At 40.2% G+C, this 71,606-nt stretch overlaps 6 protein-coding genes and 1 long non-coding RNA gene across 9 annotated transcripts; 6 read left to right on the top strand and 1 right to left on the bottom strand.

Moving 5' to 3' along the window:
- Positions 1–12,090: 12,090 nt before the first annotated feature.
- On the top strand, positions 12,091–20,189 carry LOC117447611 (dispanin subfamily A member 2b-like). The gene is made up of 3 exons (XM_034084379.2): positions 12,091–12,111; positions 13,013–13,183; positions 17,415–20,189. Exons 1-3 carry the CDS (start codon positions 12,100–12,102, stop codon positions 17,616–17,618), a joined length of 387 nt encoding a protein of 128 aa, XP_033940270.1. The 5' UTR covers positions 12,091–12,099; the 3' UTR covers positions 17,619–20,189.
- Positions 20,190–21,439: 1,250 nt separating this feature from the next.
- LOC117448513 (pulmonary surfactant-associated protein D-like) lies at positions 21,440–26,563 on the top strand. Its single transcript, XM_071203414.1, is given in 6 exon segments — positions 21,440–21,648; positions 21,944–22,105; positions 24,140–24,247; positions 25,387–25,476; positions 25,944–26,231; positions 26,234–26,563. Coding segments are annotated over 5 exon segments (717 nt in total). The 5' UTR covers positions 21,440–21,648; positions 21,944–21,966; the 3' UTR covers positions 26,326–26,563.
- Positions 26,564–28,776: 2,213 nt separating this feature from the next.
- LOC117447631 (pulmonary surfactant-associated protein D-like) lies at positions 28,777–39,497 on the top strand. The gene is made up of 5 exons (XM_034084416.2): positions 28,777–28,864; positions 28,953–29,208; positions 29,656–29,712; positions 38,475–38,531; positions 38,844–39,497. Exons 2-5 carry the CDS (start codon positions 28,974–28,976, stop codon positions 39,221–39,223), a joined length of 729 nt encoding a protein of 242 aa, XP_033940307.1. The 5' UTR covers positions 28,777–28,864; positions 28,953–28,973; the 3' UTR covers positions 39,224–39,497.
- LOC139434063 (uncharacterized) lies at positions 33,088–34,613 on the bottom strand. The gene is made up of 3 exons (XR_011643476.1): positions 34,589–34,613; positions 34,143–34,234; positions 33,088–33,761 (listed from the first exon to the last, which is right to left on the bottom strand). It is a non-coding gene; the product is annotated as an uncharacterized lncRNA (long non-coding RNA).
- Positions 39,498–40,165: 668 nt separating the features above from the next.
- On the top strand, positions 40,166–45,528 carry LOC117448015 (mannose-binding protein C-like). Its single transcript, XM_034085069.1, has 5 exons — positions 40,166–40,262; positions 42,175–42,472; positions 42,921–42,977; positions 43,285–43,335; positions 43,777–45,528. The coding sequence occupies exons 2-5, from the start codon at positions 42,196–42,198 to the stop codon at positions 44,157–44,159; spliced, it is 768 nt and encodes a 255-aa protein (XP_033940960.1). The 5' UTR covers positions 40,166–40,262; positions 42,175–42,195; the 3' UTR covers positions 44,160–45,528.
- A 3,685-nt stretch (positions 45,529–49,213) lies between these two features.
- Positions 49,214–57,142, top strand: LOC117448696 (interleukin-1 receptor type 2-like). Of its 2 annotated transcripts, XM_034086047.2 has the most exons (8): positions 49,214–49,610; positions 52,249–52,504; positions 52,977–53,136; positions 55,044–55,188; positions 55,279–55,341; positions 55,447–55,570; positions 55,684–55,829; positions 56,047–57,142. In XM_034086047.2, the coding sequence occupies exons 1-8, from the start codon at positions 49,376–49,378 to the stop codon at positions 56,172–56,174; spliced, it is 1,257 nt and encodes a 418-aa protein (XP_033941938.1). In that variant the 5' UTR covers positions 49,214–49,375; the 3' UTR covers positions 56,175–57,142. The 2 variants fall into 2 exon arrangements, with proteins under 2 accessions (XP_033941938.1, XP_033941939.1); XM_034086048.2 differs by lacking the exon at positions 55,279–55,341 and having other exon boundaries at positions 49,215–49,610.
- A 1,230-nt stretch (positions 57,143–58,372) lies between these two features.
- LOC117448700 (interleukin-1 receptor accessory protein-like) lies at positions 58,373–65,003 on the top strand. 2 transcript variants are annotated; one of them, XM_034086053.2, is made up of 10 exons: positions 58,373–58,651; positions 61,947–62,202; positions 62,507–62,690; positions 62,827–62,974; positions 63,056–63,118; positions 63,228–63,351; positions 63,469–63,614; positions 63,845–63,988; positions 64,077–64,229; positions 64,315–65,003. In XM_034086053.2, exons 1-10 carry the CDS (start codon positions 58,417–58,419, stop codon positions 64,668–64,670), a joined length of 1,809 nt encoding a protein of 602 aa, XP_033941944.1. In that variant the 5' UTR covers positions 58,373–58,416; the 3' UTR covers positions 64,671–65,003. The 2 variants fall into 2 exon arrangements, with proteins under 2 accessions (XP_033941944.1, XP_071059673.1); XM_071203572.1 differs by lacking the exon at positions 58,373–58,651 and adding an exon at positions 59,791–60,996.
- Positions 65,004–71,606: the final 6,603 nt, after the last annotated feature.

The following is a 71,606-nucleotide window of genomic DNA, read 5'->3' as shown; positions in this document are numbered from 1 at the left end:
TGAGCATGCGCAGATCTAAGATCCAGTAGAAATTATTAAAAAGTAAAAGTCTGCTGCTTATTGTTCTACTAGGCCAAAATAGAGTCAAAGAGTGTATGAGAGTGAGAGTGTGTTAATTAATATATTTGGCAGTTTGGAGTAAGTCTGTAGATTTGTTTGTGTGTGAGGTGTGTGTTTCATGTATAGGCCTCTCACGATAATTAATTTTGTTGGATACATTTTCCCGGAAATTATTGCGATAAACGATAATATTGTCGGCACCGTTGTATGACCATTTTAGACCACTGACATAATGATAATATATAATAATAATTCAAGGACATCCTTTCAAACTGCTAGTCACATCCTCATGTAAATGGAAATGTATCAAGGTCAGAAAAGTTATCGAGTTCATTTTTTTTTATCGTACGATAAGTCAATGAATTGCTTATCGCGACAGGTATATGCACACAATAAAACAGTGGAAACAAACATGTGTTTGACTTTCATTAGTGAATGAAACTTTGTGCCCTTTATAGTCTGTGTCCAATATTGTGTATTTGTATATATTCTATATATATCCTATATATATGCTAAGGTGCTGCTGCTGACACGATAGCAGTCATTTTGTGCGCATATGTAATTAAACCCATGATATCAAAATCTCACTCCAGCCAGGTACCCAAAGTTGGCAACCCTGGTTACAGTCGCTAAGACAAGGAGAGTTGTGAGTGCTTAAGCTGCAGTATGATTACAACGTCAGGCAGTTGCCGTGATCAAGAGTTTTAAAACGATCGATTTAAGTTAAGATAATATAAGCTATCAGCAGCAGAACAGGCACACAGGATACCTGGAGGTGATAACAACAACCGGAAGTTACAACACGCTTACCGCGATAGTGAGGTTCCGTGTAGAAACAGCAAGTTTGCTTCCTATCTTAACATAACAGCAGTACAAATTAAAAATGTATTCTTAAAGCAATATAATCTTCTTTTCTTCTTACACCTACAGTGCACACCCTGAACAGTGTGCTTCTTGTTTACATTTTTCACTGCACACTCAGATGCAGGACAAAACACACTCTTTTGCTATTTATTTTCATTTTGCAGCACATTTATACTACCAGAATTTGTCTTAAGTCATTTACTTTTGGTGAGTTAACTAAAGCTTCTCTCTAACAACAACACAGTTAATTGTAGTCACTACGGACCAGTACACTCGCTATCGAGTTCATTACAACGATGAAACAGAGTCTTGCTCTGCACTGGCATGCCACTATCCACCCGTGATCAAGTTATGCAAATAGACTAAAATACTTGAAACCTCTTCAAGACCTTAAAAGAAAGCAAACAGGTTCCCTGTGCAGCAACAGCTAACCCCAGGCAGCTGGGGGAAAAGGAATCGTAATCTCAAAGATTATAGATATTTTTTCCCAAAATTTACAATTAAACTTGAATGAGGAAAAATAAATAATTTAAATAAGAACACGACAGACACTTTAAATGTGTTTCAAACTATCTATTAGTGACATTTTTGACAGACAAAAAATATAAATTATGCAAAGAGAACTATGTAGGGATGTTATCCCGTTGAAAGCATGAACATATAGCAAAACATGAATCTAAAGCATTGGACTGAGCTGATGTTCGACATTTAAGGTTCTCTGAGGTTAAGTAAAGCTAAGAATCCAATTTCAAATCAATGTGCTTTTGGTCCTTTCAGGCCAGAGACCGGAAGGTGGTTGGAGATATGGAAGGAGCCCGGCGTTACGGCTCCACCGCCCGCTGCCTCAACATCTGGGCCACAGTCCTGGTTTCCATCATGGTCCTTATTATGTGCATCGCTGCATTTGTACTGACAAGGGAGGCCTCCCAAATAAACAAGGACTTCAATTCCCATTATAGAGGTTAAGTTTCAAGAGCATGAGAGTTTTTTTGTGCAGCTGTGGCTTGGTGATATTTTTTACGCTTATGGCTCCAGATTTAACCTATTTACTCATATCATCAAGCAAAACATTGGACTCCTGCATGTTTCCTTCATGACAATTTATAGTGAGGTTTGGCATTAAGTCTTGGCCTTCCCTGGCATTCCCTGACAAGTCAAGACTTGTCAGGCTTGTCAGGGAGTGTTTGTTTATAAATTCCCTGTCGAGGAGAGTTTCATTTGTCAATAAATGTATCACTTTCATAACCCTGAGACGGGCTTCGCAAAACAGTTTGTCATTACACACTTTTTTTCCACTCTTACACAAATGATAGTGTTTTGAAATGTGCACTGTGCTAATCTGTAACCAACAGGGATTTCAAGGTCAAGTACTTCACCCAGGAAAGAAACGGGAACAGGGTGTTGGCTACTATTTCCTTTTTCCGACAAGGACATTTTTATTCTCAATCAGGCTTTACCATGTTAAATGAAAAAAACGACATACTATTACTGGCACAAGTAACTTTGTACAGAACATATATATTCTCAGGGCTGCAAACTCTCACACAATGACTGTGAGACTCAACTATTTAAAGTAGTTTCCTGTATATTACTTTACAGGGTAAGTAAGCTCAAATGACGATGTACCACTTCAGTTTTCAACTCAGAATGATTTCTCACATAGGTTTGCTGACATTTTTTATGTATTGGTATTCAGGAAGACCCTGACTATTACAATGCACAATTTAAAAGACAGTTTAAAGAACATTATAATATTGTCATAAAAAAATAATTGTCAAAGTTGGATTTATTTTTGTCGGATATGACTGCGGCTACACTGGAAGTGTTTTAAAAGAAGGTCAAATACATCAAAAACAGCAGCAAAATGTTTTTTACAGTTAACCAGGGCCGTCCCTCCCTACAGGCAGATCACGCAGACTGCGTGGGGCCTCACCTTGGGGAGGGGGCCTCATCTTGCGGAGGGAGCCTCAACTGAGCTGCACCTATGTGCATGCACACATAGGTGCAAAAAAAAATGTAATTAAATCGAAAAGTCATAGTGTGGTATCCCATAGAAATATTAGTCAAGAAGTTGTAAGAAAATGCCATAAAAATGTCATTGTACAAAAAGTCATTGTATAATGTAATCAAAATAATCATTTTTAAAAGGTCATAGTATAGTATGCCATGAAAATATCATCAAAAAAGTCACACTACAAAGTTCTTAAAGGTCACCTATTGTGCCAAATCCACTTGTTCCTGTCTTTTATACATCAACATGTGTCCCCTCTGTGTAAAGAGATTCTGAAAGTTTCAGGAAAAAATATCCCACTCAGTTTTTGTCCTGATCCATTGATATAAAAACCTGTCTGAAAATGAGCTGATCAGATTTTGGCCACTTTATGATGTCATAACGTTTTTTTGGCTTGTGTAATAGCCAATAATAAACCAAGGAAACCCCCCCCCCCACCTTATCACCTGAATCTCCTCCTAGAGCACCATTGTGTTCTTTTTAACCAAATCTCTCTCAGAGGGGCGTGGGGAGGGGCTCCTTGTTTTCATCTAAAGTAACAGACAGAGAATCAGCACTTTTGAAACAGGGCTGAAACAGAGGGGATTATGGGTAATGCTGCAAAGATCTGTTTGGTGTTTGGAGCCAAACACTTCAGAGACATGTTTTGTATATATCTGAGACCTATAATATATTGATGAAGAACAGTATACTAGGGGACCTTTAAGGAAGCCAAGAGTATTATTATTACTGTATACAGAGACTTACTAATTGTCCAGCAGCAAGTCCTCAAAAAAGGCTTTAGTTTTCGAGATACCCCTACCCGAGGTAGAACAAATGACAACAATGATTGTTCTTATCTTTAGGGTCTACCATTAATGACATTGATTGTTGTGAAATTTGATTTTGGGGAATTTTTTTTTTTTTGGGTTGTTCTTTAGAACTACCACAATCCCTGAAAAAGAGCCAAATTAGACCAGGCCAAATATGGGAAAGGTGACAAAAAAGCCCATAACTTGAGAGTGACCTCTATTTTCCTCTTTAGATGTGCTGATGTATGAACCAAGTGGCTGTCCCACATCACTAAATAGTCAGACAATTATTTAACTAAAAAAATACTGAATTATAGTCCTGTAAACTTAGCTTTAGTTTAGACGGAAATTGTACTTTTTGGTGATAGGAACAGAGGACTCACTTTTCTCTCATTTATCAGAAAAACAGAAATCCCTAAAACATATACCATTACTGAATTGTCTAGGGTGCTATTGAACACTAACCAGTAGTTGTATGGAAATATCTGGTACAGTTATATTGCAAATGAGATTTCTTTAGACATAGGCCTACCTCTTCTCTGATACAGTCAAACTCCGAGTGGGGGATAAGTGGCACAATAGCTTATAAGTTAAGAATGCTCACTCTGATGGTCATTATATTTGGAGAGGGAAATACCAGGTGGCTGAACTACATCACCAAATAGTCAGAATAAGAGTAACCCAATACAATAAAGTGTATTAGTTCTAAATTGCAAGCCTCTAAAACATAGGTGTAAATAGTACAGGTTTTATTGAAACTGGATCCTTAATTCAAAGTACAGTATACAAATCATCAAATAATTCTGTGAGAGGTCAAGTACACTAGAATATAATGTTAAATGTCAGGTTCCTCAGAAACGTTAGGGCACAGATTTTGACATTCTGACAGAATGTGTCCTCTGGTTGAATGGCCGAATCTCCGACAATCCACCCCTTGCCAACAGGACTCCATAACAAGGGTTTGGGTTCGGGCTGTGACACCATATCGCTGTCTGAAACATTGCTCTGTACATGTAAATACAATCATGTATGTCAATCATGTTTACATGTATTGTTTTGTATTTACTTTCAAATATTCTTCTGAATGTAAACTATTTTTATATTATTGTTAGAGTTCTTAAACTATTTCAAATGAGATTTGTGCTTGGAATATTTAATTCATTTGTAATCAAAGCCTTTCAGCAGCTTCTATTTGTCTCCATTTCTGCTGTTCTCGCCGTCTTTCTAAAGCAGGGTTGTCTTCATGGATCTTTTTAAAGCAGTATTCAAAGATATATTTACATTTTAATTAAGCTAATTGACTTAAAACGTTTTATTTCAGTGTGTTTTATTAAGTGGTTTAGCAAAACTGATTGAGTGTGTTTCCTGCTAAGACTTTAGAAAGGCTTGTAGGTTTTGAAACTACCGTCCAGAGAAAATGCTGTTGTCTGACCCCACCTCAGTGTTTAAGCAGCAGAAGAAGGCAGTTGTGAAAGACATACAGTAGCAATGTCAAGTGATCGCAACATCAGGAAGTAGTACCATGAGAAGCTTGAGTAATACCAAGGGCTCAGAGAAGAGAGAAGATGTGGAAGGTGAAGGCAACAGTGGTTCCAGTGGTGATACACTGTAAAAAGTCATTCAGGGGACCTTTTACCTCCACTTAATTAAAGGCATGGTTGCAAGATACACATTTGAATTAATTGATTTAGATAAACATTTTAAGTTGCAAACATTAATGTATAAGTTGTGTTGACGTAATAATGTTGGTAATTACATCAACTTAATATTGTGTGTAATTTAAACTCGGATTTCTGCGTTAATTGACTTAAAACCAAATTCAAGTTGTAGTAAGTAATGCAATTGGCTTGATAACTTAATTGTTCTACACCTTGAGTTAAGGATTTCAAATCCACTCCCACTTAACATGCCTGGACAAGTTCCGACAGTTAAGACAGATAGAAATACTATACAAAGGACATTTTAAGGTGAGTGTCATCTTTTGTCATTCAAATACAGTAGATAGCCTTGTAGTTGCACTGTATAGGCAAACTGCTGTTTGACCAAAATTAGCAGCCTTTGAACTGTGAACAGTTCTGTGAGAGGGTACAAAGTAGAAGAGGCTACTGTGAGAGTAAAAATACTTGAATACAAATGAATGAGCAAGCATTCTGCGTTACATTTTTTCTAATGCTGTCAAAATTATCGCCTAACGGCAGTAATTAATTGCGTTACATTATTTAACGCATTTAACGCATGTGCAGAATGGCCCGCCCCATACATCCCACCAGTGGCACCGCTGGGGTAGGCTACAGCCATACCAAGAAATGGCTTAGGCCCACCTTAGCCCCACCATGAAAAATGATGTTAAAGTAAGCAAAATAAAGTCTGCCAACTCGCGCCGAGTAAATTGCACAGACAGCAGTTAGTAAGATTGATTTCAGCAGCCACTTGTCTGGAAATACCGAAGACTAGAAACGGTTTTGAAAACTTTTGTCACGTAGTGATCGTCTTCTCAATAGAACATCTTTGATAATGTCTTCTGGCCAATCAGAATCAAGATAACGGCGTGGTGTTGTTGCAGGAAGTCCTGACGGAGAATACTTTTGCTGTAGTACATCTCTATATACATCGATACAACATTACGAAATTATTATGAAATAAGACCCCACGGTTTGATGATTGATAGGTGTGTGGGCTGTCTTTCATTTTGACACACAGAACAATGTTATAATAAACATACTGTGGTGACCACTGTATAACATGACATAATTCACTCATGGAACTACAGTTAAGGGTATTGTTTCCGCACGGACATATGTGTTGCTTAGTGTATATATTGTGTGCCCTCCTTGCTTCTCGTCCTCTTGTCTACTCGGACTGCAAGCCAGCAACATGTCCTTTTCTGCTCCGCAATAAAGTTCACTTTTGCACTCCATTGGTGCAATGGAGGTGCGCCTCCGACTCCCTATCTCTCGGCACTACATTGGTGACCCTGACAACGTCTCGTGAAGTTTCCGGGACGGACCCGAACACCGCAAGAAAAACTGGTTTTTTTCTCGAAATGCCGGGGATGATTGGAGACGTCCGTGGCTGCCACCAGCAAGCGGACTGAGGCTCAGTGCGGGCCCCGCGGAATGGCTGAGGACGTTGCTCGCTATTCCCGCATCGTCTCGACACTGGGAGACAGCAAGCCTTCCAACTGCACGGAGACGATGCTCGACCTGCTGGTTAGGGAAGAACCCGATTCCTGCCACATGGGACTGTTTCTTCGGGGTAGTGATGGCAGTTTGACACTGAAGCTTCGAACGGAGCTTCAACCCTGGACTTCCTATTCCATAGAAGCAGTGCTTCGAAGCTTGCTTCAAATCACGTGACATATGACATCCGAAGCAGCAACTGCTTCAAATCACGTGACATGTGACGTCCGAAGCAGCAACTGCTTCATTTCCTGAATGAATCACTTGACTGGTTCGCGGTCCATTCACGCGATTCAATGCACTGCCTCGTCTCGATTCTGACAGGTGACAGGTTGAAACAGTTTCGAATTTGAGCGCTTCAACACTTTATGACCGCTCTAAACAATGCGCAATGTGTGGGTTGTTGTCGTAGTTTGCGTTGTTGCTGTTGAGTTGTTGTTGGTATTGCATTTGAATTGTATCATTATAGAGCAAACCAGGAAGAAAGATAGGTCGTTCTGGCTCGGGAAACACTTCGAAATGTGGAGAAGTTGTGAACAAAAAGACAATTATCAGTAATATAAAAACAGTTCAATATTTCAAGGAATAGATAGCTCAGTGGGTAGAGCCGGCGGCCCGAATGTGGCGATATCCTCCACGCAGGTGGTTCAAAGCCCGGAATGGATGTATTTTAATCATTGCTTTTCAACTTTAATAACTGATAAAAGGCCCTCTCCTCCCGAAAAAATGTCCAACACTCTCTAGTCTCTTCTCAATAACCCAATACACGCAATTATCAATCAATACCATTTTATTACCAAGCGGTATTGTTTGTTTGTTTGTAGCCTTTATCTAACCAGGTGAAGCCCCTTGAGATCAAAAGATCTCTTTTTCAAGGGTGACCTGCAGGACATTAGTTACACATGTAACATAAAAACAACAGAACAACAATAAGGATGACATACAACATAATGTACAGGGTACAGTTTACAAAACTCTATTTACAGTGACAGGTACCATGAGTATCAAACAGCATGTCACCCAGCCAGTTTTAAAATGATGCAGGGGAACCAAAGTGCTCAGTTTTAAACAGGTTTGCAGACTGTTCCAATTTAGTGGAGCTGCACATCTAAAAGCTTTCTTCCCTAAGACAGTCCTAGCACTTGGCACATTTAATAAAACGACATCATGAGATCTCAGGCAATACGTACTTTCAATTCGTCGAGAGATCAGAGAGCAGATATAAAAAGGTAGTTTACCCAACATGGCTTTATAAATGAACATGTACCAATGACTGAGCCTCCGTACAGTTAGTGAAGGCAGACCTGCCTTGGTATACAGGGTACAGTGATGAGTAAGTGCTTTCCAGTTAGTAACAAATCTCAGAGCACTGTGATACGCAGCATCTAACTTTTCCAGGCAATAGGCAGGTGCATTCATATACATCAGATCACCATAGTCCAGCACAGGTAAAAAGGTCACAGAGCCTTTTCCTGGCTTCAAATGAGAAACAGGACTTGTTCCTGTAGAAGAAACCTAGCCTAACCCTCAGCTTTTTAAGCAGATTAGTGACCTGAAGTTTAAAAGTAAGACAATCATCAAGCCAGATACCAAGGTATTTGTAACAGGCAACAACTTCAAGTTTTGTTCCTTGCGTAGTTACAATATCAAAAACAGGCTCTGGTGTCTTTTTTGCTTTTGAAAAGAGCATTACCTTGGATTTATCCACATTTAAAAGAAGCTTTAATTCAGAGAGCTGAGTCTGAATAGTGTTAAAAACAGCCTGTAATTTAACAACAGCCTCTTTAATGGAGGGACCTGCACAGTACATCACAGTATCATCCGCATAAAAATGTAAAGTAGCTTCATCCACATTATCACCTACACTATTAATATATATGGAGAATAAAAGTGGTCCTAAAACAGAACCTTCTATTGTAAATTGCTTATTATATTATAGTGTATTTTTCATTTGGCAGCAACTCTTTTTCCTTTGCTAATTGCCTTGAGGAATAAAAGTGTGCATCAAGACTCTTCAGACTTTATTTTTAAGAAAGCAAATCGTATGTTCTTTGTGCAGCAACAGCCAACCCAAGTAGGTTGCGTATGCGTTTGTCTCATTGGCTTTCGGGCCTCCCTACGTAAAGCTAAACCCCAGCTTCAAGATAAAAACCCACACTAACCACCATGACACTGTGAGTTGCTCAGCGTGTCTGCTAGTCGCACCTGGAACTGTAGTTGATCTGACAGCCATGAATCCTGCAGGTTACCCACCTGAGAATATCCCATTGCAGGGGAGATACGAAGGGTTTCATGGACAGCCTGGAGTATCTACAGTGGTTCAGTGCACATCTGTGAGCGTCCCCCCTGAGCCCCCCAGCGACCACATAATCTGGTCCCTCTGCTGATTTTTCTACTCAAACCCCTGCTGCCTGGGACTGGCGGCCCTCATCTACTCCATCAAGGTGAGTTTCATTCATGGGAAATATTATTTTATGACCTATTAATAAAGAATAATGCAAAAAAAAAACGTTAGTTATTGGCAGGCAGTTGCAGCACCAGAATTGTTCATCTTGAACACTTAAGATGTAGGCTTAGAACGTATTATTTAAAAAAATAAACACTAAAAAGTTGTACAAAAATGTATTAAAAAAGGACTACGGAAACTTCAAAAGATGGAATCAGAGAAAGAACATTTCTTATGGGAAAGTTTTAGAAAATCTATGAATCCATTTCAAATGTATGTGCTTTTGGTCCTTTCAGGCCAGAGATCGGAAGGTGGTTGGAGATATGGAAGGAGCCCGACACTACGGCTCCACCGCCCGCTGCCTCAACATCTCGGCCACAGTCCTGGTTTCCATCATGATCCTTATTATCATTATTACAGTCACCACTGTACTTGTACTGGTAAACCAGGCCACCCAAATAAGATACACTGACTACAATTACAATTATAGAGGTTAAATTGTGTGAGTTGTCTGCAGCAGTGGCTTGGTGATACTTCTCCTTATCTGCTTTGCGGTTATGGCTTCTGTTTTTACTTTTTACTTATATCTTCAAGCAAAAGTTTTAGTTTTTGTTACAAAAGTCTTAAATGGTCATAATGTCATTATGTTTTCCATAATGACAATTTGTTGTAATTCTTGCAAGACTTGCCTAATAAATTATAATTCCCTGTCGGCAACAGTTTCATTTTGAGCTAAACTGTAACAGATGGTGTTTTCAAGATAAAGAACCACCAAAGAAGAAAAGGGAACAGAGTGTATGCTACTATTTCCTTATTCTACTATTTTTGGTGTACTATTGAAATGTTATTGTCTGTCACTTTTTCTACCGTAACTGTCCTGCTATCTCAGCTAAAACACTCTTATTCTAAGCACTCCATGCATTGTATTAACACTGCATGAAGTGCTCAGAATAACTTTGTACAGAAAATATGTTTTTGCAGGGGTGCCAACTCTAACACATTGACCATCAGACTCAACCAAGACATTTAGTACATTACATTAAAGGGTAAGATATATTGTAATACTTCACAAATGTACTCTGTTTTAAACTCTCATATATTTAATTTCTTTCAGCGGTCATTTTTGTTGTAATGTAATGCTGTCAGGTAGATGCTGACTGTATCTGTATATTGCCGGCTGAATGATGGTCATACTCTCCAACTGATGGTATATGTTTATTGCATACCCTTGCAAGTATGCAATCAATACCAACGTATGAGCTATAAAATGAAAGAAAATACAATAACTAGCTCTCACAGATAAAACATTTTCCATTCCTTGCATTTGTTAACATTACATTTCAAATAAAAACTAAATAATGCAATTACAGCTCCTACTGACAATAAATCATGAAACATTACCTTTTAACCCGTTTTAACTGAATATGGCCACATTTAAGCATTAATGAATTTGTAGAGCGTTACTTTAAACATTTTAAATCACACAAATGTAGTTTAAACCCATATGAACTAGAGTTACTCTAAAACACATAATACTGTACTGTATGTATTTACATTAACCTCCACTCATTATTACATTATTATTATTCAAAGATAAATAAGGAAATGTGTGTTATATGAGATGGCAGAGAGGTTTCAGCTCCGATTATTAAATCAAAGAGGCTTAATGTTTTCTATTATATTATTTCACTATAGCTGGACGGTGTCAAGGTCCAATGTTGACCGAATTAATCAATATCTGGTTTAACTAAAATACAAGTCCCAAATTCTGAGACAGGGGTCGAGGCTGGGGGGCAGCCCCGTCGCGGAGGTCGAGCCAGCACAACCGGCTGGTCTAAGTCCAGGTGAGCAGCCTTCACCCGGTCCACCGAGACGTGCTCGGCCTTACCACCTAGGTCGACCACAAGGTGTTTGTCCCCGTGCTCCAGAACCCGGAAAGGCCCATCGTAAGGGGGCTGTAGGGGTCCCCTATGCGCGTCATTTCGGATAAACACATGCCCCGCCGGGGGGAGCTCCACGGGAACCCGGGACACCTGAGTACCGTGCCGAGCAGTGGGGATCGGAGCAAAGGCCTCAGCGGCGTCCTGCAGGAAAGCCCGCTGGGCCGTCGCCGACCAGGGAGCCGATGCGTTGGGGAGGAAATCCCCCGGAACCCTCAGTGGCTGACCGTACACCAACTCCGCCGTGGAGCACTGCAGATCCTCCTTAGGCGCGGTCCTCAGGCCCAGCATCATCCAAGGCAGCTTGTCGACCCAATTACGTTCCGTAAGGCCGGCCTTCAGGGCCGCCTTCAGGGCCGCCTTCATGGAGCGATGGAACCGCTCACAGAGGCCTGAGGGTGGTAAGCGGTAGTCCTGTGCAGCTTAACCCCCAAACCACTCGCCACGGCGTTCCAGAGCTCGGACGTGAACTGTGAGCTGACAAGCCACGCACTCACCAGCCCAAGTCCTCATGTCCTTTTTCAGCCCATGCCAGACAAACTTCGCGGCCACCAAGCGCACCGAAGGCTTAACGCCGGGGTGTGGCAGGCCGTGCACTGCCTCGAACATAGAGCACCTCCAGCTGGCTGGAACGACTGGCCGCGACAGGCCCGTGGAAACGTCACACAGGAGGGTAACGCCCGCGTCGCCGAACACTACGTCCTCCAAGCACAGCCCCGCGCCCTCCACCTTCAGAGCCTGGACGCCGGGGTCTGTGACCTGGTCCGCCGCCATGCGAGTATAGTCCAGGCCCAACTGGACGGCTCCGATGACGACTCTGGTACAAAATACTGCTTTAAATAAGGGGGATAGTTAAGATAAATGCATTTAAATATCAGCTGAAGCCAATGCGTGTGTCTTCTTACATTTAAAGAAGGCCATTTAAGTTGGTTATACATTGTGCAGTGATGTGTACGAAAAAGACAACCAAGAACAAATCTGCATAGTCTGTTGTAGACTATGTTGAGTGGAGCAAGATCTGATGTATGTGCATTTTGGTAGACAACATCACAATAGTCCATAATCGGAAGAATAAGTTGAGAAGCAATTCTCTTTCGGACACTGAGCGTAAAACAATTGCGAGAGCGGTGTAAAACACTGATTCCGCAATTGACTTTTTGTATTACATGCTTTATATGTAGTTTAAATGAAAGTTCAGAGTCTTGCCATACACCAAGATATTTAAAGCTATCAACTTTATGCAGAGAAGTGCCATCCTTACATGTTATTACTACATTAGGTTTGGATTTGAGCTTCTGCCTGGTACCAAAGACCATGGTATAAGATTTTGTTTTGTTAAGCAGTAGTTTATTGTGTGATAGATAGTTTGTGTCACTGATGAAATAAAAACAAAGCTAAAGCTCTATAAGGAACTCTCCATTTAAATGTCATGTGACACCTTTGTGTCACATGACACGATGGGTCCTTATGGGGAAGAAAGCAAACAGGTTCCCTGTGCAGCAACAGCCAATCCCAGTGTGTTACGTATGCTTTTATCTCATTGGATTTAGCTGGAATAGAAATCCTGTGTACATGTGCCAACCCCAAGAAAGTTTCAAAAGGAAAACCACACTGACAGAGACAGTTAAGTCGTTGCACAACTTTCCTGCTGGCCACATCTCAAACTGTAGTTTACAGAGATTAATTCTGAAGGCTACACATCTGACAGTGTCCCATTGCAGGGGAGATACGAAGGGTTTCATGGACAGCCTGGAGTATCTACAGTGGTTCAGTGCACACCTGTGAGCGTCCCCCCTGAGCCACCCAGGGACCACATAATCTGGTCCCTCTGCTGCTTGTTCTACGCAAACCCCTGTTGCCTGGGACTGGCGGCCCTCATCTTCTCCATCAAGGTGAGTTTCATTCATGGGAAATATTCTGTTATGGCAAAGAATAGTAAAAAAAGAGTTTAAGGTCCCATTCACACCAGCCTTGTTTAATCCAGATGTCTTCAAAAATCTTTAGCGAAAGAGTCTTTCAAGGCATTCGCGGTTGTTTAGTTAATGAGTGAAGCAGAATTAAGTGTTGAAAAGTGTTGTGTAAAGTAAAAATGCTGCGTCAACTAAAAGTAAGAACACCTGTCGTCTGTGAAACGCCCCTCCTTACTGCAGAACGTCTCATTATATGTGTTTTTTAACGGACGTTGTCTGATTATATAATATGCGCAGGCCGCTAGAGTCTGTTCTCCAGATTAACAGCAGCATGAGAATAACCTGCCGAAAGGGCCGATGCTCCATGGCGGAGGCTCCGGTAGAAATTGCCGGGATTTGCGTTTTTACCCCCTTAATGTCTGACCAATGGTTGAACAGCATTTCCGTGCACATGACTTGTGTTTAAAGTGTATAGTCCGTTTGAGTTTTGCCCGTGTGAAAGCAAACCGAACCTTCTGAAAAATGAAACAATGTAACAAACTGTCGTCTGGTGCGCACCTGAAAACTGACTATTAGGTGTGAATGCGACCTAACATTATCTTGCCATCGCAACTGACAGTTCAGTCAGACAACTCACGTGTTTCTTAATATGTTTATTAGAAGCAGCAGTTGGATTTTGGCATCTAGGCTCGGGCCTCATCACTCCACAGTAGGGGTGTAACGGTTCACAGAAGTCACGGTTCGGTTCGTACCTCGGTTTGGGGGTCACGGTTCGGTACGGTTCGGTACAACAAGAAAAAGCAAAAAAAAGTCCCAAATGCATAATTCCAGGTTTGTTGTTATTTAATTTTGAACAGTAGTGCAAGTTTCAGTTTAAAAATAAAGAACTCTGACATTTTGAATAATTAACTGCAAACAAACCATAAACAGTACCACTCACACGGCCATATTATCTATAATGGCTGATGTCAAACAAAAAGGTTTCATCAAGCTGTAAAACTTAAAATAATGTCTTGAAAATATTACATCATAAATAATAAGAAAGTGTTTCAAGAGCGCAAAGTTGTTGAAAAACATATGCCAAAAGCTTCCGTTATTTATTTTTGGTGTCTCGGCTCTCATGTCTATTGGCTTCTTAAAAACAGCGGGGATCAGCTGTTGAACTGCTGTTGTCTTTTGCCGGGCTCCGGTGATTGGCAAATCTGGGTGATGCCTTCTGATATGATTTAGCATGTTTGGCGTGTGTTTCCATTATCATACCGCACCGCTATCGAACAACGCCGACACACCGTCCTCGTCCGATCCACCACTCGCACTTCATCGTTGTTGTAGTCCACAGGGAACCCGAAATGTTCCCACACAGCTGATTTAAAAGAAGCAGGTGGGTTCTAGCTCCTGTGTGTTAACTGAAATCGCCATACTAACTTTTCTTCTTCTTGTATTTAGTTTGTTGTTGTGTTTCTTCTTGTTCTTCATTTGTTGTTTAAGGGCGGCTGGCAAACAGCTTTTAGGCGCAATACCGCCCCCTGGATTATAAATAGTGTAGTGGATACTCCCCTGAAGGACAGACTTTTTTCCCACTCGTAAAAAAAAAAGGCGTATTCGTTGTGTGACTGCATGTGCCGAACCGTGACGGTACGGGACGAATACGGATACCGTTACACCCCTACTCCACAGATTTACAAAGAACATTGAGTGATGATTAGGTGACTATCCCCCGAGCCTACAGGTGGAAGCTGGGGTGGTGGTGGGACAGGCGAGCAGCAGCAACATGAAACACAGCAGCAGGTACCGTACATGAACGTAGCAATAGCAAGTGAACACAGCAGTGGCAGCAGCAGCATTAGCGAGGCAGAGGCAGGAAGACCTGGCAACTTAAATAGTGCGGCATGTTTAGGAGAATGTGTTGGGTTGGTTGTAAGAAGGACGAGGTGCGTCACGTGTTAATTTATGATTCAGCCTGTCCTCCTACAAAAAGCGACCATATAGGCCGATTGTTCATGCCCTTATTACGACCCAGAGACACGTTTTAAAGTGTATGTTGTTTCTTACACGACCACTAGAGGTGCTCGAGTGGCCGTGTAAGAAACAACATGCTCCCGGGCCCGTTCATTGCAAACGCTCCAGAGGGACGTTTATTCACAAATAACCCTCTCTGGAAAATCCTAAATTGTGGAATAGTTTGGCCATTAAAATGCTTTTGATTTTCTTTTGTGTTTTTAACCTTCGATTCAGAGAAACAAATAGTTTTCTAGGAGTTTAGACACTACAGTTTCCGAAGTCACTACACTACCCAGAATCCCCAGCTATCGTTTAGGACTACAACATCCGCCTTGCTTTACAAACCCCGTGATTATTCATCAAGCCCTGTGATTGGATGTTGGAGTGGCAGTGTGACAAGGTTACGCTGAGCGTAACAGCTCTATGAAATGGAATGGAACCACGGCAGACTTTCCAAAACTGGAATTGGACGGGTCCAGCACCCGGTTATCTTCTTGATATTTTCTATTCTATATTTCTATCATGCCTTCTACTTTCCCCCAATTTTGTATGTAGGCTACTTTTAAAAAGACCAGTGGTGTAGTTAATAAAACATAATATCAAGCATAATATGACTATTAACTTTATTGTGAAATTAAAACAGAACGGTAAAGGAAAATACAGTTTCAGTCTCTCGATTTGAAGCTTATGCATTGTACCATGAACCTGTAACAGTCAACGCATGAGGAGTTGGAAAGGTAGTTCAGTAAATAATATCTTTAAAAACTACAAAAAATCCCTTTCTATCAGCTCTGCAACGTTATGGTGTAAATATAACCTATCTACCAATTGGATCAAATATAAAAGTCAGCCGAGTTAGTGTTGATACTGCAAGGAGACGTATTGTGTGAAAAGAAATGGAAGATGTTGTTTAATTGCTAATATATTTATGATCCACGTTACATATTCAGTTTTGGCGGCATTTCTTACAGTTTGTCAAAAGGTCTTGTGATGACTTCCAAAGAGAAAAGCAAGAACACTCGAAATAAAGTATTATTTTATTTTTTTTAAATGTTTTTCCGATTTCATATCACATAAACACCATATCCCGGCAAGGGCCGATGCTCCATGGCGGCGGCTAAAACAATCGATGTTTTAGCCTATCAAAACCTCTGAAAAAATAAAGGTTTCTCTCAGAATCGAAAGAGAAAAACCTATGGGAAAAACACAAAAGCATTGTACACAATTTAAACGAATAAATGTTGTATAATTAACAAGGATAAACTGATGTTTTTTAGTTGATGAGTACTGCAGATATCACTGTTAAATCATTTGATCATTGGTTTTATTATGAAAACGTCGAGACCGGAAATACTGTTTTCAACCCATAACTTTACATGGAGGCTGCCGCATACCTCAAATCATCTTCGTAATATCTATCAAACTATAGATCCTACATATCGACTGGACGTGGATTCTAAAAGTACAATATACACTTCTCGCTAGAAATCTAATCAAAACGCGTTTTAATGGCCAAACTATCCTACAATTTAGGATTTTACAGAGAGGGTTATTTGTGAATAAATCTGTAACGTTAGCATTCAACGGGAGCACTAGAGGGCGAACAGTTTAAAACGTAATTATAGGTCGTATTAATCGCTTGAACAAACGACATATTTGGTCGTAATAAGAGCCTGAACAATCTGCCCATTTGGTCGTATGAGTTGGAGGACTTGTTGGTATGATTGGTGCTCGAGTTGACTGCGTGAACTAGCTCGCAGGCTTCCCCCCATTTCTTATAAAGTAGAGATTACAAAGGTTTATTTCAAGTTTTTATAGACAGAAAAAGAACATCCCTCACTTAGTCCATGATAAGAATCATTCAGAGGACGGGCAGCTGGGGGAAAAGGAATCTGAATCTCAAAGATTTTAGATACAGTATGTGCTCAAAACTTACAATTACAAATAAATAAATAACTTAAATAAAAACACAGACAATTTAAATGTATTTCAAACTATCTATACAGTAAGTGACATTTTTGACAGACAAAGAATTAAAGATAAATTATGCAAAGAGAACTATGTGGATGAAGTTATCCCGTTGGAAGCATGAACATAGCAAAACCTGAATCTAAAGCATTTGATTTAGCCAATGTTCAACATTTAAGGCTCTTAGGGGGTTAAGTAAAGCTAAGAATCCAATTTGAAATCAATGTGCTTTTGGTCCTTTCAGGCCAGAGACCGGAAGGTGGTTGGAGATATGGAAGGAGCCCGACACTACGGCTCCACCGCCCGCTGCCTCAACACCTGCGCCACAGTCTGGGTTTCCATCATGATCCTTATTTTCATTATTACATTCACCACTGTAACTGTACTGGCAAAGCAGGCCGCCCAAACTGGCACTGGCATCGAAATGCAGAACATCAATAACAATTAAAATTGCGGTCGCACTTGTGCGTGCAGTGATGAGCAGGCCCTCGCGTCCGTGCGCCTGTCGGGGAGGGCAGCCGGTCGTCCCGGCGTCAAGCAGACGTGCGCGAGTCCTGGGAAATGAGCCGTTTCTCATTTCTATAATTTTCGCGTCCCAGACTCCCAGGTTCTCCGGCAGCGACCCGGAAACGGATGTCGGCGCACCGTCTCGAATGAAAACAAATTTCTCTAAAGGCTCGTCGAGGATCGATTATCGAGGAGGCTGTCTTGAAGAGCCGTAACCGAGGATACACTGATTTAGAGGAGAGAGGAGTGTCTCTAGAGGAGCTATAACCAAGGCTATAACCGAGGGTACACTGAAGTATTCTCCTAGATCTGCTTTAGTTCATGAGAACTAAAAGAGTTCACAGGAGACAACCATTTCATTGCAGACTGTTATGTTTACGTGGGGAAATGAAAGTGCATACATTATTTGAGATATGTTTGTAACCAAGACTTAATTTTAAGGACATAACTTTCTAAAAAAAAAACTAATAAAAAGTCGGGATAACGGGTTAGTTTCTCGTGTGCTCGAGAAACTAACCCGTTATCTTGACTTTTTATTTTTTCTCTCTCTCTTTTTATTTTTTGTCCATGTCCCTTGGGGGCTCCGTACTTTACAAAGTCATCGTATAATGTAATCAAAATAATCACTTAAAAGGTCATAGTATAGTATGTCATGAAAATACTATCAAAAAAGTCACACTATAGGCCTAGTATGTAATACCTGAATCTCCTAGAGCACCATTGTGTTCTTTTTAACCAAATATCTCTCAGAGGGGCGTGAGGAGGGGCTCCTTATTTTCATCTAAAGTAATCAGCACTTTTGAAACAGGGCTGAAACAGAGGGGATTATGGGATGCTGCAATGATCTGTTTGGTGTTTCGAGCCAAACACTTCAGATACATGTTTTGTATCTATCGATGAAGAACAATATAATAGGAGACCTTTAAGAGTCATAGTATAGTATGCCATAACAAATAATTAAAAAGATCATAGTTAAGTAACCGATGTTTTGAGATAGTAAAAAAAGTCATGTCATAGTATCCTGATGTAGTTTTTGTTATGTTGCGTTTTGTTGCAACATATTGCATCTCTGTATTTTCAGTCATAAACTTTGACTTTGTCAGAAGAGTTGGTCAAAAATACTTTCTGTCCTACAAGAAGAGAGACTCTTTCTACAGCGCCGTCGAGTTCTGATCACAACAAGGCTTGGAGCTGGCTTTGCCCCAGAACGAGAAGGAGAACAGCAAACTGACTCAAGTGTTTGGGGAATATTTCAAAACTGCCTGGCTCAATGTGATCAATAACAAAGATCCTAAAAACAGACCTCTGACCTTCACCAAATGGGGGGAAGGGCAGCCAGAAGAATCCATCCAGGGTACAGGCTGCACCATGCTGTCAGAAAACGGTGTCTGGAGAGTGACACATGAATGCTCCTCAAGTGCCGACATCACTTGTCAGAAATACGTCTTGAAACCCAGATTAGAAACCATTAAACTGAGAAGTGTTTACTTTCAGAAGTTACAGTTCTCCTCCCCAAAACGTTATCCAAGATATTAGTCTCTACCAATGGAACATATCATTGCACCATTACCATCTATATGAAAAATAATTTGTTCTATAAGTATTGTTATACATTTATAAAAATGTATGATACATGTTAAGTAACAACAACGAATCCTTTAAGCAGTACCTCACAATAAAGTGTACAGCAATGAAAGAGTCTCATTTCAATCATTCAAGACTCCAGGCCAACTTATTAAACTGGTTTGGTGGCCAATTTATGTGATAAAATGTGAAGTAGAAAGTTTTAAAATATTGGTAAAATGACATTCGACAACTATAATGAAAAGCAGTATAAATATTAACAGTCCTAAGACATACTTCTAACTATTGACACTGACAGAAATATTTCAAACATTAGAAATGCACACTGACCATGCTTTACATAAAAAACATTTTGTGAGTTCCCTGATATTCTCTGGAAATTTTTAAATCATCCAACACTGTGCTATACAAAATGACATCACCAACATAAACAACAACGTCACTTGTTTACGCTGGACTACATTTCTTTATAAAGCACTGAATGGTTTAGGCCCAAAATACATTTCTGACCTGCTGCTAAATTATGAACCATCCAGATCTCTCAGGTCTTCAGGGACTGGTCAGCTTTCTGTCCCCAGAGTCAGAACTAAACATGGAGAAGCAGCGTTCAGTTATTATGCTCCAAATATCTGGAGCAAACTCCCAGAAACCTGCAGGTCCGCTGCAACTCTGACTACTTTCAAATCCAGGCTGAAGACTTTTCTTTTTGTCGCTGCTTTTAGTTGAACTATTCATATCTTAAACTGCACTGTAACTTTTATCCATGTATTTTTTCTTTTAATGTTTCTTTTATTATCTTTTCTTTTTAATGACTGATTTGAAATGCCATTTTCTTAATGTCTTTCATTTTTTGTAAAGCACTTTGAATTGCCTTGTGTTGAAAAGTGCTATATAAATAAACTTGCCTTGCCTTACACAAGCCCTGTAACCATGATCTCGATCACAGTTCTTTGGAAGTCGCAAGGAAGTATTATATCCTGCAAGCCTTTTCCTTAAGTTCTTAAAGGTCACCTATTATGCAATATGTTAAGAGATTCTGAAAGTTTCAGGAAAAAAGATTTGCTCATTTTTTGTCCATTTAAATAAAAACCTGTCTGAAAATGAGCTGATCAGAGTTTTGCCACTTTATGATTTCTATGTCATAGCGATTTCTTGGCTTGTGTAACCATTAGCCAATCACCAACTAAGGTAAGGAAATGATTTGTGTCCTACAAGAAGAGAGACTCTTTCTCCAGCTCCGTCGAGTTCTGATCACAACAAGGGTTGGAGCTGGCTTTGCCCCAGAACGAGCAGCACAACGTACTGACTCAAGTGTTTGGGGAAGATTTCAAAACTGTTTGGCTCAACGAGAACAATAACAAAGCGGAGGGGAATTTTATAGTTGATCTGAAAAACAGACCTCTGATATTCACCAAATGGGGGGAAGGGCAGCCAGAAGAATCCATCCAGGGTACAAGCTGCACCACACTGTCAGAAAACGGTGTCAGGTGAGTGACACATGAATGCTCCTCAAGTGCCGACATCATATCGATATGTCTTGTATCCCAGATTGGAAACCATTGATCTGAGGGCTATTTAGTTTCAGATCAATGGTTTCCCTCCTCAGATCCAATATCTGAGCTCTTAGTTCCTCCCACAGAAACATATGATTGCTTTATCACAACATATATAAAACATTCTAAAATGACCCGTACACATTTAAAACAATGCAGGATACATGTAAAGAAACAGTGATTTGAAAGCATTATGTACGTCACAATAAAAATGTAACCCAAAGTTGTAAATTATTTTCACCCGGGACTACTCATAAGATGATCTTGGCCAAGAACATTTGTAGACTGAAATAAAAAAATGAACAAAACAGAAACAGTTTGGCTTACCATGGTTGCATCATATACGGTTTCTCTAAAACTACGTATACTGCAGGATCTTAAACACTGTATTCAACTTAGGAACATTAGAGCATCCACTTTTAAGTTAGTTATCTCAAGGATTGTCTTGTGTGACTCAAATAATAAAATAAATAAAATGTGACTAAGTACATTATTTCAGGAACAACTACTACATTTTGAGTTAGTGCTACCCTGATATAAAACAACATATACCGCTATTTAAGATGATGGCCTTATCCCCCACCACGATCATGCAACTTCAAATTGGCAAGGACCAGGACAAATCATGTGTTTTAAAAGAAATTCAAAGTGGATTTGTTGTTTCTTATCAGAGGGAGGATCTAGTTCTCCTTTCTCTGTCATGTCCTATAAAAAGCTGTCTACTCATTTCCACTGGACTGAAGACTTGCATTTTTGACCAAAATCTTTTCTTTGCAACTTTGTTTTTGCCAGCAGCAAAGAAACAGCACATCCAGATCACTCTTTGTTTATACTGTGAGTTATTTTTGGTTTTTCAACAAGATTGTCATCATTGACATATGTTGAATCCCTGTAGGCCTACTATATGTTTATAGTAAATATTGTGTACTTAGATTAAAAAGTAACTACATTTGTATAAATGTTATAACAAGATACCATTTGCAATACTTGGCAAGTTTATTTTTGTCTTAATTGTGAAGTGAATAACTTTTGCTTTAATAATCTTTGTATAAATGTATTTTAAATTATGAGGAAGTTTATTTCATATTAAGCTTGAAAACTTTGAAAATGATTTACTGTATTTGAAAAGGATTTGAGTTCAGCATTCAGAAGATGAGGCTGTTTCTCCCATTCTGCGTCCTCTGTCTGATGGCTGCCACAGGCTACAGTCAGATGGCAGATGTTCCTGTTCCCAAAGGTGAAAGAGGAGATCCTGGATATCGTGGTATGCCGGATGAAAAAGGTGAAAAAGGTTGGTGTCATTGACTTCATCAACAACTGTTTCTAAACATTGTTTTCTGACCTGACTACAATCGGGATGTATTTCATTTAATGTTTTTTTAAAGAAATAAGAGGGAAATTAGTCGTACCATTGGATGTCAAGGAGTAGTCTGAAAAGGCAGTTTTCAGCATGCAGGGAAAGATAGACCATGACTTTGTGTCCTGACCAGAGATGGCACAAGTACACACATCCTTTACTTAAGTACAGATACTCATGTTTAAAAATACTCTGGTAAAAGTAGAAGTACTGACTACTTCTTTACTCAATCAAAAGTAAAGAAGTTTGGGCTTCGAAATGTACTTAAGTAAAAAGTACCCATAACTAGCAGCTGTTTTAAAGAGTACCTGACCTCACTTTATATTAATAGAACAATAATGTAATTGTTAGCTAATGAATGTTTCAATGCTGAACAACGGCAACATGACAACGTTTCCATTGGTCGCTCTTCTTTAGAGAAGACCAGGAAATTATGGATACACGGATCGTGTTCAAATCAATAGGCACGCAATGAGTCTAAATAATAATGATCACGCCACCAAAACACATTCAAACTAAAGTGACGAACCTGTTTTGAAAATGTAAGAAGTAGAAAGTACAGGTATTTGTGTTAAAAATGAAAGAAGTAAAAGTAAAAAGTCGCCAGAAAAATAAGTAGTGGAGTAAAGTACTGATATCAGAAAAATGTACTTGTAACAAAGTATTTGTACTTCCCACCTCTGCTCCTGACCCAGACGGCCCGTCCACACTACAGCGTCAACAGCGTCGACAACTCCAATCTGCCCATTCACTTTGAATGGGGTGACGTCGCGTTGCCTCGCTTTTTCGCCGAACTGAATTGTGGGTAGCATAGCGGTCCGTCTCCGCCGGAGTAGCCAGCGCCAGCCAATCAAATCCCGTTTCGGAAAATCTGACAGCTCAAGCCGTAGCCAATCAAACCGCGTCTAAGCTGGGAGAGATATCCCGCCGTTCATTTCTATATTTCAAAAAAAGTTGGAGGAGAAACTAACTATCGCCGTAGCAAATCACCCGGTTTTGTATGACCAGACCCTCTTCACCTACCGGGATACAAACCGGAGGAGCCAGCATGGAGGGAGGTGGCAGAGACAGTGGGGGAAACTGGTAGGTTTTCGCCTGTTTGGGGAGTTTATATATATATTGCTCCCATAAAATCCCCGGGGTTTTTAGCTTTGTATGTCGGGGGCGGGAGATTCATGTGATTGGTTGTTGGTCGTGTTGCTTGAATAAAATCCCCAAGCTACAGACACGCCCAGCTCCAAGCTTTTTTTGAAGCTGTAGTGTGGACGCTCCGAGAGGCTTCCCAACTTGCTACCCCCTAGTTCCAGTGCCCTGTTTGGACTACACTCTTTTTCAGCTTGACCTTTATTTTGATCTAAATTACATACAAGTTTTTGCGGCTGCATCTTGAAAAGTGTTGGGCCTACCAAGGTGATTAAATCTGTCCACGGAAAACAAATGGACATATATGATCACCTGGGAAAACCGCTTCTATGGTGGTTCACACTACAGTAGTTGTCTCCATGACCATATTATTCCACGATGACAAAAAAACTATTTGACAAAATAACAAACAATACCGGCTGAACAGATGTTAACACTCCAAAGTACACAGCTCAAAGCTAAATTGCAAGTGCTTTTTTTTTCTTATGTAAGAAATGAGAACAAAATTAATCCTAGCAACGGTTGTAAAGGTAGACAGTTGCATGTCACCCTTCCTACACCAGGTCTTCCTTCGTGGCATGACACCCGATGCTCTGTGTCAGCCAAGTTAGCTCAGAAGCACCTTAGATCATAATGTCAAATTTTTAAACATAACAAACCAACAGAAATGCTGTGCTATTGAAACTTGTTCCACCTGAAAGATGACCCATTTCACTTCAGGTTGCAGCTGATTATTAAATGTTTATGTCATCGATCTAACATTTTTTTGTGTCGTGTCACTTGGGCTTTTTGGTCTTGTTTAATTTATTTTTACCTGCTGTTCAGGGGATAGAGGGTTTCCTGGAGCACGTGGACCACGTGGACCACCTGGAGCCCCTGGAGCACCTGGAGCCCCTGGAGCCCCTGGAGCACCTGGAGCCCCTGGGAGCGTTGGTATGTGTGAAAACTGTGATTTCTTTCTTTTTAAGAGAATATATTAACAGAAAAATGTAAGTACGTTTTAAAAGTAAACAATAACAATTCAGCATGCAAGTAGTTCAACTTTTTTAGAAATATTTTTTTGTAAGAACTTGTTCGCTTTATGCACAAGGAAATGGACGTTAGATTTGGACACCTTTTTGTTTTACTCTCAGTTTAGGGCATTTAAAAGCTTGATCTTACTTTTCTCCGAATTAATACAGTATGTTGGAGAGAGATATATCCAAACCCAAGTCCAAATGGAAACTAGATGTCATGTGTCCGTTATGTTTGCCCCTTGGATTTTGAGGTATATACAACTTTAAAAAGATTAAGATCCATCCATCCATCCATCTTCTCCCGCTTATCCGTGGTCGGGTCGTGGGGGTAGCAGTTCCAGCAGAGAGCCCCAAACTTTCTTTTCCCTGGCGACATCAACCAGCTCTGACTGGGGGATCCCAAGGCGCTCCCAGGCCAGAGAAGAGATATAATCCCTCCACCTGGTCCTAGGTCTACCCCTTGGTCTCTTCCCAGCTGGACGTGCCTGGAACACCTCCCTAGGGAGGCGCCCAGGTGGCATCCTAACTAGGTGCCTGAACCACCTCAACTGGCTCCTTTCGACGCGAAGGAGGAGCGGCTCAACTCCGAGTCCCTCCCTGATGACCGAACTTCTCACCTTATCCCTAAGGGAGACACCAGCCACCCTGCGGAGAAAACCCATCTCGGCCGCTTGTATCCGCGATCTCGTTCTTTCGGTCATGACCCATAAAAAAAAAAAAAGATTAAGATCTTTATTATAATTACAAAGGAAGGGTTAGGGCAGAAATAATTATTCATAAATGAGTTATCATCAAGTTTCACAAGTCATTATTATCTAAAATCAGATGTAAACTACACATTTGAACACAAAACCCCTTTAAATAAGCACGGATGTGAATCAATATAACTGTATATAGTGCTTGTATTTATTGCAATGGATTGTAAACTGGTTTACATTATATTGTAAGGTGTACAGTATTAAAGGAAACAATACGACTTTCTTTTGTAGAGATTGCACATCATTTAGCACAAATGTATTGCAACTTTGGTAACTGAAGTTATTCCTCTTTATCCAGAAAACGTTGGTTCCCTTATTGAGGACGGTGGCACGTTAAAGAAGAGCATGGCTAGGGTAAGTTTCCTATTCAAGGACTACGATGTTGTGAGTGAGTGTGGATCATGATTATTACAGCTCTGATTTGCAAGAATTCACAGATTTTGTGTGTGTTAACTTTGTACCATTACCTCAGTACATTCGAAGTATGTGGCCCTTCTTCTATGTAAGGGTGTTCACGAAAGGAGCAATGAGCAAGAAATTGTGCTCTATTGGGTAACACTCATCTCATTAAGCTGAGGACAGAATGGTATTTTTATATTTATAGTTCATATTTTATTTGGAATAGGCAAGGTAGAAAATAACAAATATTTCAAACGTGTTTTTCTTTAACATTGGATTTGGAACTTTAACTAAGTGAAATTCTGATAAAGAAGTTGACCATGGATTTCACTTTGGCACGAGGGGAAATCAGTGCTACTGTAGTACGTGTCAGTGGCAAGATGATACAACGATTTGGGCTTTATGGAAAACAAATGTCTTTACTTAGTGATTAGTGAGTTATTTTCCCCTCTTCAGCGATATCCTACGACTTTGTCCGGAGAGTTGGTCAGAAATACTTTGTGTCCTACAAGAAGAGAGACTCTTTCTCCACCGCTGTCGAGTTCTGCACACAACAAGGCTTGGAGCTGGCTTTGCCCCAGAACGAGGAGGAGAACAGCAAACTGACTCAGTTCTTTGGGGACATTCACAAAGAAGCCTGGATCAACATCCACGTCAACAAAGCAGAGGGAAATTTTCTGACTGATATGAAGAACCGACCTCTGACCTTTACCAAGTGGGGAGAAGGGCAGCCAGAAAATCCATCCAGGGTACCGGCTGAACCATGCTGTCAGAAAATGGTGTCTGGCAAGTGACAAGCGAATGCTCCATGAATGCTTACATCATATGTCAGATATAAAAAGGTCACACTGCAATTACAATTTTCTTCTGTATGTTTTATGTTCATAGAAAGTACTATATTACTGTCTGAAATGTAAGGAATTAGCGAAAAAAGTATTACTTTCGCATTCTGACATATCTGTGAACTCATCAATCAAAATGTAAACTGCTTCAATGATTCAGATTGGGACAAACTGCTTTCAGACAGTTTTACTTTCAAGTGTAACCATTTCATAAATCATCATTAAAAGTGTTTAACTGCTTCAGCTTTAGCATTACTGTCGCACATATTTTCCTTTATGAAAAATAATAAGTAAACGATGTATGAAATATTATTCAAGTATATTCAAACAAATATATGTATTCTTAAAACATATGCCCCAGTAAAAGTACACAACAGTACATTCATTCATTGATTTTAGCATGCGTAGGAATCTTTTTAAATGTTTTTTAGCAATAGTGAGTGTGTGGTCCATTAATAAATTCTACAATTACTCAATACCACCTGCTGATAAAAGTGAAGGGGTTACCCTCTAAGCTAGCAGCAACAACAATGGCTCAATTCTAAGCGGGACTGACAAGCTGCTCCTGAGTTTTTTGCAGCCTCCACCCACCCATTGTCTGTGTACTGATGTTGTCACTGAGATAGCAAAGATCTAGTCATGGCCACCTAAAATCACAGCTCAGGGTGCAAAGTCGATGCAATTCCTATGTTATCTCATTGAAAGAAAGTTAAGTTATGTCCACTGAACAAAAATATAAATGCAACACTTTTGTTTTTGTTCCGATTTTTCATGAGATGAACTCAAAGATCTAAAACATTTTCTATATACACAAAATAACCATTTATCTCAAATATTGTTCACAAATCTGAAAAAAATCTGTGATAGTGAGCACTTCTCCTTTGCCGAGATAATCCATCCCACCTCACAGGTGTGGCATATCAAGATGCTGATTAGACAGCATGATTATTGCACAGGTGTGCCTTAGGCTGGCCACAATAAAAGGCCACTCTGAAACGTGCAGTTTTGCTTTATTGGCGGGGTTCGAACCAGTCAGTATCTGGTGTGACCACCATTTGCCTCACGCAGTGCAACACATCTCCTTCACATAGAGTTGATCAGGTTGTTGATTGTGGCCTGTGGAATGTTGGTCCACTCCTCTTCAATGGCTGAGCCAAGTTGCTGGATATTGGCAGGAACTGGAACACGCTGTCGTATACGCCGATCCAGAGCATCCCAAACATGCTCAATGGGTGACATGTCCGGTGAGTATGCTGGCCATGCAAGAACTGGGATGTTTTCAGCCTCCAGGAATTGTGTACAGATCCTTGCAACATGGGGCCGTGCATTATCATGCTGCAACATGAGGTGATGGTCGTGGATGAATGGCACAACAATGGGCCTCAGGATCTCGTCACGGTATCTCTGTGCATTCACAATGCCATCAATAAAATGCACCTGTGTTCGTCGTCCATAACATATGCCTGCCCATACCATAACCCCACCACCACCACCATGGGCCACTCGATTCACAACATTGACATCAGAAAACCGTTCACCCACACGACGCCACACACGCTGTCTGCCATCTGCCCTGAACAGTGAAAACCGGAATTCACCGTGAAGAGAACACCTCTCCAACGTGCCAGACGCCATCGAATGTGAGCATTTGCCCACTCAAGTCGGTTACGATGACAAACCGGAGTCAGGTCGAGACCCCGATGTGGACGACGAGCATGCAGATGAGCTTCCCTGAGACGGTTTCTGACAGCAGAAATTCTTTGGTTATGCAAACCGATTGTTGCAGCAGCTGTCCGAGTTGCTGGTCTCAGACGATCTTGGAGGTGAACATGCTGGATGTGGAGGTCCTGGGCTGGTGTGGTTACACGTGGTCTGCGGTTGTGAGGCCGGTTGGATGTACTGCCAAATTCTCTGAAACGCCTTTGGAGACGGCTTATGGTAGAGAAATGAACATTCAATTCACGGGCAACAGCTCTGGTGGACATTCCTGCTGTCAGCATGCCAATTGCACGTTCCCTCAAAACTTGCGACATCTGTGGCATTGTGCTGTGTGGTAAAACTGAACATTTTAGAGTGGCCTTTTATTGTGGCCAGCCTAAGGCACACCTGTGCAATAATCATGCTGTCTAATCAGCATCTTGATATGCCACACCTGTGAGGTGGGATGGATTATCTCGGCAAAGGAGAAGTGCTCACTATCACAGATCTTTTCAGATTTGTGAACAATATTTGAGAGAAATGGTTATTTTGTGTATATAGAAAATGTTTTAGATTTTTGAGTTCATCTCATGAAAAATGGGAGCAAAAACAAAAGTGTTGTATTTATATTTGTGTTCAGTGTATCTTATCACTACACTATGTCATTATTGGGTTAAAAAAAGAGGGAGGATCTTGGGCTGATAAACTTACTCTATTCTAAGAAAAATCCCAAACTTTGCATCTGTTGTTCCATCAGACCAGATCACTCATACATGAAACATTTTTCTTTGGAAGTAGAGAGGAAGCAGCACACAGCAGATCACTCTCATTTATACGGTGAGTTATTCTCTGCTTATCACTATTTATTACTTGATTGTGTTATAAAGTCCTTTTAAATAACTTTTCATTGAATATAATATTTCAGTTCTAGACTGAGAAGATCAAGATGTGGCCCCTATTCTGCGTTTTCTGCCTGCTTAATTTTATTGGCAGCAATATTATTAATGGGCAGACAGCATGTGTTGGGCCACCTGGGCCACCTGGGTCACCTGGGACACCTGGGACACCTGGGACACCTGGGAGACCTGGGAGACCTGGGAGACCCGGATCTGGCCCACCTGGTGCCTCTGGGAAACCTGGGACACCTGGGGAACCTGGTGCTGGTCTTCCTGGTCAACAAGGTGGGTATTTTCAATGTCAGCAGAGTAGTGTTCTGAAGAGTTTTATTTCTGACCAAACTAAGGCCATGCTTTTTGTCTGAATTCTGGCACATTGCCACGGACAGTACGAGAAAAATAAAGACCTTTTTGAACATTAAAGCATGTAAACGTGTCCGAGTAGAAGCACAACATACAAATGTGACCTGGAAAGTATCATAACATGTCCTCTTAAAGGCCTACTGTTACATCTATTGTGCTTGAATGGTTGGAATGCCTTTGATCGATATTGAACTTGCTTCACCCTAACTCCTGACCCATTAAGGTGTCCCCTAAATTCTCACTGTTGTGCCTCTCGTGCCAAGATGTTGAATTAAACACTTCATAATGTATTAATAATTAATTAACCAATAAGAAACATTGAGCATTCCCTGAGAAGGAGAATTCAGGTATTTTGTTCTCACTCTACAGGAATTGTGGGTCCTAAAGGAGATCGTGGACCAGGTGGAGGACCTGGAGTTTGCCAGGGTATGCTATTTTACAATATATATATATATATATATAACAAACTCATTATAGTTGTAACAATTTTTATAAGCTTTGCTTAGCTAAACAAAATGGCTTTTTTTGTCATTTACAATAGTGTTCAATGCTATTCTACAACATGTGCACATTTTACTATTTTCATTGTCCTGCACAATTTCAACTTAAGATGGCTGCAATATTTGATTTACAAACAGCAGACATAACAACATTACTGAGTTATTGTGATGTTAATAATGAAAATAACTGAAGATGAACTGAATTATGAGCCTTTGATGTCATTTCATTTCATTTCAAACCTTTATTTATCCAGATTGGTCCCATTGAGATCATAGATCTCTTTTTCAAGGGAGACCTGCAATGTGGAGGGATATATACTTTGATTGCTGACAAAATCTTCTTTTTCATTAAATTCGCAATATGGACCAGTGCAATATCCAAATAGTAGTTGGCACAATATTTTGTAATAGCAAAATATGTTCATAAAGTATTTTTTTGCAAATTATAATGTTATATTGTAATTAGTGCGAATGCTGTTTACAGCATTCCACTATAGTGCTTCAAAAAAACTTTATTCTTCCTCTTATTATTTCAGCCAATACTTTGGCTCTCCATAACTTCAGCTTATTTTCAGCTACAGAAACCATTCAAATATTAAACTATTCAGCCTGTTCAGGAATCGATGGGAAACCTTCAACTTTTTCAAAATATTTTATACTTTTTGAAATATTCAGCTTTTTAAACTCTTTTTTTAACATTGAAGTCAATGGGAAGAGCCTTCAAATCAGCCAATACTTTAGCTCTCCATAACTTCAGCTTACTTTCAGCTACAGAAACCATTCAAATATTAAACTATTCAGCCTTTTCAGCAATTGATAAGAAACCTTCAACTTTTTCAAAAATATTTCATACTTTTTGAAATATTCAGCTTTTTAAACTATTTTTGTAACATTGAAGTCAATGGGAGATGCCTTCAAATCCACTTTTCCTACACTTTGCGCCAAATGCATCTCCTTCCACATAATTTCAGCCAGACACTTCATTCCAACTTTCAAATGATCACAATACCTTCAGCTATAAAACTTGTATAAAATAATTTTGATATCTTTTCAACTTTTTGAGATATTGGAATTACTTTGGAGCTTAGCAGAGAGGCCTTTTCCAGATTGTAACATTACAGTGGATGGAGCAGCTCGTTAACTCTAGAGTGCTTTGATCTCAAAACAGAGTGCAGCGGTGCCTGAAATTCTCCCCCAAAAATGTTTTAAACTTGCCATAATTCCCAAACCCTACACTCCTCAGACATATTTTTTCATGGAAAACGTAGGAAAACCTCTCCAAGCTTGGAAAATAAGAAAACATTAAGAAAACATATTAAAAAAATGCCTCTTGAGGGCATGAAGAGAGAAAAAGTCCAGCTAGCTCCCAATTGATTGCCATGTTAAATTGTTCCGGATCTTTCTTCAGAGCAGGGAGAAGTACACTTTAGACAAACTGCTCCCATCTCCACATTTTACACACAAAACCAAAAAGAACAACATATTTCAGTTCATTGGGGTTCCCTGATGCTCGGGGTCTGGTCATTTTATTTTATAGGAGCCATAGTTTTTGAACAGGTGGCAAAATTGTCAGATATACTCCTCAATGCATTCTTATGGGACTCAGTGCTGCAGATGGTTGTCATGGTGTTGGTGTTGGCAGATTGGAGCCACACACACGTGAGTCACATCATCCAATCAGAGCAGACACCATGGAACCCTCTGATCTCTGGGTTTACACACACAGGTGTTTGTAAACATTCAATCACTACTACTTACATTTAAAGGGGAAAGGAAACACCAATTACAGCTATAATATTCCGGTAGTTTATTCATTTTACAATGGATATTGATCGTAATATTTATTGTACATGATATTACTCGCCAAAAGAAAATTAATTATCCGCCAGCCAGGCCGCCGCCATTAGGGGAGTCCCAAATGGTGACGTCACTGGCTGTGTTTTCGCTCCACCTGAAGTCAACACAACGTAGCAGATATGGCAGCGATGGAGGAATTTTGCAATGAGATCGACGTTTTGAACGATGAATTTGACTATTCGTCGGGAGATGACATTGATGTGGAAGCATCTACAGTTACCAGGCATCCCATGGCCTATGCTTATGAACCGATTCGGTCGAATAGAGTGGCATACGATCCGGAAAAAAAACACAATGCTAACAGTGAGCCTCTGAATTAGCCCCGAGCGAAAATGCTAACCTATTACTGCACCGAAAATCACTCCTAGCTCCCTTATTACTTATCCTAGCTGCACATCCAACACATCGTTTATGATCGCAAGGAGACACAGAATCTAACAGTGCCCACCTCAACACTGAAAGATACAAACTCGCGAGGTTATCCACAAAAACGTACATCAAAACAAGTGGCGCTAGGTACTAACATACGCCAGGCTAACGGCTTACCTTCCTCATTGTCTGGTCTAAACTGGTCTTCAATGGCATTACAACGATAACAACGATGATGTAGTTAATCCATAGGTTAATATCCAATGGGGCTGTGTCCCCTTTGAAATGTTCTGATAATCTATAAGCAATACAACTGCAATTCCGTTATCTGCTGTCCGCTCTGTGCTCCGTGCGCTCTGGGTCCTGCAATACCATCCATCAATAGCAATACTAGCCTTTTTAGGGCTGTTCGACAGATGAGCGTGTGTATGCCAGTTTAATTAGTTGAGCTATAGAACACCCCCAATTCTCTATTGTACATCATAATAATAGCTACCATTTAGTTTGGACGCGATTGCGTTAATTAATAAGGTCACACTGTGTCAGTAAATACATGTGTGAGCTAGTAATCTGGTAGTGCTGCAATATGTACCTCTCTCTCGGCAGCTGAAGCAACTCGTTTGGTGGCTCGAACTTCACGTTTGTTGACACTGTCATTGTCTTGCGCGGCCGACGTGCTGGGACGGTCGGTGTTCCCGACCATAGATATATATAAACACTAGATGACTCACCCGCGCTGCTGGCCAATGGAGACCGACGTTGCCACTTGGCCGCCATCTTGCTACAGGCAGTTCTCTCATTCATAACATTATGGTTTACTATTTAAATAACCATAGCTTGCTCAATTTTCAACCAATTTTCAAACGGTTTGGTTTTTTATAAACATCAAAGATGTAGTTATGATACTGCATACTTATAATCATGGACTTTCATATGAAAGTAACATTAATCAGATAAAGCAATAGCTATACACACACACACAAGGTATTTATATTTAAAATATTTGCCGGTGTATATATTTCCATTTATTTTATTATATTGTTAATATTTAAAATAAATTATAAAATTAAAATACATTTATATTTTATATATACAAATCGGTCTCATGTTACCACTCTGTAAGCCAAGAGTTGTTAATTTAGCAATGCCTTAGCTTTAAGAACAGGGACACAACTAATGACAATAGCATATGTTGGTATATTATTTAGATATTCACACCTTTATCAGAAGAACCAAACCAACATAAAATGTGCTCACAGACAGGCCAGTTCTGTCTAATTTATCACAATTATTTTTTGAGATCTTCATATCATCCTAGTTTTGTAAACAAATCCAGAACCTTTGAAATATGTCATTGAAAAAAGACCAAGAATAATATAAACTGTACCATGTGTCCTTTTGTGTCCTTCTGTAGTTCATTTGTGGTTTGTCTTGTTTCACCCCGGCTGATATATCACAAAATCCACTGTTTAAATTGTTCCCTATATTGCCCCTATGCAATATATGCACCAACAATCAATCATCGTCCAGCCTCAGCTTTGGTATTCTTTCACAACCATGTTATGGGTTTATTAGACTGAGCAAACATAAACATATGTGGGGAACATAGTGCTGCGTCTCCTGTCCGGTCAAATTCCTCACTCCTGAAGTGCTCACTGCAGAGCAGTGTCCTGTCACTCACAGGAAACAAAACCGTCCCTTCTTAGGCCGAGTTCCCACTGCCTCCTCCTCTCTTTGGTTTTGGGAAACCTTAAAAACATGAGAAAGGTAGCCAGATATATAAATTATTGTCAACATGTTCCTCCCTTCTTTCCTTTAACATTAAGGGTAGGACAAAAACACACACCGAAATTATCATATTTTTGGTATGTATGCATGTATGTATAGCCTACTTTAAGAATAAGACAACCACACTAAGAGTAATAAAAAAGGTGTCCAATAGAAACATTAAATAATTGTGTAAAGAAATGGTAACAACATATTCTAAAGAGGCTGGGTCAACAACAATCTTGCAATACTATTATCTCACATAGCCCCACTGATCCTGTGTAGCAGGACTTGTAATGTACATACATCCACTAAGTAATTAACGATTATCCTGATTTTAGTCATAATATTGTCATATCTTACACGTGAAAGGTGATCCCACGGGTTCTTGTTTCCAGACTGCGGTGATTGGAGCATCCGTAGGCTGCACAAAAGTCCGGCATAGTCAGGTACTTCTGTAAACACAAAGCCAGCAAATTCCTGTATCATAATGCAAGATGTTTTTAACAAGCCAAACCACGTGGAAGAAATCATGTGTAACTTAAGTTATGTTGAAAAGAAAGAGCAGTTCTGCCTCTCCCACTGGTGTAAAGTTGCTGGGTGAACTTTGTAATACTAGGTCTCACTGACAGCCTCTTGTTATTAGCCAGCTAATAAATACAACCACATACACAAAGAAAAGCTGCAATTTCAACATATCCAAGCATCCTGTATCACAGCCATGCTAATCATGTTTATAATAAACCAAACCGTTTGTAAATCAGTCAAGATTTCAGCGAGTTAAGAGTATTTTTGTGCAGATCACTCACCTGACAACAGCTACCATAACGCGAATCAGAGTAACTGTAGCAAGATGGCGGCCGGTCAGCTACGCTGGGAAATCTCCCATGAGCCATCTAGTGTTTATATATATCTATGTTCCCGACTGCATACGTTGAGAAATCGAATATTGTGGGAACAGATCCTGGCTTCAAATCCGATGTTTTGTATTGAACCAGGCATCCAGACTGGACTTTGAGCAGCTTCTCATCCTTTAGTGGCAGCCTATGGAAATGTACTTCTTCCTTCTTCGTATAAAATCCATTTGTGCAGCCTGGGGCAATACAATAAACTCCTGACGACGACCGTTTTCTTGTAATGTAAACTACTGGTGCATTGCACGCCATGTTGTTTGTTATTGAGCTTTGGCCCAGGAAGCCGCACCCAGTCAGTGACGTCACTGGAAAAGTCCCGGAGCAATGGAAGCGCCCATGGTCATTAGGCACGTATTTCAAAAAGTAAATTCGCGTATCTCGATCGTTTACATTGGAAATAGACTAGATAAATACATTTCCTAATGGGAATATTGTCGCATGGAAAGCAGTTTGAAAAGTGTTTCCATTTCCCTTTAATATCTTTATGTAACTCCTTCAGCCTAATTTCAGCTGCAGGAACCATTCAAATATCAAACTATTCAGCCTTTTCAACACATGATGGGAAACTTTCAACCTTTTCAAAATATGTTATACTTTTTACACACACACACACACACACACACACACACAGTCTAACACACACACACAGTCTAACACACACACACACAGGCATCTCATTTCGCTTTTCTACACCTCACACTCTCCAAAATCACACACCCCTTCAAAAGAAAAGCCCTATAGATGTAATGCTACTTGAACTTATACTACTACGTACATCTGATATGTAACTCCTTCAGGCAACTTTCAGCTGCACAAACTATTCAACTATTAACTTATTCAGCTATTTCAGGACAATGACGCTATACATGTTGTTGTTTACACCTTTTTTTAAACCTTTTTGTTACGTTCCCTGGTAGATATAGGGGTACCAAGGGAAGTAGCGACACATAAGATAGCTGGACAAGAGAAAAAGGAGAGGAAACTCAATGCTGAAGGAGTTTAAGTGAGGTTTTAATAATAACATAAGTAAGGCGGCTCACCAGCCAAATTACAACACAAGTTTACAATAGACAGCACACCACTAGGCTGGGTCTCACACAGAGACACGCTGCACACATGCAGCCAGACGAGAAGGAGAGGAAGAAGGGGCCTCACTGCCGCCCTCCTCCGGTCCTATATGGAAGTCCTGATTGTCGATTAGGATCACCTGGGGAGAGGCTGCACCTGGGGACAATCAGAGGGAGAGAGGAAAACACACACACACACCACCACACACACACTACGGCACGTAACACTTCCCCCCATAAAACACACCTTATACTGCTCACCAGCAGCCAACACCGGAGCAACACATGGAATACATGGAACACACACACCACTCACTGAACACAGATCCACATCGCTCTGAGCTAGGTCCACACCCACCGCTTCAGAGACGGAAACACCCACAGCACTGTCACAGACGGATGCAGAACTTAACTGCACCACACCACTCTGTCGCATCGCAACCGGGTGCCGGTCTTTTGGCTTTTCCAAAGCAGTTGCCACCTGCTCCTTCCGAGCTACACACTCTGCCTCTAGATGACCAGGATCAAGACAAAAGAAACACAATTTCTTTTTCTTGGGTCCTGGAAGAGAAGCAGAATGAGCCTGTGTGGCACGCCTGTTACGAGCTTTCCGGAAACCAAAACGATGAGGAGAATCGCTCTGAGCCAAAAGCTCAAGCCCTTCCTCATCCGCCATAGTGGTGGCCTGCTTTCGCTTCCAAGCTGCACAGTCTGCTATCATATGACCTGGGTCAAGACAAAAAAAACAAGCTCTGTCTATCCTGGGACCTAACAATGGAACACTGGCACAGGGAACATCATTATTAGGAGCTCTCCGATAAGTGTCCCGCTGAGGAGGGTCCCGCTGAAACAAAACGCTCCTGTGTATCAGCGCACTCTCGTCTGCCAGAGTGGCAGCCTGCTGAAGGGTAGTCACTCTCTGCTCATTGAGGTAGACTACCGTACGCTCCGGTACACAGTTTTTGAACTCCTCTACCAGCATCAGCTCACATACTGAAGCGATGTCATCCGCTTTACATGCTCTACACCACCTGTCAAAGAGGACTTTCTTCTCCCTCGCGAAGTCCACGTATGTTTGGCCAGCAGCTTTCTTCATGCCGCGAAAACCCTGCCTGTAGGCCTCAGGCACCAGCTCATATGCCCTGAGAATAGCACCTTTCACCTTGTCATACTCCAAACTATCCTCGACAGAAAGAGAAGAGCAAGCCGCTTGAGCCTTGCCGACTAGCTTGCACTGTACAAGTATGGCCCACACGTCTTCTGGCCAGAGCAGAGCAGCAGCAATGCGCTCAAATGCACTAAAGAACATCTCCACTTCCGACTCCAGAAAGACAGGGACTAGCTGAATGTTGCTACCAGCATCAAAAGCAGCAGCAGAACCTGAAGGTGTAACGGCAGAATCACCCACCACAGCTGCTTGGAGCTCTAGCTGACGCATCCGGACAGCAGTGTCTGCCTCCAACTTCCTGATCTCCAGCTCCTGCCTGAGCTGAAACTCTCGCTCACACTCACGCTCCTCCCTCTCACACTGGAGACGAGCCATACGCACTTTTACCCTGGCATCTAATTTAGACCCCATAGTAACGGCTACTTACAAATATTATTATTTATTTATTTACAAACTTCCCCAGATCCTGCCCACCAACCTTTACCTAACTATCTTCTGGAGCGTGCCGGGCTCGAGGCGACTTTAAAGGCAAACATCAGCGGCCAAAACCCTGAATCGCCTGCCCCCAACAGGGAATGAATCCCCACCCAGGATTACCCCGAAAATAAAAAAGGCAAAATAAAAAATGAGTGCCTGAAGGAAGGACAGGGGAGTGTCTAGCTGGACTGAATCAGTCCAGCTAGACACTCCCCTGTCTAAACTGAGGAAGCTGTTCAACAGGAAGACACTTCACAGCCACTCTTACACCTATATACACTACTGCTCACCACCACACACAATATCAACACTAACCAACAACCAAATACTCACTCTTTGTCTCAAAGATCCCGGACGAGCCCCCATGTTACGTTCCCTGGTAGATATAGGGGTACCAAGGGAAGTAGCGACACATAAGATAGCTGGACAAGAGAAAAAGGAGAGGAAACTCAATGCTGAAGGAGTTTAAGTGAGGTTTTAATAATAACATAAGTAAGGCGGCTCACCAGCCAAATTACAACACAAGTTTACAATAGACAGCACACCACTAGGCTGGGTCTCACACAGAGACACGCTGCACACATGCAGCCAGACGAGAAGGAGAGGAAGAAGGGGCCTCACTGCCGCCCTCCTCCGGTCCTATATGGAAGTCCTGATTGTCGATTAGGATCACCTGGGGAGAGGCTGCACCTGGGGACAATCAGAGGGAGAGAGGAAAACACACACACACACACACTACGGCACGTAACACTTTTCTTTTAAATATTAAGCTTTTCCTGCATTCTTTTTTAGCTAAAAGCAGCTACTATTCAGCTAATAACATATTCAGCTTTTTCTGCATTTTCAGCTAAATTCAGCCATAAATGTTCACAGTTTCCAGCATTCGCACGCATTTTCTGCAAGAAATGCATTTTCTAGTTTCCTTTTATATCGCCAATCATATCGCAATTGATCAGTCAAAATGATCTCACATAGTATTTTTTTCCAAATCGAGCAGCCCTGTTATACACACATGTGAGCATCAAAGTATTTACAATTTAGTAATTGAATGTATTGTGTTTAAATCCAGATTGTGGAAGCAAGGACAACACAACCATAACAGAGAGATTGTCTAAATTCGAGCTGGGTAAGTAGTACACTGTTTGAAACACCATATGCTGGGCTTTTTCCGGCAGTGGCTCAGTCAGTAGGGGCTTGGACTGGGAGCCGTAGGGCTGCTGGTTCAAGTCCCCAAACAGACCTAAAATAGGAGTGTGGTCTGCTACTTGGAGAGGTCCCAGTTCACCTCCTGGGCCCTGCCGTGGTGCCTTTGAGCAAGGCATCGGAGAGAAAGAACAGAGAGGAACCTTGGGTAAAAAAAAAGGTGAGTTTATAAAAACAAATGGTTTCACTCGATCAGTTATATTTGTTTTTTCTGCATATGCTCTTCTCTTTTTAGCTTTAAACTATGACTTTGTCCGGAGTGTTGGTCAGAAATACTTTGTGTCCTACAAGAAGAGAGACTCTTTCTCCATCGCCGTCGAGTTCTGCACACAACAAGGCTTGGAGCTGGCTTTGCCCCAGAACGAGGAGGAGAACAGCAAACTGACTCAAGTGTTTGGGGTACATTTAAAAAAAGCCTGGATCAACGTCAACAACAAAGCAGAGGGGAATTTTCTGACTGATATCAAGAACCGAGCTCTGACCTTTACCAAGTGGGGAGAAGGGCAGCCAGACAAATCCATCCAGGGTACCGGCTGCACCATGCTGTCAGAAAGTGGTGTCTGGCAAGTGACATCCGAATGCTTTCAGAATAATTACATCATATGTCAGATATGAAAAGGTCACACTGCAATTTAAATTTTCTTCTGTATGTTTTATGTTGGTAGAAAGTACTATATTACTGTCTGAAATGGAAGAAGTTGGCAAAAAAGTATGCCTTTTGCATTCTCCCATATTAATATCTGTGAACAAATCAATCAAAATGTAAACTGCTTCAATGGTTCAGATTAGGACAAACTGCTTTTAGACAGTTTTACTTTCAGGTGTAACCGTTTCATAAACCATGCTTGTGATATGTCAATCTCATTAAAAGTGTTTAACTGCTTCAGCATCATAGCATTACTGTCACACATGTTTTCCTATATGAAATTAAACATATATGAAATATCATTCAAGTAAATAAAAACAAAAATATGTATTCGTAAAGCATATGCCCCAGTAAAAGTATACAGCAGTGAGGTTCATTCATTTTAGCATGCCTAAGCATCATTTTAAATGTTTTAGCATGTTTTAGCAATAGTGAGTGTGCAGTCCATTGAAAGAGAATGAAGTCCTTAGTACTGTAGCTTTGCAGTGTATACTTTGTTTGTCGGTAAAGAAATTCTAATATTACTCAATACCACCTGCTGATAAAAGTGAAGGGGTTACCCTCTAAACTAGCAGCAACAACAATGGCTCAATCCTAAATGGGACTGACAAGCTGCTCCTGAGTTTTTTGCAGCCTCCACCCACCCATTGTCTGTGGACTGATTTTGTCGCTGAGATAGCAAAGATCCAGTCACCAAACTTTAAATATGTGTACTTGAATCTTTTAATGCAACATGGCCACCTAAAATCACAGCTCAGGGTGCAAAGTCGATGCAATTCTTATGTTATCTCATTGAAACAAAGTTAAGTTATGTATCTTATCACTACACTATGTCATTATTGGGTTAAAAAAAGAGGGAGGATCTTGGGCTGATAAACTTCCTCTATTCTAAGAAAAATCCCAAACTTTGCATCTGTTGTTCCATCAGACCAGATCACTCATACATGAAACATTTTTCTTTGGAAGTAGAGAGGAAGCAGCACACAGCAGATCACTCTCATTTATACGGTGAGTTATTCTCTGCTTATCACTATTTATTACTTGATTATGTTATTAAGTCCTTATAAACTTTTCATGTTTCACGAATTACATTTAGCCTGTAGTTTTGTATTAATTTAGATGGTAGTATACCTCTGTTTGGAATATTTCCAGAACCTACATCTATAAGTGCATGGAAAATACCAATTTACACTGAACAAAAATATAAATGCAACACTTTTGTTTTTGCTCCCATTTTTCATGAGATGAACTCAAAGATCTAAAACATTTTCTATATACACAAAATAACCATTTCTCTCAAATATTGTTCACAAATCTGAAAAAATATGGGATAGTGAGCACTTCTCCTTTGCCGAGATAATCCATCCCACCTCACAGGTGTGGCATATCAAGATGCTGATTAGACAGCATGATTATTGCACAGGTGTGCCTTAGGCTGGCCACAATAACAGGCGACTCTGAAACGTGCATTGTTATCACACAGCACAATGCCACAGATGTCGCAAGTTTTGAGGGAACGTGCAATTGGCATGCTGACAGCAGGAATGTCCACCAGAGCTGTTGCCCGTGAATTGAATGTTCATTTCTCTACCATAAGCCGTCTCCAAAGGCGTTTCAGAGAATTTGGCAGTACATCCAACCGGCCTCACAACCGCAGACCACGTGTAACCACACCAGCCCAGGACCTCCACATCCAGCATGTTCACCTCCAAGATCCTCTGAGACCAGCCACTCGGACAGCTGCTGCAACAATCGGTTTGCATAACCAAAGAATTTCTGCACAAACTGTCAGAAACCGTCTCAGGGAATCTCATCTGCATGCTCGTCGTCCTCATCGGGGTCTCGACCTGACTCCGGTTCATCATCGTAACCGACTTGAGTGGGCAAATGCTCACATTCGATGGCGTCTGGCACGTTGGAGAGGTGTTCTCTTCACGATGAATCCCGGGTTTCACTGTTCAGGGCAGATGGCAGACAGCGTGTGTGGCGTCGTGTGGGTGAGCGGTTTTCTGATGTCAATGTTGTGAATCGAGTGGCCCATGGTGGTGGTGGGGTTATGGTATGGGCAGGCGTATGTTATGGACGACGAACACAGGTGCATTTTATTGATGGCATTGTGAATGCACAGAGATACCGTGACGAGATCCTGAGGCCCATTGTTGTGCCATTCATCCACGACCATCACCTCATGTTGCAGCATGATAATGCACGGCCCCATGTTGCAAGGATCTGTACACAATTCCTGGAGGCTGAAAACATCCCAGTTCTTGCATGGCCAGCATACTCACCGGACATGTCACCCATTGAGCATGTTTGGGATGCTCTGGATCGGCGTATACGACAGCGTGTTCCAGTTCCTGCCAATATCCAGCAACTTGGCACAGCCATTGAAGAGGAGTGGACCAACATTCCACAGGCCACAATCAACAACCTGATCAACTCTATGTGAAGGAGATGTGTTGCACTGCGTGAGGCAAATGGTGGTCACACCAGATACTGACTGGTTTTCGGACCCCCCCAGACCCCCCCAATAAAGCAAAACTGCACGTTTCAGAGTCGCCTGTTATTGTGGCCAGCCTAAGGCACACCTGTGCAATAATCATGCTGTCTAATCAACATCTTGATATGCCACACCTGTGAGGTGGGATGGATTATCTCGGCAAAGGAGAAGTGCTCACTATCACAGATTTTTTTCAGATTTGTGAACAATATTTGAGAGAAATGGTTATTTTGTGTATATAGAAAATGTTTTAGATCTTTGAAAAATCATGAAAAATGGGAGCAAAAACAAAAGTGTTGCATTTATATTTTTGTTCAGTGTACATTCAGCTACAAACTATTGGTTCTAAATTATGATACACATATTTCTAGTGAAGCTCTATAATAGAAAATGCTCAACTATATTTCATATACATTTCAGTTCTACACTGAGAAGATCAAGATGTGGCCCCTATTCTGCGTTGTCTGCCTGTTGAATTTTATTGGCAGCAATATTATTAATGGGCAGACAGCATGTTCTTGTCCGGAACCTGGGCCACCTGGTATTGATGGGAAACATGGTCTTAATGGGAGAGCTGGTCTTGATGGGAAACATGGTCTTAATGGGAGAGCTGGTCTTGATGCGCTATCTGGTGGTCCAACTGGCCCACGTGGACCACCTGGTGTCTCTGGGAGACCTGGGGAACCTGCTGCTGGTCCTGGTCCTCTTGGTCAAAAAGGTGGGTATTTTCAACTTCAGCAGAGTAGTGTTCTGAAGAGTTTTATTTCTGACCAAACTCAGACCATGCTTTTTGTCTGAATTCTGGCACATTGCCACGGGCAGTACGAGAAAAATAAAGACCTTTTTGAACATTAAAGCATGTAAACGTGTCCGAGTAGAAGCACACTATACAAATGTGAACTTTAAACGTATCATAACATGTCCTCTTTAAGGCCTACTGTTACATCTATTGTGCTTGAATGGTTGGAATGCCTTTGATCGATATTGAGCTTGCTTCCCGCTAACTCCTGACCCATTAAGGTGTCCCCTAAATTCTCACTGTTGTGCCTCTTGTGTCAAGATGTTGAATGTAACACTTTATAATGTATTCATTATGAATTAACCAATAAGAAACATTGAGCATTCCCTGAGAAGGAGAATTCAGGTATTTTGTTCTCGCTCTACAGGAAATGTGGGTCCTACAGGAGATCCTGGACCAGGTGGAGGACCTGGAGTTTGCCAGGGTAAGATATTATACAATATATATATATATATATATATATACAGTATATATAACAAAACTCATTATAGTTGTGAAAAAAAATCATAAGCTTTGCTAAGCTAAACAAATGACTTTTTGTCATTTACAATAGAGTGTTCAACTCCATACTACAACATGTGCACATTTGACTGTTTTCATTGTAACATATCGCAATTGATCAAAATGATCTCAAATAGTTATTTTTTCCAAATCGAGCAGCCCTGATATAATCACATGTGAGCTCCAAAGTATTACAATTTAGGTAATTGAATTTAATGTGTTTAATCCAGATTGTGATGACTTCACAACCTTAACAGAGAGATTTTCTAAGTTCGTGCTGGGTAAGTACCTCTTTGAAACACCATAATGGCTTTTTGGAAAGTGTCTGACGTTAGCTGTTTTAAAACTCAACTGTCTTAATGTGCTCAAAAAGCTAAAATAGGGAAAACAGTGGAATAAAAAAAAACACTAGATCACGGAAACACTAGACTATATTGTTTTTTTTGGCATTAACAAAATGAAATGTCCTGTTTGGGGTTCCTGTTCACCAAGCTGCCAACCATACGGGGAAATAAAACATTGTAAGAGAACTGAGTAAATTCAAGCTTTTTTAATGTAGACATTGAGAGGAATGTAATTTGTCTGAATCAGGAGGTAAAAGAGTAAAAAGGTTTTACTGTCAGAAAAAGAACAGAGAGGAACTTGAGATTCAAAAAAACATTTTGAGTTTGTAAAAACAGTTATATTTGTTTTTTTCTGAAAATACGCTCTTCTCTTTTTAGCTATAAACTACGACTTTGTTCGGACAGTTGGTCAGAAATTATTTGTGTCCTACAAGGAGAGAGATTTTTTCTCCACTGCCGTCGAGTTCTGCACACAACAAGGCTTGGAGCTGGCTTTGCCCCAGAACGAGGAGGAGAACAACATGCTGACTCAGATCTATGGGGACATTTACAAAGAAGCCTGGATCAACGTCAACAATAACAAAGCGAAGGGGAATTTTCAAACCGATATGAAGAACCGAGCTCTGACCTTTACCAAGTGGGGGAATGGGCAGCCAGACAAATCCATCCAGGGTACCGGCTGCACAAGGTTGACAGAAAATGGCTTCTGGGAAGTGACCACTGAATGCACCAACAATGGTTACATAATTTGTCAGTTATAAAATGTAAATGAAAAAATATGTATTCGCTCATGCTTATATCCAACGAAAATAAATAAATATTCACCTCAAAGGTATGTGTAAGCATCTGATGGCCAACATCACACAAAGATATCAAACCCAGACAAGTTCTTAAAACCTTTGCCAAGTGACCTCTGATTAAAACGTATCATTTAAAACGGAATGAATCGAAGAACATAGACGAGCCTAGGCCACACTGTTTAATACATTAACATTAACTTACCAGTGTGTGCCTTTAACAAACGTCATTATTCGGGAAAATTCACAATATGGTATAGTTGTGTATTCATGTGTTAATAAGACCACTTTTCAAATAAATTCAGTCAATTAAAGTTGGAAAAACGTTCTAACGTATCTTAGTTGATAAGAAAAAAACCCAATGACCTGTTTACATCACAAGATAGAAATACACCCTTTCTATTTCTCCTTATTATAATCAATGTGAGGCTTCTGTTTTAAGGGATGAGCTGCCAACAGTCACAAGCATCATTTACATACATTTGATTGATTTTCCTAATTTATAACTGAACTTAGTGAGCTGCCCAGCCTTCATACGTTGAAAAAAGTTTGGACACCCCTGTTCTAGATTCAAAAAATGATTACCTTTTGACCTCATGTCTGTGGCATTACCTTACACCCATTTGTTCTAAGGTAAGGTCTTTAAAAAGTCAAGTATAGCTAAAATAGCTAAAACAGCTGTTAGCCGTGTGATTTACTCAAGTAGGAGTAAATGGTGTATTTGTTAGGGACTATTTCCTGCTGCGGATTCAGGGTGTTGGAGGGTATTTACTAAGGCTAAAATAAACTGTGACCATAGTAATGAGGCCATGTCACTCCTGTGAGGTGATGCTGTGTTCTTGCACAAAGTGGAAGCTCTGATGCACAGAAAAAAAGCTCCTCGGTATAAGACCAATGCTTATTGGTTTTTTCATGGGAATTCTTGCAAATATAAAAAATATCAGTAGATTCATTATGTAATATCTTGTTGAGCAATATGAGAATATCAGCTTCCCAACAAATGCCAAAACTGTTCCAGAAATTATTTTCTAAAAGAGATGCTAACTAGACACCCAGCTTTTAAACAGTGTAATCCTACTAAACCGAGAAAACCTAGATGTTGAGAGACACTTGCAGACACAAAGATCCATACACATTCCCACCAATCAACAAATTCCAACACCAGCCAAGAGGAGCCAAAACACACACACCCCCTCATCATTGTGTTGATTTTGCTCCATCTCCAGCTTTCATTTGGGTGTTTTATCTTTTGCTTACTGGTGGGTTTTATTCTCACTGGCTCAAAGCGGATTTGATTGCTATTCAAATAAATAAAAGACAAGATAATCATCAACACTATGTTTGCAGGATTCCATCATTTTTTTGCTTTAGAAGTCATAAATTAATCATATTTCATTGTAAATCTGGGCTGACATATTGTTAATAATGAACTTCTTAATTTTTTTTAACTAAATCAAGAAATCACTTTGGGGTCTCGGACCTAGTGACAGATTTGTTCACCATGCTGTGGATGAGATTGCACTGGTATTATTATTGGAAACATTTGTATTCAAATATAATGCAACAATAAGTGCAGTACAAAAAATATATCCGCTATATCCACTTTATCCGCTTGGGTTCACTTGTCAATTGTCATCATCACACAATACAACAGGAAAGCTAAAGCTGATTCCCAAATACTTTATTTTTTCTGTTCTGATATCATCGCACACAGCACCAGGCTTAGTGAGAGTTGTAGTCCAGATGGCACGGAGCAAAAGAGGCATGGTCTTTATAAACTGGGGCCTCCACTCTCACAGGGATCAGACAATAGATTACAAGAGATTAGTGACAGGCTACTGATCCTTGGTGGTCAGATGATGTATTACAATCATTGTTAATCAAGCAAGCTGCAAACCCTGAGCTTTGGTTGTGTTTACAAGAAAAGCTGGTACCCGGGACCCGAAAGTGGCGTAGCCTAAGTCGATATATGCTGTATTCAACAGATAAACTAACGCAAACTAACTGTATCACTATAACATGATGATGATGATGATGGTGATAAAGAATGCATCTAACGTTCCGCTGTTCATTATAATACAAAAACAGTGCATTAAACAAACCATCATGCTCTTACTTTGAAACCATGCGGAAATGTCGTCATCAGCAGGCCATCACGTGGTTTCCGAAAATAACCGAGTGACACGAGTAGATTTTAGCCGAGACCGGCGGAACATTTGTCTCAAAACAGTGGCCGTTTCTCAATCTCGAGGATTCTGGCTTCCAAGCCAATATTTCAAGGATGCTACGTCATCGAGTGCCGCCGAAGGACTGTTCCAATCTCCAGCATACTTGTAATTCCACCGAGGAATCCTTGGTTTGGGGGAGATTTCGAGGCTGCACATGGGTAGACTTCGCGTCCTTAAAATCCCCACAATGCTTTGCGCACGGACCAATTTCAAAAACTCTTGCGGAGAATTGCTGAACCGACGTAGCACACATTTAAATGTCAGTATGTAGTGGCGTCGAACATGTGTTGGTAAATATGTTACTTTGTTACATTTGTTTGTTATCACGAAAAATGTGTTCCGTGAAAGTAAAGCAAGTTCATAATTAGATAGACATCGTGAGGTATTTATTTTCGGTACAGTTTATGTTGAAACCGTTAGAGCAGTGGTTCTCAAACTTTTTCTGTCAGGCCCCCCCTTTGGAGAAAAAAAAAAGTCGGGCCCCCCCAACACAAATAGTCAGGCTCAGTGGCGGCGCCAGAGATTTATTTTGGGGGTGCTGTAGGGTAGCTTGACGTTTCATAGAGGGTGCTCAAACATTTAGGGTTTCCCATTAATGTACCGGTCGCTACAGTTGAATGTTCTACTGCAACAATCCCCACGCAAATACACAATGTACCCGCGACAGTTACAATGAAGGCTCGATATCAGCTCACGGCATATAGGTGTAAGCAGGGGTAAAGTGCTATTTTTACAGGTGGTGTGTGGACCTCACATAGGGGGGTCCGGGGGCAAGCTCCCCCGGGAAGATTTATTTTTATGCATCAATCTGGTGCACTTTGAGAGCAAAATGAAGAGATCTATGGATAGCCTACATCTCTCAACACCCATTTGAAACAGAACTGTAAACAGATTTACTTTTTCTTTATGGATATTTTACAAATCACCCTTTTAAAACTGTATTCTTGTTTTACTGTCATATAGTACTATTTCATACCTGTTTTTCATTTATTCTCTTATTTTTGTATAACTATAATGATCATATAAACGTGTGCCTCGGAAATAATTGTTTACATTAATGGTGACCAAAACGTTTGAGACCCACTGAGAGAGTTCTTTAGCTCACTGAGTCTCTCAGTCTGACAGGAGAGGACTCTCCTCCACTTTGTTGTTGAAAAAACTCCTTATATCTGTTAGCGTAGCTCGCTAGCACCAGAAGCTAACAACAACGATCTCCAGTAGCCTACCGGTGGGCTCTCTCTCTCGCGCACACAACATGGCTCGTTCCACACACACACACACACACACACACACACACACACACACACACACACACACACACACACACACACACACACACACACACACACACACACACACACACACACACACACACAGAGTCGAGCTTTAATGAAACACAGAGACCCAGACGTAATAGTACTGCATCATATTATTTTCGAATCAATAATTTTTCAAATTATGATTTTTTTATCTTTTTTTTTTAATTTATTTTTTTAATAACCATTTTTCCTCCTGGTCTCTCGCGCCCCCCCCTGGCATGCCTCTGCGCCCCAAAAAGTGCTTAAATTTCACGTGTGCTAACAGTCCAGCCGTGACGACATCTACGTGACAGTTTTGAGATTTCTCCAAATGCCGTTGCCATAGTAACACAAGACTCGCCATGAACCATGGTTTTCTTATAACTTCAGGGAAAATGCTCCAAACGGCAAAAAACTTCACAGGTTTGGGAACGATGCAGCCATCAACACATCTAAGCATATTATGGGGTGTCATCAAATACCGTTGCCATGGCGACAGGTCATTGCAATCAAGTTAGTTCAAAAGTTTGCAGTTCAAATATTCTACTGCTTATCCAAGCCTTTTTACTTTATTGAATTCTCTTATCACACATTCAAGCCCCCAGTGTTCATGTATCATTTCAATCTAAATTCTTCACTTTCTTCTTACACATTACATTTCAGCATAGCAGTTTATCAATCAATCAATCAATGTTTATTTATATAGCCCAATATCACAAATGTTACATTTGTCTCAGTGGACTTCACACAGTTTGTACAGAATATCAGTATGACAATACGACACCCTCTGTCCTTAGACCCTCACATCGTACAAGGAAAAACTTCCGGAGAAAACCCACAGTTTAAAGGGAAAAATGGGAGAAACCTCAGGGAGAGCAACAGAGGAGGGATCCCTCTCCCAGGACGGACAGACGTGCAATAGATGCCGTGTGTAAATTGAAAAGATAATACATTTGCAACATAGGTAGTCCAAATGTTTGGAAATGCATGTGTGTATAATAGGAAGATGAATCCATGAGGATATCCATCCAGGACCACAGCAACAGGCACAGCCATGACTCAAGATCCAGGTCTCGCGATCCAGGACACAGGACCGCAGCAACAGGATCATCCATGACTCCGGATCCCAGCGTATATAGACACCAAAAAGAAAGAGATTTGGGGAAGCTGGGTTAATTGGAACATGAGAGTACACAGGTAGGCTATAGACAGAGAGAAGGAAGAAGTAAGATGTCCCCCGACAAAACCAAGCCTATATCAGCAAAACTAGAGGCTGAATCTAATCAGCCCTAACTATAAACTTTATCAAAAAGGAAGGTCTTAAACGCACTCTTAAAAATAGATTTTCAGCATAAAGCATTCCTACTAGCAATTTCTTCAGGAATTGCATTGTCTTTATTTCTAAAACTGCTACTGTAAACTTCTTTATCTTTATGAAACGATTGCGGGTTTCCCTTCCCGTTTCCAAGCCGCAACAGTGATGCATGCCTCTGTTAATGCTGAAGAAGCAAAACTAACAAAAGATAGTTTTGTGAGTTGACGTCTTTATTATTCTCCTATAGGGAAAAGGTCAATATCACTACAGCTAACCATCTCATCATCAATCCATAGGCTAACATTAGGACATTTATCATTAGCCTTAAACAATACTTTCATGATGGGGGATTCAGGGGAAGTTAGCATAGGGTGGCGATGTGACGCTCTTCCTTCAGATTGGTTTCACGTGATTAAGAAAAATGTTCAACTCAGCAGAACCGCGGGTGGGTACAGTTTGTCCAGAGCAGGGTTCATGACGAGACTACTGAGTGTTTGCTGTGCAGCGCTGCAGGGGATCACGATGGAGAAAGTGCTTGTGCTCCCACTGTTTCTCCTCCTTTCAGCATTAACAGGTGAGAACGTGCTCTCAGAGGGTTTGGTTGGATGGCTGCAGAGGTGCGAAGTACATTTACTCAAGTACTGTACTTAAGTACAATTGTGAGGTACTTGTACTTTACTTGAGCATGTCCATGTTATGCTACAAATCAGAGGTAAATGGTGTACTTTTGCTCCACTACATTTAATTAATACCTTTAGTTATTTTACAAATTTGGATAATGATGTGTGATATAATCAACACTTAAATCAGAATTTAGTTACACCTGGAGTAAATTCATAAGCTACCCTGCTGCAGTATACAGAGTCATTGAAACTAGCTGCGCCTTTACCAACTTTGATAACATTTGAATGCATCAATTGTTTTAATCAGAACATATAAGATTATTCTGAAATGGGCCAATCTGCACAATGAGTCCTTTAACTTGTATTTACTTTAAGTATATTTTGATGCTAATACTTTTGTACTTTTACTTGATTAACACTTTGAAAGCAGAACTTTTACTTGTAACAGAGTATTCCTACACTCTGGTACTTCTACTTTTACTCAAGTACAAGATTTGAGTACTTCTCCCACCTCTGGATGGCTTGATAGATGGATAGACAGGCTTGGGGAGTAATGGATTACATATAATGGGATTACGTAATCAGGATACAAAAAAAGGTAACTGTGTTCCGTTACAGGTTGTATTTTTTCTTTGTAAGCTATACTGTTATTTAGGCTTATACTGTTAGGTTGAATCTATATACCTACCATCTGAATTTGCTTTTATGTTTTTCACTTTCTTTGTTACATTTTTTGGGTTATTGTTATGTATTAATCTAAAATGGAGCATTTCTGTTTTTTTTAAACTATAGTTTGGGTCCATGCCTCTGAAATGTAGTGTGAAATGATAGCATCAGAACATGTAAATGCTTAATAAAGTATGCTAAAAATAGGCTTAAAATACTGGAAGAGTGCTGGAATAAATCTGTAGGGAAAAACCACCAAGAATGAATCTTCATTGATGTCCTGACTGCCCCCAAAATACAATAACTGCACAGACTGTTTCTATGCTATATAGTGGCATACAGATATGATCACCATGGATATTGTCTGACATTGTGCAACTATTGCATACACTTTTAAATGTTGGATACATTTGCCAATCATTTATTTTCTTTAAGCTTGTTATTTTAGTTTGATCTTTGATGGAAAATGCATTAACAGGCAGCAAAACAATTAGGTTGTGGTTAGAAACCGCAGCTACACAAACTGTCAAATAAGACAACCTAGTTTTATTTTGTAATCAAACATGTGATTCAACAGTCAATTCAGATTTGGCTTCTCTTCTTTTCACATGCACTGTACCTCTGTCCATCTGAGTATCTCACCAACTTTTTCTCACAAGCCAATCAAAGCAGACATGTAATAATAGTGTTTATGTAGGAACTATTTTCTTTCCTTATCACCAAGCAGAAGGAAGCATAATTCTATAGGACAGGGGTGTCAAACTCAAGGCCCGGGGCTCATTCTATGTGGCCCCGCCAGAGCTCTGAAATAAGATAATATGTTTATTATACGGTTACATGCCGATTTACAGAAGCACGTTGTCCATAAAGTACATGTCCCACAATGCATCTCAAATATGCCTTTTTTTCCAGAATTTGACTTTTCTTTCTTCAAAATGTGCCTTTTTCTTAGAATTTGCCTTTTTTTCAAAATATCACTTGTTTTTTTCAAAATGTCAATCTTTTTTTTTTTTACTTTCAGAATTTGGCTTTTCTTGTTAAATAATTTTGTGACATTCTCACTGAAGAGACTTGCAATTATTTGCCCAAGACTTCTGCTTTCAGACATAGTTATTTATGAAGTTATTACCCTATCTGATAATAATCCAATGCAGAGGCAATAATGTAATATAATACATTATTTATATATATTAAATATTTATATATTACATCACATGTTAGACTTACATACTCAATACTGTGGGCAATCCCCACAGGAGCAATTTGGGGTGAAGTGTCTTGCCTAGGGACACAACGACATGCTGACTGCAGTGGGGTTTGAACCTGTGCTCCCCTGATCCGAACACCAATGCACTAGCCCACTGCGCCACACGCCTCCATATATGTATTTTTACATAGTCTTAAAGTTACAACCGGCCCTTTGAGTGCAACCATAATGCTGATGTGGCCCGCGATGAAGTTGAGTTTGACACCCCTGCTCTCGGACATGAAACTCCCCTGAGTCTCTGTACCAGCTCAGCTGAAGGAGAAAACGTGTGAAATGTGTAATTCTTGCGCTGTCCCCAGTATGATACCTGCATAGATGTGAGTTTCCTTCCTTGTTTTGATATACTTGAAAGGAGATAGTTCCCACATGAAACTGCCCATAACAAAATGTCAGTCTTATATTCAGTAACCGACTCATGATTTCTGTAAAGAGACATTGCTGTTGTTTTTTTCCAATGTTTTTGAGAATTACAACCCAAGTGCCATCTAGATTCATTATTTTTGAGAGCAATCATCTTTCCAGTCAATATACAGTATAACATTATACAATCTAGGGTGACACACTGAACATATACTGTAAGTGACAAGCCATAGGCCAGTTCAAGTTTTTATAAAGATAACCTTTATAACTACCCAATGTGTGACACTCATTTGCAGGTGTGTGTCCCCGGAGCCCCACAGAGATTTATGTGGAAGCTGGTGAGATGGTGGCGCTGAACTGCCGTCTGAATGGAGAGGATAATCACCGTGATGCTGAGCTGATCTGGACCAGTCCCTCCAGTCAGGAGATGGATCAGACTCCCAACATGTCGTCAGCTGAGCAGAGAAACAGGGACCTGCTGGTTCATGGGAGGAGCCTGGTGATTCTCAACGCCACTGCAAACCACCAGGGGAATTACTCCTGCTCTCTGGGGTAAACACTTATCAGTGCTACCTATATTATTACTTTATTTAAGGTCTGACAGTATACCAAATGTGGCATAAGTATCTTTGTGCATTTAGCTGCCAGTCATGCAGATGGACTCCTAAAATTAGAACGCATTTATATTTATAGTCCTGGATGTCTTCATACAAAGCAAGCTAGTAATGACGGACAATAACCAGATCCCAGGGACGCCTCCCCTGAAGTCTTCATTTGAAAACCAAATACATCACAAAGAGACATCAAAGCTTTCCTGTTTCCTGAACTGTTCACAGCTTTCTAATAACCATATCAAGATACAAATGTTGAGTTTCATGTGCAAATCTTGTAAAATGATACCAAAACTACGAGAGGGAAATGTATAATTGAGAAACTGATTTATTTTCACATTCATTATGAGTGTTTGGTATTCAGATGTAAAGTGAAACATTTATATTAACTTTCTTCCTTATTGTCATGACAGCAACTCCAGCAGCCAGCTCTGGTTCAGGGTGACAGTTACCACAAAGCAGAGAAACGAAAGCACCTACCCTCAAATATGTTATACACGGGAGGTCTGCAGATTGATTTGTCCTAATGTAAACGCACCTGCTGCAACCAGCAACAACGACATTTGGCACAAGGTATAAGCACAACATATTCCCACACATTGGTCTGGTGGTCATTGTTCTGAAAGAACGTTTTAGCCCATGTTATGAATAGGGTTGGGTATCGTTTGAATTTCCACGATTCCGATTCCGATTCCGATTCTACTTTTCGATTCCGGTTCTTAACGGTTCTCGATTCCGATTCTTTGAGGGGCAGGGTAAAAAAATGATACATGCTTCTTCCACCAAAAAAATTACATTTATTCGAGAAACTTTTACACAGGTTAGTTTAAAGTAATATTCACATTAATCAGTCTGTTTATATTCACTGCTATGTAACTTTAACCTGAGAACCCCTGAAGCTACAACAGTCCAACTTTTAAAAACAGTTCTTGTTGAGAAAAACAAGCATATCTGCCTCTCAGGCATACCGGGAAGAAATGTTTGAACATTTTGAAGTAAAATGCTTCAATCTGGTGCACACGCAGAATTACTAGAGACTAGATCTAGGGGGTACAACTCCAAACACCCATATGAAAAAGATCGGTTTACATTTGAATAATTAAATAACAAATAGCCTACATGTAATGCATTTTATTTTTGTTGTTCATTCATATCTTATTTTACTATTTTATTTATGCATATTTTTTTATCTCTCCAGTTTAAAACGATATGTCTGGTTTACTGTCCTATAGTTTACATTGGAATGATTTCAAACCTGTTTTATCCCAATAATTATAAAGGAGTGCCTTGGAAATATGTGTTTACATAAATTGTGATCAAAACGTTTGAGACCCACTGAGATAACTTAGACTAAAGTGAACTATCTAAACACTGAGAGTCCTTTACCTCACTGAGCTGAAGTTATCAGCCTCTCAGTCTGACTGGAGAGGACTCTCCCTCCACATCATTGTAGAAACATCTTCTTCTTCTTCCGTTAGAGCAGCTAGCACCAGATGCTAATAACAACAGCGCCGGTTCCAGTGCACCCTCGTGAGCTGCGGTTGCCAGATAAGCCAACATCCCCCATTTTCATCACTTGCAGCGCCCATCGTACAGGGCAAATGAAAAGTGTAACCGGGATGAAAAGGGTGTTACATTTACTTAATTATGAATGTTGTTACATCAAGGCCTAAAATTAGGATGAGCACCAACGGTCAAAACATTTATTTTTTCTCCCAGAGCTGTCAGCGCAGCGCCTCCACAGATCTGGCGCCCTAGGCGAACATTTATAATGCCAGTGCGACGGGCCGGCCCTGGTCTCAGGTTACACTGTAGGAAGTGTAGGTACAACGCTACATTTCCCGCCCCGCTGCAGTCATGCAGTAGGCTACGGAGAGCGGCGAGAAACATTTCCTCAGGAATCGAAAAGCGGAACCGAAATTCACATTTCTAAATGATACCGTTGGAATCGAAATGTTGGAACCGGTTCCGAACCGGAACCGGTTCTCGGTATCCAACCCTAGTTATGAACCAATTTGAAATATAATGCATTATCTATATTTAAAGGTGGGGTAGGTAATTTTGGAGAAACCAGCTCGAGTGAGCTAGAATTTGAAAATACACAGCTGGAAAAAATTTGCCACTTCCTTACAGAGCCCCTCCTCCAACACACACAAACGCGCACATGACCAATGAGAGCACGAGAGAAGTTTGTGCACAGATGGAAGGCTGGCAGGCAGGTAGGCCATCCAGTTACTTTAGCCGGGCCGGCTAAAATGATTGGTCATGTTTTTTACAGTACTACGGCTTCCACAGGTGACATTTTTTTATGAATTTTTTGTCAAAGCACTTCAGATATTCATTGCTATCGGGATGTTAAGAGCATTCCATGGAATATAACAAAAAGCGTATCTTGAGCCGGTTTCTCAAACTTACCTACCCCACCTTTAAGGCTCGTTTTCATTCACTTTTTTTAAAATACAGCTTCATTTTCCTTGTAGGAAGGCGAGTCATCGCCAAAAGCCAGTTACTTCTCAAGTGTTGAAGAGAAGGACCATGGTGTCTACACCTGTACCAGATCTTACCTGTATTATGGACAAATATATAACATGACCTTTACAGTGGTGCTTGATATCCAACCAAAGGGTAAGAAAAACACGTGTATGTATGTATATGTTTACTTTTGTATTTTGAAGAAATCACAATGTAAAATGTTTCCACCCTTTCTTCACCCAGAAAAACCTGTAAAATATCCTGTGTTCATGTCACCAAAAAGTGGTGTAATTAATGTACATTTGGGTGAGCATACATCTTGAAGCGTGGATACACACACATGGATGAACACACGTATTTACCCTCTTACTAAATGAACAAATTATGGAACTGTGTAAACTCTTTTTCTAGGCTCTCCAAAGGTGATTGATTGTGAAGTTCTCATGGATTCGGAATTTGATGAGGTGTTCTGGTTTAGCACTGATTCATTTGTGGAAACTAACAGCAGCTTTCCCGTTTTCTACAATTACACAAAGTAAATGTTTCATACAAATATACCGGCAAGTTCAAATGTTATACAGTCCATAGCCAGATATTCACACACACACCTATCATAACTAACACCTGTACTTTCCCTTTCCTTTCCAGGGAAATAAATGGCGAAGAGATAAAGATGACGGCATCTCTAGTTTTCAAAAAGGTGTCAGATGAGGATCTATTAAAAAATTACACCTGTAAACTGCAAACTGTTGCTGGACCCTTAACAAGTGTCACCATCAGCTTGTCCCAAAAACGTATGTAAGAAGGACGGATAGATATAATTCATGTTCATATCCTTCCCTCAAATTTTACATAAACTCATAGTGGTACTTTTTAAGTGGGCTGAGTCAAAATATAAAATCAGAAATGTTAGTTAGAGTTAGCTTTCGTTCAAGTGACTGTCTACGACCATTATAATAATTTGAAATGACTGTTTAATACAAATATGTTTCCACTGTTATCTCCCCACAGATTCCCCTTCTCATGTTCCCCTGGCTCTTGGCATTGTTGGCTTTGTGGTGATGATTTTGGCAGTAGTTGTCTATGTGAGGTTCAAAATGATCAGCATGCGTAAAAATCAGACTATACTTAGGAGTTAGGACATATTAAAATTGCAATTGTTTTTGCCTATCCATATGTTCTAAAGAAATGGGGGGCAGCATTTCACCTCTACTACTGGGTCCATGCGATCTAAATATACAGTCAATATATCTAAAAAAATAAGGTCAGTAACCCAGGGTCAGACCCCCGCTAGAGTTGTTGGTTAGCATGCCAATTTCAGTATGTAGAAATTCAATACATTCAATCTTTAACATAACTAATCACTGTAAACTCTTCACATTCCGTTGATAATGTAGATATCTGTTCTAATGTTTTAAAGGGGAGGGGGGCATTTGTGTTTGTTCTTTGCTGGTGAACGCAGCACCAGGCATGAAGTTTTGTGTTCCTGTAAAAGAATATGGAAGGCTAAGAAATAAAACTTCTGTTTATTTTTTAAAGAAAACCCTCTCTCCCCATATTGTTTTTTCACCTGCACCTCACATTGTAACAGTGACGCGTCGTACAGTATATATTTAAGTTAAGTCATACTGCAAGTAAGCTTGCCAACTATATTTAACAGATCATTTATATTTAACGTGAATTGTTATAATAGTTTACAGATTTTCAGGATTCAAAATTAACAACTTTTATTTAATCACTTTAACTAATGTTACACACTGATTTTCTCCACCCGCTCTTCCTCAACATCACTTATTTTCCTGTAATCCTGGTAAAATGCAGTGACTTAGTGAAGTGGTGTCCGCCCCATTTATCATCTCTCCCAACTACCCACAGGTGATGGGCCCCTGTTTGTTTGAACGCATGGGGAACAGACTTTTTCACAGCAGTCATATTGACTTGTCATTGTGATAAAAAGAAATGTGTTGTTGATCTTAACCATTTCATTCATCAATAATTATAGTATGTATTCGTGTATTTCCTTCAGTGAAATGTCAGAGTGTTGTGTGGAAAAGGCCTGGTGGGCTATACAGGAAAGATGTAAAATATTAAAAGAGCATCAAATTCAGTGCCTTGTTTTTTTCATTTATTGTTGTATGGGGAGCCCATGCTCTGTGAACTGCTGAAGCACAATAAGGATATTTCAGGTGAATGGAAACCTTTTGTCTTGTGCCACCTAGTGGGTGCCTTTCAGATGACCTATTTTGCGCTAACAAATGTGCACATTGCATTTCCTGTGACTTCTTCACAACAAAAAACACCCTTGTGTTTTCTCAGTTGCACACTTGAAAATCAAAATAAAGTTTATTTTCGTGTTGGATTTCACTTAAAAGGGAGTCGCCTTGGTGTTATGGGTCATGTTACAATACAGTTACAAAATATAAAGTGTGCTGTTTCTGCATTCCTACCTGTTGATCATCTCACAGTGCTTTTGATATTTTCTTGTGACACCCAACTGTATAAGTTGTATAATTAGCTCCACCATGACAACATTTAAGTTTACATGCAGATGAATCAGTTATACTATTCCAATAATATATGCAACTTATTACTTGAGACGTGTTGTGTACTTTGATATTTGACATGTGTCAAATGTTTCTGATCATTTCTGAAAGCTATATAATTAAGATTTTAAACACATGTTGGAATGGAAGACTTGCAGAGGAGTATTTTCTCATCTTGGTATTGCTACTTTTACTTAAGTAAATAATATTGCATCTGCATAGAACAGTTTCACATAATTAGAAACAACTGATGTTCCTTCAATACTCCTTTTATTAATTGTGTCGAAAGCAAATTCTAAAATCCACTTTCATTCAAATCTAAATCTCATTTTGAATCAGTGGTGCTATCTTTTGTCTAGCTTATCCTTTTTCTTTTTTTTCTTTTATTCCCTGTTTATTTTTTTAATTGTATCCATACTTGTTGAGCCTTGTTGGACTGACCTAACCAGTTTCCTGACCTAAGCCAGAGACTGGACCAGTTTTCCTGCCATGAGGAACATTGAATCATTGCGCGTGATCTTTTCCTGTTGACCCCCTGTCAATATTGTGAATGCGTCGATTTTTATCATTTTCGCTGGTTATTATTACTAAAACTGCTAATATAAACTTCTCTACATCTTTATGAAACGATTGCGGGTTTCCCTTCCCGTTTCCAAGCCGCAACAGTGATGCCTCTGTCAATGCTGAAGAAGCGAAACTAACAAAAGATAGTTTTGTTAGTTGACGTCTATATTATTCTCCTATAGGGAAAAGGTCAATATCACGACAGCTAACCGTCTCATCATCAATCCATAGGCTAACATTAGGACATTTATCATTAGCCTTAAACAATACTTTCATGATGGGGGATTCAGGGGAAGTTAGCATGCGGTGGCGATGTGACGCTCTTCCTTCAGATTGGTTTCACGTGATTAAGAAAAATGTTCAACTCAGCAGAACCGCGGGTGGGTACAGTTTGTCCAGAGCAGGGTTCATGACGAGACTACTGAGTGTTTGCTGTGCAGCGCTGCAGGGGATCACGATGGAGAAAGTGCTTGTGCTCCCACTGTTTCTCCTCCTTTCAGCATTAACAGGTGAGCACGTGCTCTCAGAGGGTTTGGTTGGATGGCTGCAGAGGTGCGAAGTACATTTACTCAAGTACTGTACTTAAGTACAATTGTACTTTACTTGAGCATGTCCATGTTATGCTACTACTACAAATCAGCAGTGTTGGGAAAGTTCACTTTCTACATGAACTAGTTCAGTTCACAGTTCACAAATTTTAAAATGAACTAGTTCAGTTCATAGTTCATAATTCAAAATGTTGAACTAAAGTTCATGGTTTCAAAAATGAACTAATTTATAGTTCATAGTTATTTTTTCAATACGTTGCTGCGAGCTATTATTTGTCTCCTGGATGTTAATGGGCCATTTCAATTTTTACAATATCCTCAGAGGGACGTACAAGTTATTGACCTCTGCTTAAAAAAACTAAAATCACAGCCCATTCATTTCATTCTGTGCAAAGAAAAAGCAACCTCTTAATCCAGATATCTCACCATGACTCGCGTATGCATGCACGTGCAGGGTGTGGCGTGACCACCAAAACAGAAAGATAATTTATGGACACAAGATGTGTGGACATGTATTTAGTTTCCTATCCATGTGATGTGAACATGATTTAAGTGGGGGGGACCTAACCTCCTCTAGAGGGGTCCGGGGGGCATGCTCCCCTGGCAAGATTTGTTGCACTTTGAGAGCAACATTAGGAGATCTATGGACACATCTCTCAACACCCAAACACAACTGTAAGCAGATTTTCTTTTAATGTATGGATATTTGACAAATCACTCCCCTTTGAAACTGTATTCTTCTTTATTAATAACTGTCATATAGTATTTTATACCTGTTTACTTTATTCTCTTATTTTTTCATAACTATAATGATCATATAAAGATGTGCCTTTACCTCACTGGTTGTAGACAAAGCTTCTTATATTCGTTAGCATAGCTAGCTAACCAGATGCTAATGATAACAACACAGTTATTGACTGTCTGATCAGTATGACAGATGAGCAGATCGCCACTGGGCTTTCAACTAAAGACACAGACACGCAGAAACTGCGGCATGTGTATGGACTTATCGGTACTGCAATTTCTGAAGTGCTGGAGTGGCGTTCTGGTGCTCTCCGTCAGAACTGCACCCCTGTCAGTCGAGACATATACCACGTGATGACACGTTAGGCTCGTGTTGTGTTCAAGGACCCTGACCTTGGCCAGGAAAAACAGGTACTCGCTTGTTTAATTATTTTGCGGTCTAGATTTATTTCATTTTTTTATTTTTTGCGTGTGTTTATAAATTACCTCGAGGGCCGTACCAAATTGTCTCGCGGGCCGTATACGGCCGGAGGCCGGACTCGGAAGTTCCCCACCCCTGCCGTAGAGTCTCACTCTGAGCGAGTGCTGCTGCAGCTGCTCTCGGCTTCGTCCATACTAATTCATTCATTCATTCAATGCTCGCCGGTTCCGCGGTTCCACATTGTTTGTTGTGAGGAGTCTGATATATTTAGTATATTTATATTTTAGTGCGACAGCCAGGGGTGACAGGCGTGTACGCGTCACAGGCAGCTTGCTGTTGCCAGATTGGGTGGTTTTCCGCATTATTTTGAAGCCTGTTTACGGTGTGTTTTAACTGGGTTTTCGGCTGAAAGGCATATGAAATCTGGCACACTTTTGAACGCCGTTATAATACAGTGCTGAGAATGAACGCACTTTTGAACGCCGTTATACAGCGCTGAGAATGAACGCGTTCTCAATTACGTTCAACGAGCGGAAATACAGTACGTTCAGTTCACGTTCGCCCAAAATATGAACGCGTTCATGAACGATCGTTCATTGAACGCGTTCAGGTACATCACTGCAAATCAGAGGTAAATGGTGTACTTTTGCTCCACTACATTTAATTAATACCTTTAGTTATTTTACAGATTTGGATTAATGATGTGTGATATAATCAACACTTAAATCAGAATTTAGTTACACCTGGAGTAAATTCATAAGTTACCCTGCTGCAGTATACAGAGTCATTGAAACTAGCTGCACCTTTACCAGCTTTGATAACATTTTGCATCAATTGTTTTAATCAGAACATATAATATTATTCTTAAATGGACCAGTCTGCACAATGAGTCCTTTAACTTGTATTTACTTTAAGTATATTTTGATGCTAATACTTTTGTACTTGATTAACACTTTGAAAGCAGAACTTTTACTTGTAACAGAGTATTCCTACGCTCTGGTACTTCTACGTTTACTCAAGTGCAAGATCTGAGTACTTCTCCCACCTCTGGATGGCTTGATAGATGGATAGACAGGCTTGGGGACAGTGGGGAGTAATGGATTACATATAATTGGATTACGTAATCAGGATACAAAAAAAGGTAACTGTGTTCCGTTACAGGTTGTATTTTTTCTTTGTAAGCTATACTGTTATTTAGGCTTATACTGTTAGGTTGAATCTATATACCTACCGCCTGAATTTGATTTTGTGTTTTTCACTTTCTTTGTTACATTTTTGCTTACTTTTTTTTAAACTATAGTTTGGGTCCATGCCTCTGAAATGTATTGTAAAATGATAGCATCAGAACATGTAAATGCTTAATAAAGTATGACTCAAAATACTGGAAGAGTGCTGGAATAAATCTGTAGGGAAAAACCACCAAGAATGAATCTTCATTGATGTCCTGACTGCCCCCAAAATACAATAACTGCACAGACTGTTTCTATGCTATATAGTGGCATACAGATATGATCACCATGGATATTAAACATTGTGCAACTATTGCATACACATTTAAATGTTGGATACATTTGCCAATCACTTATTTTCTTTAAGCTTGTTATTTCAGTGTGATGGAAAATGCATTAACCGGCAGTAAAACCATTAGGCTGTGGTTAGAAACCGCAGCTACCAACCCACAAACTGTCAAATAAGACAAACTGGTTTTATTTTGTTTTCAAACATGTGATTCAACAGTCAATTCAGATTTGGCTTCTCTTCTTTTCACATGCCTCTGTCCATCTGAGTATCTCACCAACTTTTTCTCACAAGCCAATCAAAGCAGACATTTAATAATAGTGTTTATGTAGGAACTATTTTCTTTCCTTATCACCAAGCAGAAGGAAGCATATACTCTAGGTCGGACATGAATAATTGCAACCCAAGTGCCATCTAGATTAATTATTTTTTAGAGCAATCATCTTTCCAGTCAATATTTAACATTCTAGGGTGACACACTGAACATATACTGTAAGTGACAAGCCATAGGCCAGTTCAAGTTTTTATAAAGATAACCTTTATAACTACCCAATGTGTGACACTCATTTGCAGGTGTGTGTCCCCGGAGCCCCACAGAGATGTATGTGGAGGCTGGTGAGATGGTGGCGCTGAACTGCTCTCTGAAAGGAGAGGATACTCACCGTGATGCTGAGCTGATCTGGACCAGTCCCCCGAGCCAGGAGATGGATCAGACCCCCAACATGTCGTCAGCTGAGCAGAGGCACAGGGACCTGCTGGTTCATGGGAGGAGCCTGGTGATTCTCAACGCCACTGCAAACCACCAGGGGAATTACTCCTGCTCTCTGTGGTAAAGTCAAAACCAAGTGATAAAGAGTATTTCTCTTTTACAATCAATCAAATTCTCGGAATCTGTCATTAAGCAAGGATAGGAATAGTGACATAAATAGTTCGGACATGTAAACAGGTTTTCATAACCTCCTTGGCGGACAAGTCTTTTCACTCAAATCCATCCAAGTCATGGACCAGTCCAGACTTTATGGGGACCATGAATGTCTGTTTTTAGAAACTGTTCCTTGAAGCCGCCTCTATCTTATTTTTAGAACCTCTGCAAAATGTTTAAAGCCTAAATGTGAAATCTTTTGACATGACAGCAATACCAGCAGCCAGCTTTGGTTCAGACTGAAAGTTTGTACAAAACAGTCCAGAGGATGCGAGCAGAGGAGCCGTTACCCTCACCCATGTCACTCACAAGAGGCCTGCCCATTGAATTGTCCTGATGTAAACACACCAGCTGTCACCCTCAACATTACCAGCAATGGCATTATATGGTACAAGGTAAATCGACTCAAGATATTCTTGATTTTATTGGGAAATTAAAAGCTGCATTGCGCATTATTTGTTTTTACATTATCACGCCATATCTCTATTCATTCATTGTATGCTTAAATTGACAAGTACATTTTTCTTGTAGGAAGGCGAGTCAACGCCAAAAGCCATTCCTTACTTTCCAAGTGTTGAAGAGAAGGACCATGGTGTCTACACCTGTACCAGATCTTACCTGTATTATGGTAAAATATATAACATGACCTTTACAGTGGTGCTTGATATCCAACCAAAGGGTAAGAAAAACACTTACATATGTTTACTTTTCTATTTAGAAGAAAACAGATATAAAATGTGTCCACCCTTTCTTCACCCAGAAAGACTTCGACTTCCTCCAGTGATCATATCACCAAAAAGTGGTGTAATTTATGTAAATTTGGGTGAGCATAAATCTTGAAGCGTGGATACACACACATGGATGAACGCACGCATTTACCCTCTTACTAAATGAACAAATGATGGAACTGTGTAAACTATGTTTCTTTCTAGGCTCTCCAAAGGTGATTGATTGTAAAGCTCTCATGTATTCGGACTCTGATGAGGTGTTCTGGTTTAGCACTGATTCATTTGTGGAAACAAACAGCAGCTTTCCCGTTTTCTACAATTACACAAAGTAAATGTTTCACACAAATATACCGGAAAGTTAAAATGTTATACAGTCTATAGCCAGATATTCACACACACATACAGCTATCATAACTAACACCTGTACTTTCCCTTTACTTTCCAGGGAAAGAAATGCTGACGGGATAAATATGACGGCATCTCTAGTTTTCAAAAAGGTGTCGGATGAGGATCTATTAAAAAATTACACCTGTAAACTGCAAACTGTTACTGGACCCTCAACATTTGTCACCATCAGCTTGTCCCAAAAACGTATGTAAGATGGTGGATAGATATAATGCATGTTCATATGATTCACTTTCATCTTAAATAAACTCATAGTTGAACTTTTTGAGAGGGCTGAGTCCAAATATAAAATCAGAAATGTTTGAGTTAGCTTCCATTCAAATGTAAGTGACAGTCCCCTTTCAATCAATGACCTTATATTAGTGTTTCAACCTTACATTTAAACAAATATATGTTAATCTGTTTTCTCCCTGTAGCTCGCCCTTCTTATGTTCCCCTGGCTCTTGGCATTGTCAGCATTGTGTTGGTGACGGTTTTGACAGTAGTTATCTATGTGAAGTTCAAAATCACCATCACTCTTCTCCTAAGAGACACTCTTGGCTGTCATAGCAGCACCTCAGGTGGGATTCTCAAATGATGGAGACACATATTCGTCATTTCTTTATGTGTAAGCAAGCAGTGACAAAACCCTGTTGTTTGTGTGCCTAGATGAAAAGAACTATGATGCTTTTCTGATGTGCTACAAGAGTGACACAGACGCAGGACTGAATGAAGATGACAGGATGTGTCTGGAGAGTGTTTTGGAAGAGAGGTTAGGTTACAGTCTCTGCCTTTATGATCGCGACGTCTTACCAGGAAAAGGTACCTATTTAACAAATACTCAGAAGAAAATCTAACAAAAAATCTGAATGAAATAATAAATAATCTGAGCCCTGGTTGGTTGCAGCTGTAGCGGAGGCCGTGTTGGACTGTATAGAGGAGAGTCGCACGGTGCTTTTGGTTCCCTCCTCTCCAGATGCCGGTCCGGGATCTGGCCTGCTGAGTGCCATCCATGCAGGGCTGGTGGAGCGGCAGACCCGTTTGGTTTTCATCAAAACTGAGAAAACAGAAGTGTTGAGATCTGGCTCCTTCCCAGAGGCCCTACAGATGTTAAGTGAGGCTGGGGCCTGTGTCACCTGGAAGGGCATGAGGTCCATGCCGCCCTCCTCCCCCTTCTGGAAGCAGCTACGTTATCACCTACCTGCCCCGCAGCACGCATCTAAAATAAAGCTTTTACCTCAGACAAGTCAAGATGTTCCGTGAAATGTTTAGGCAAATCAGAATACATATCTTTTATCATATACATTTTGAGTATATGACTTGAAGATGAAAACAGTATGCTACAAATGCAGTATACAAACACATTGTAGGCAAGCTGAAGATCCTTAAAATATATATTTGACATTTTTCTTATATTTCCTTGTAAAATCTTGTATTGTTGACTTTTTCCCAAAGACATTTAATGTCCTTATATAAGTAATGTAGGATGCTTCTTGTTACCAGCCTATAGACTTCTGGTTCTATAATTTATGCATTTTTGTTACAGCTGATGTTTTGCTTTCAAAGTATTAAATAAAATCACTGTTTTATTTTTCAGAGAGGTTTCCCCTTCTTTATTATAACATGTTCTGCCATGGCACACATTCTGTGTCAGTGTTCTGAAGAAACATAATCAGTGTTGTCACATCATGCTGCTCTTAATATCATAATTTGTTTCCTGTCACTGCGTATACCAAACATGTGTATGACCTGTTTTACTTGATCCCCTATCGAGAAAGTCTCCATTTTACTTCAAATAAATATATTTTATATATAGTTATATGTTAAGAACAATTTAAAATGATCACCTTTAGCTTCTTTAAGCTCTCTGTTTTGGTTTCCAAATATACTTTCCGCACAATAATGCACATTTACTGTGTGGTTGACTCTGCACCCGTACGCTAGCTGTCGAGCAGACAGAGTATACTGAGAAGCAAAAAGCCAGGGATGAATGGACTTAAACTATATTTTAGTTTTCTTTCTGATAGGGGAATGAGGAGTTGAATTCCACTCTTAACAAGCCTAACATGTCTCAGCATAAAGATTAAGTAAACAGTTATTTTGAAACATTTTCACAGAACATTTTCAGTTGACCTCCTTAGTTTCATAGATGACCTTATTTACATGGGTGTTGCAAAACACTGGTACCAGCTGACAGCTGCTTACAATGTAATGCTTCTTTACGACTTACCATAAGATAAGATGGACCTTTATTAATCCCCGTGGGGAAATGCAGTCGCTCAAACAGAAACAGGGTAAGGGTGAAAAAACAGGTTAGCACAGATTCACACAGATTAATAAAATAAAAAATAAGATCAAAGATACAAAATAATAATAATAATAATGAGAAACTATGAAATAAGAAATGAATACAAAAAATAAAATTAGCATATATACATATTGGGTCTTATAAACTATGAACTAAAATGAAAATGGACATATATACAAATTGGGTCATATATACATATCACGTATTATTAACATGGGTGTGTGGAAACAGTGTGAATGTATGTCCAGTGATTGTTCACATTATTGACCTCTTGTTGTGCAGCCTGATAGCTAAAGGCACAACGGACTGCCCCGAGGCGCTTGGTGCTGTGTCGTGGAGGGATGAGTCTGTGGCTGAACATACTGCTCATCTTCACTAGCTCTGCATGGAGTGGGTGGGAGGGGTTCTCTAGGATACTGTCTATAGCTTCCTCCTCGTCCTCCCCTCTGCCACCTCCTCCCGATTGTATATTGTATTATACACATGCTTTTGGCCTCTTAATTTATTTTGTGTTTCCCTTTATTTTTGGCACCTTAATTGTATAACATCAAATGTATGTGTCGTGTCTTCTTCAAGGCAGTGTCTAATCTGCCTTTTGTCTCCTATCAGAATTGCTGTCTACTACTTTATTTCTTTTTAATTTAATTTGTATTATGACACTATACACGTAAACCGTTGCAACAGAGTAAAATATGACTCTAAGAAATAACAATTCTTACTTAGTTTACCCAGATAGGAAGTGGTTTACTATTCACAGGAAGACAAGAGCCGATTCTAGTTAAATCCTTTTAAAACATAACCAAACAGGAAATACCACCTTCTGCATCTACATGCACTGTGATAATATCACACCTCATGTTGCCGCACAAGAGACCGGAAGATTTCAAGCAATAGGCGTTTTCAAGAGTACTATTGATGAAATACCAAGAACCCGAGATGAGGTAATACACAGAATTTGTTTCCGAAAGTTTAACCCTCCTGTTGTCTTCGGGTCAAATCTGACCGATTTACTACTTTCATCAATCATAACTTTTTTGTTTTACTTTCGATTGCATTAAGGCTTTATGATATCCTTCACAGTAGACATTTGAACATGTACAATTGCTGATCAACACTTTCATTGAATTTTGGATGATTTAGTCAACTTTGTAACACCCATGGTGTTCCCAGTCAAAAATGACCGCCATAAAGAAAAGGAATTAGTAACCATCCGGATCAGATCAAACACACACACACACACACACACACACACACACACACACACACACACACACACACACACACACACACACACACACACACACACACACACACACACACACACACACACACACACACACACACACACACACACACACACACACACACACACACACACACACACACACACACATACACACACACACACACACGCACACACACGCACACACACACACACACACACACACACACACACACACACACACACACACACACACACACACACACACACACACACACACACACACACACACACACACACACACACACACACACATACTCTAGATGTGTTCCCCCCCTCATGTGCCCATCCCCCCATGCGAATCACACCTGGCACACACAAACACACACAGAACAATTTGATACATTTCCCGCTATTATGTGCCCATCCCCCCACATGTATCAAACCTGGCACACGCAATCAAATCAAATCAGGTTTTATTTATATAGCACATTTTTAAACCGATTTTTGGTCGAGCCAAAGTGCTGATGCAATACATGTTCAGTGTCTATTCTTGGTATATTTACTGCAGTTTTTCATGTATACCACTAGTCTGATACAATATTTACAGTTTGAAAGGGTGTTAAAGAAAATGTGGTGATGATTAATGGTTTTTGTGTTAGTGTAATAGCAGTTAAAACAGGACCGGTCAAATTTGACCGCGAACACCAAAGTAAGGGGGAGAGACGAAGACTTAAAGGGAAATGGAAACACTTTTCAAACTGCTTTCCATGCGACAATATTACCATTAGGAAATGTATTTATCTAGTCTATTTCCAATGTAAACGATCGAGATACGCGAATTTACTTTTTGAAATACGTGCCTAATGACCATGGGCGCTTCCATTGCTCCGGGACTTTTCCAGTGACGTCACTGACTGGGTACGGCTTCCTGGGCCAAAGCTCAATAACAAACAACATGGCGTGCAATGCACCAGTAGTTTACATTACAAGAAAACGGTCGTCGTCAGGAGTTTATTGTATTGCCCCAGGCTGCACAAATGGATTTTATACAAAGAACGAAGAAGTACATTTCCATAGGATGCCACTAAAGGATGAGAAGCTGCTCAAAGTTCAGTCTGGATGCCTGGTTCAATACAAAACATTGGATTTGAAGCCAGGATCTGTTCCCACAATATTCGATTTCTCAACGTATGCAGTCGGGAACACCGACCGTCCCAGCACGTCGGCCGCGCAAGACAATGACAGTGTCAACAAACGTGAAGTTCGAGCCACCAAACGAGTTGCTTCAGCTGCCGAGAGAGAGGTACATATTGCAGCACTACCAGATTACTAGCTCACACATGTATTTACTGACACAGTGTGACCTTATTAATTAACGCAATCGCGTCCAAACTAAATGGTAGCTATTATTATGACGCACAATAGAGAATTGGGGGTGTTCTATAGCTCAACTAATTAAACTGGCATACACACGCTCATCTGTCGAAAACAGCCCTAAAAAGGCTAGTATTGCTATTGATGGATGGTATTGCAGGACCCAGAGCGCACGGAGCACAGAGCGGACAGCAGATAACGGAATTGCAGTTTTATTGCTTATAGATTATCAGAACATTTCAAAGGGGACACAGCCCCATTGGATATTAACCTATGGATTAACTACATCATCGTTTTTATCGTTGTAATGCCATTGAAGACCAGTTTAGACCAGACAATGAGGAAGGTAAGCTGTTAGCCTGGCGTATGTTAGTACCTAGCGCCACTTGTTTTGATGTACGTTTTTGTGGATAACCTCGCGAGTTTGTATCTTTCAGTGTTGAGGTGGGCACCGTTAGATTCTGTGTCTCCTTGCGATCATAAACGATGTGTTGCATGTGCGGCTAGGATAAGTAATAAGGGAGCTAGGAGTGATTTTCGGTGCAGTAATAGGTTAGCATTTTCGCTCGGGGCTAATTCAGAGGCTCACTGTTAGCATTGTGTTTTTTTAATTTTTTTATTCCGGATCGTATGCCACTCTATTCGACCGAATCGGTTCATAAGCATAGGCCATGGGATGCCTGGTAACTGTAGATGCTTCCACATCAATGTCATCTCCCGACGAATAGTCAAATTCATCGTTCAAAACGTCGATCTCATTGCAAAATTCCTCCATCGCTGCCATATCTGCTACGTTGTGTTGACTTCCGGTGGAGCGAAAACACAGCCAGTGACGTCACCATTTGGGACTCCCCTAATGGCAGCGGCCTGGTCCCGGAATTCCCCACCCGGCCGGCGGATAATTAATTTTCTTTTGGCGAGTAATATCATATACAATAAATATTACGATCAATATCCATTGTAAAATGAATAAACTACCGGAATATTATAACTGTAATTGGTGTTTCCTTTCCCCTTTAAGAGCACCGATATTGTTAAAAGATTTACAGACACAGAATGCATACTGGATACATTCTTGGGCGTTTGAGCCTTCCCATTTTCTTGGAAGGATGATGTTCGAAAAACCATCATGTGAAAATAACAGGTATTAAGTTTAAACTTGAATTGTCTTTCAATATACCAGTTAACAACCTTTGCTTCAAATGTGAATTTAAAAGGAAGCATGTATTTGTGAACGGTGTCCCAGCCCTGTTTGACTGTATCATTTAAAAACACAACTCTCTAGGGTTACAGCGAGATACTCCACAGCAGCACTACAGAGCTGTGGAGGGGGAGATCTTCATGATGCCATGCATACAGTCTTTGAACCAGCACAAGCCGAAGGTGTGGTGTAGGACTGGAGAAGGAGATCAAGGACATCAAGGCATACCGTTTGACCAATCAGCAGAGGCCTGAAACGGGTTAGGGTTAATCTAATAGTGCCCTATAAAGGGTTAACAACAGTAACGTTTGAGTGTGAGCCACATGATTGAGCTTGTAATAAGTGTTCATGTCCTTGCTGTTCAGTGGCAGCAAGTTTTTCCTTTACCTGCACGCAGGGATGCATATCGTTGACTTACGATACCGATACCGATACCACTGAACGATACCGATACTCAACCGATACATATCGTGATACTTTGAAAATGTATCATCCAACAATTACTCCCATGAAGCGCTTTACGATATAGTTAACATGTCAAAGGAATATTAAATTCAATTGTGGGACTTCTTGGACCTTTTAGTACTGAACAAACAATGAAAAATACATAACAAATATGAAGAAAACCGATTATGGAATATCTTTTATAACATCTGCCATCAGGTGTGCCGCGTGAATAGCACATCTTGTCAATGCAAACACACCGTTATAGCACCGTTATAATTAATGTTAAACCTGAGATTCGACTAGAGAACAAATACATAATAGAATAAAGGTCATGAGATCTCGGCATTGCACAAACAAACAAATCTCATCTTTAAAATCAACATTTGCCTTCACTGGTGAGAGAAAACAAATCCCATCACAGTTCATTTGTGGGACTTTTACCTTTCTAGTATTCAACAAACAATGAAAAATACATAAAATATGAAGAAAAACGATTATGCAATCTAATTTATAACACCCGCCATCACGGGCCACGGACTCACTTTTAAAATTAAATTAAAAAAAATATATATTTCTTTTTTAAATATATATATTTTTTAAAGTATCGAAACCGGATCTGATTTCGGTACGGTATACCGTAGCCACCAGTAACTGGTATTTCGGTAATACCGGATACCGGTATGCACCCCTACCTGCACGTGGTGGGAAGATCCAGTGTGGGATGCTCCACGGCGGAGGAGAGCAGTGTAGTGCTGGAGTTGGATATAGTTGGGAAGGAGCCCTGCCAAGGTCTCAACTGTCGTAACAACACAGAGGTCATCTGGCACAAGGTGCAGTACACACATTACTGGGATTATCCATTTCACTATGAAAACATATCAATCAAAGTGAAAACTCAACAACAGGTTTGTTTTTTCACAGCTTCATAAACCTGTGTCTTCTTGTCAAAACCGAGACTCCTGTGTGGACGAGACTGGGCGGCTACGTCTCTGTGAAGTCTACAGAGAGGACACTGGTGTGTTTTTCTGCTACAGAAAGATAATTGACCCTCAGGAGAGCTGTTAGTGTGTGTGTGTGTGTGTGTGTGTGTGTGTGTGTGTGTGTGTGTGTGTGTGTGTGTGTGTGTGTGTGTGTGTGTGTGTGTGTGTGTGTGTGTGTGTGTGTGTGTGTGTGTGTGTGTGTGTGTGTGAGAGAGAGAAATAGAGTCATTTGTATACACCCCCTAACTTTAATAATAACAACAGTAGACACAAGTAACATTTATAGCTGCCAGATTATGTATTTTAATGACTTTAATGAGTGATCGTTTGACATTTACTCCAGTGCCAGCATTAGGCCTTTCTTAATCTGCTTTCTTGATGCATTATCATAACACCCATCATGTGTTTCATTTTTGTATGTTTGTGTGTAACATATAAATGAAAATACAAAAAGCCTTTACAGAAAAACTTAACTAAAGGGATGTCTCTTTCAAATTCAGTGTATTCTGGGATGTTATTACATTGCTGTAGTTCCTCGTTAAAATAATTGAGTTTAACTTTGAACACTCACCCTTTAATTGTTTTTGTCTGCTTATTTGTACAGTGTTTCTCAGACCCACAGTAAGATAGATGATAATACAGAAATGTGTGACTTTATTTCCCA

The sequence above is a fragment of the Pseudochaenichthys georgianus genome, chromosome 6 (genome assembly GCF_902827115.2).
Source record: "Pseudochaenichthys georgianus chromosome 6, fPseGeo1.2, whole genome shotgun sequence".
Lineage (NCBI taxonomy): Eukaryota > Metazoa > Chordata > Actinopteri > Perciformes > Channichthyidae > Pseudochaenichthys > Pseudochaenichthys georgianus.
The sequence above is the reverse complement of the archived record's forward strand: the minus strand, read 5'-3'. Positions and strand labels throughout refer to the sequence as shown.

Coding starts and splice junctions, on each gene's coding strand:
- LOC117447611 (XM_034084379.2), top strand. Junction 13,184..17,414: donor CCCTCATCTTCTCCATCAAG/GTGAGTTTCATT, acceptor TGGTCCTTTCAG/GCCAGAGACCGGAAGGTGGT.
- LOC117447631 (XM_034084416.2), top strand. CDS start 28,974: ATGTGGCCCCTATTCTGCGTTTTCTGCCTGCTTAATTTTATTGGCAGC. Junction 29,209..29,655: donor TGGTCTTCCTGGTCAACAAG/GTGGGTATTTTC, acceptor CTCACTCTACAG/GAATTGTGGGTCCTAAAGGA. Junction 38,532..38,843: donor ATTGTCTAAATTCGAGCTGG/GTAAGTAGTACA, acceptor TTCTCTTTTTAG/CTTTAAACTATGACTTTGTC.
- LOC117448015 (XM_034085069.1), top strand. CDS start 42,196: ATGTGGCCCCTATTCTGCGTTGTCTGCCTGTTGAATTTTATTGGCAGC. Junction 42,473..42,920: donor TGGTCCTCTTGGTCAAAAAG/GTGGGTATTTTC, acceptor CTCGCTCTACAG/GAAATGTGGGTCCTACAGGA. Junction 42,978..43,284: donor AGGACCTGGAGTTTGCCAGG/GTAAGATATTAT, acceptor TGTTTAATCCAG/ATTGTGATGACTTCACAACC.
- LOC117448696 (XM_034086047.2), top strand. CDS start 49,376: ATGATGGGGGATTCAGGGGAAGTTAGCATAGGGTGGCGATGTGACGCT. Junction 55,571..55,683: donor GTTTTCTACAATTACACAAA/GTAAATGTTTCA, acceptor TTTCCTTTCCAG/GGAAATAAATGGCGAAGAGA. Junction 55,830..56,046: donor CATCAGCTTGTCCCAAAAAC/GTATGTAAGAAG, acceptor ATCTCCCCACAG/ATTCCCCTTCTCATGTTCCC.
- LOC117448700 (XM_034086053.2), top strand. CDS start 58,417: ATGATGGGGGATTCAGGGGAAGTTAGCATGCGGTGGCGATGTGACGCT. Junction 62,975..63,055: donor GCTTGATATCCAACCAAAGG/GTAAGAAAAACA, acceptor TTCTTCACCCAG/AAAGACTTCGACTTCCTCCA. Junction 63,119..63,227: donor TGTAATTTATGTAAATTTGG/GTGAGCATAAAT, acceptor GTTTCTTTCTAG/GCTCTCCAAAGGTGATTGAT.